We start from the raw sequence: 72,089 nt of genomic DNA on the forward strand, positions 1-72,089 counted from the left end.
TATCCCTGCCGAATGAGATGCCCGCTCCCCATTATTGGAAAATCGTATTCGATTTTTTTTTGCACAGGCCCCTACTTCTGGAGCTTTGCAGGGAAGCTTTGACAAAGCTTCTGATCGTTCTCGCCGAAGAACAAAAGTTCTTCCGGATGTGAGAGAAAACTTATAAACAATTTGCACAGAAATGTTTTCTTAAAAACTAAATGTCTTCTTTATTACAATGGAAAACAGAACATTTTATAACATTATAAAAAACATTTTAAAAATCTAAATTAAAAAAACTGCTAATAGTTATATCAATAACAGTAATTGGACAGCACTGTGATGATGCCTACGACTTCTGTTGGGTCTGCTAGAAACTCTCCTGAGGAAGCGGTGGAGCAGCTGTTCATGTTTGTTTGTTTTCAGGAGCTGTCCTTCCAACCCGTCACCACCGAGTGTTCACACAACGTCTGCAAGGTCTGACTCGACTTAAATCATCACTACAGGAGTTTGTGTGTGTGTGCGTGTGAGGGTGTCGAGTGCGTGTGTGTGTGGCGGTGTGTTGTGTGTGTGGGTGTGTGTGTGTGTGTGTGTGTGTGTGTGTGTGTGGTGTGGCTGTGTGAGAGTGTGAGAGTGTGTGTGGGTCTATGTGTCTGTGTGTATGGTCAGTAACAGTGTGGTGTGAGAGTGTGTGTGACTGTTGTGTGTGTGTGTGTGTGTGTGGTGAGAGAGGATCGTGTGTGAGTGTGTTTGTGTGTCTGTGTGTCGAGAGTGTGAGTGTGTGTGTGTGTGTGTGTGTCCTGTGAGAGAGAGAGTGCTGTGAGTGTGTGTGTGTGTCTGGTGTGAGAGTGTGTGTGTGTGTGTGTGAGAGAGATGGTGTGGTGGTGTGTGTGTGAGAGTGTTGTGTCTGTGTGGAGAGAGAGTGGTGTGTGTGTGTCTGTTGTGAGAGTGTGCGTGTGTGTCGTGTATGTGTTGTGTGTGGTGCGCTGTGTGTGTGTGTGTGTGTTGTGTGTGTGAGTAGTGTGGTGTGTACTGTGTGTCGTGACCGAGTGTGAGAGTGTGTGTGTGTAGGTGTCGGAGGTGCTGCAGTGTGTGGAGTGTGTGGTGTTTCGCCTGTGTGAGAGGTGTGTGTGTGTGTTGTGTTGTGTGTGTGTGGTGTGTGTGGAGGAGTGTGCGAGTGTGTGTGTGTTCTGTGGTGTGCTTGTGTTGTGTGTGTGTGAGAGAGAGTGAGTGCGTGTGTGTGTTGTGTGTGTCGTGAGAGTGTGTGTGTGTGTGTGCGCGGGAAGAGAGTGAGCAGAGTGTGTGTGCTGTGTGGAGAGTGTGCGTAGTGTGTTGCCGCCCTGCGAGACTTGTGTGTGTTGTGGTGCATCTGTGGAGAGTGTGGTGTGTGGTGTGTGTGAGAGAGAGAGAGTGTGTGTGTGGTCTGTGAGAGAGTGTGTGTACGTGTGTGAGAGAGAGAGGAGCGTTGTGATGTCGTGTCTGTGTGAGAAGTGTGTGTAGTGTGGAGAGAGACGAGTGTTGTGTGTGTGTCTGTCTGTGGAGAGATCGAGGTGACGTGTGTGTGTGGTGAGAGAGATGAGAGTGTGTGTGTCTGTGTGAGAGGTGTGGTGTGCTGAGTGTGAGAGAGAGTGTGTGGTGTTGGTCTGTGTGAGAGTGTGCGTGTGTGTGAGAGAGAGAGAGTGTGTGTGGTGTTGTGTCTGTGAGTGTGTCGTGCGTGTGTGTGTGTGTTATGTGTCTTACTAGTACGTCGGGTGTTTAGTGTCAGTAGGAACAGTGTGTGTGTGTGGAGTGAGAGATGTGGTAGTGTGTGTGATCTGTGTGTGTGTGTGTGTGATGTGTGTGTGAGTTGTGTGTGGAGTGTGTGTGGTTAGTGACGTGTCTCTGTGAGGGTGTGTTGGTCTGTGTGCGTGTGTTTTGTTTGTGTGTGTGTTGAGAGAGAGAGTGGTGTGTGTGTGTTGTGTGTGTCAGTAACATGTTGTGTGTGTGTGATGTGTGTGGTGTGGGTGTGTGGTGGGTGATTGTGAGAGTGTGTGTGTTAGTGTGTGGTGTGTGTGTGTGTGTGTGTGTGTGGTGTGTCTTGTGTGTGTTTTTTGCGGTGTGTGTGCTGTTGTGTGTGTTTGTGTGAGAGAGAGAGAGAGTGTGTGTGTGTGTGTGTGTCAGTAACGGGTTCACTTGTGTTGTCTGTATGTGTGTGTGTGTGTGTCTCTGTCTGTGTGTGGTTTGTGTGTGTGTGTGTGGTGTGTGTGTTGTATGTATGTGTGTGTGTGTGTGTCAGGAACAGTGTGATGTGTTTCTCATCTCCCTCCAGACATGTCTTCAGCGCTCGTTCGCGCCGAGGTCTTCTCGTGTCCCGCCTGTTCGTCATGATTGGGCAAAGACTACAACCATGAGGCATCAACAAAACCCTTCAGCTGCTCTCCTGGATCAGTTCTTCCCCGGAGTACAGAAAAGGACGATGAATCTGAATCACAAAAATATGGACAAAGATCTGCCTCTCTGCACATCGCGGTCTCACAACCACCACACACTCCACACAACACCCAGCCTGACATCTGTGTTCACAACCGCAAACCCAACAGATGCTGGGACTCGAACTCTTCAACACTCATCATGAACACCATCAGCATCTGGATCAGCAGATCAATAATGTTACGTTAGAATCAAACCCTGTCAAAAACACTTCCAACTCAAAATTCACCCAAAAATTAAATAATTTATATCAGTTTTATTCATTATATAAAACTGTTATATATAGTTCAATAATTCAAATAATTATTCTTAATAGATTAATTAAAATAACAATAATTATCTTAAGTATTTAATTGTAATTATGTACGTTAAATATTCTATTAAATTAAATATGAAATTACTATAAATATAAAATAAATTATATTTTGCACCAAAAAGAAGCCTATTTTTATGATAATTTGCCATCGTGGACACTCTTAAAACACATTTTATCCCAAATTTCTCCATGAATGTGTCCAGATATTTTAGGTTTTCCGAGTTATTTTTTATTTATCTTTAGTTTTAATGATTTCAAGTCTAATTACTGTTAAAACCGAACAAAATAGATGTTTGTTATTAAAACAAGCATAAAATTAGAGGCAGTGCAACAAATACAGTGTGTAAATGCTTTTAATCTGTATCAATTTTATATTTATTTTAATATTTAAAATATCTACAATACAATTTAAACAAAAAAGAATATATCCGTTTTGTTATATTAATGGCATAAAATGTGTTACGTTTAATAAAAAATAATGTCAATATTTAGAATAACTGAACGGTCTTTTAAAATTCTTTAAAAATAGGCTTCATTTTCTTAATGCAAAATATAATTCTTTTGTACCTTGATTCATTCGGAGGTGGAGTGAACTAGAGTCAAAGTGTTTCTTGACGGGATTCGAATGAACTGAATCTTTGGATTCGCTGCTCGAATGAAGCTCAAAGCGCGGTGAGGATGGAGAACAGTGCGAATTCTGCGGATCTGTCCTGACGTTTCTCCATCTTCAGCTGGATTGTCGTGACAGATGGAAACGAATCCGCTGCTCAATCATCGTGAACGTGATCCGAATAGCGTTCATTCTGTTCCCTGTTCGTTCCCTTCGGTTGTTTTGTTGCTCACGGCCTGTTCGTCTTTTGCGTGGTGATGACGTTTTTCTCAAAGATTCCTGCTTTTGTTCTTCAGGAACTGACAGGATGTACGATGTTTATCCGCTCGTCGTGTGACGTGTGTCATTCCCACAGCGATTATCCCGTCTTTGATTTCCAGTGGCTGGCTTTCCTCTCGTCTTGTGATCCTTGGCTGTTTCTCTCTCACGCTCTCGCTCTTCTGCTGCCGCTCTTCATGTGGTGTTTTATGTTTTAGTGCACTTACTGATGATGAGAAATGAGGATTTGGTGACGGCGAGCCCCGGGTATCGTTTATATTTTCCTACGGTTGACTTTCACCATTCGCTCTTTCAGTGTGGCATATATGACCTGCGTCCCTGCAGGAAACATCGCTTCGAATTGTGATACGGAATTGTTATACATGGTATAATACTTGTTATGTACTTATTAATCATATTTGGATTCTGGAGAAACATCATCGTGTGATTGTTCCTCAGTTGTCTGTCATCATGCTTCGGTTCAACATTTGATGGAAAGTTGTTAATGCAGAGAAGGAGATAGATCTGTGGAAGCTTTGTTCCAACACATACGTCAAAAGGTGCAAAAAAGTAATGGTGACATCTTGTTTTCTTAAGAAAGTCAGAATCGCAAGCATATAAACTCAGAATTGCAAGGTACATGTCTGAATTGTGAGATGTAATCTCGGAATTGGGAGGTAAGTAAAGAGTTAAAATGTGAGATATGAAGTAAACTCAAAGTATTGCGATGGTAAAAAGTAAAAAATTGCCGCCCCACCAGTAATAATATCAAAGTGCGAATAAAAAAGTTAAAATTGTGAGATATAAAACTCAGAGTTACGAATAAAAAGTTAAAATTTGAGATGTAAACTCAGAGTTACGAATAATAAAAAGTTTAAATTGTGAGACGTTAAACTCAGAGTTAGAAAAATAAAAAGTTTAAATTGTGAGACGTAAACTCAGAATTGCAAATAAAGTTAAAATTGCGAGACGTAACACCTCGGAATTGCAAATAAAAAAGTTTAAATTGCGAGATGTAAACTCAACGTGAGTTGCGAGGTAGATAAACTCAGAATTGCGAATTTAATGTTAAAGTTGCAAGTAGTAATTTTAAAGTTGCGAGATGTGTAAACTCAGAGTTGCGAAGTAAAAAGTTTAACTAATTGTGAGATGTAAAACTCAGAGTTACGAATAAAAAGTTCTAAATTGTGAGACGTAAACTCAGAATTGCAAATAAAGTTAAAATTGCGAGACGTAAACTCGGAATTGCAAATAAAAAGTTAAAATTGCGAGATGTAAACTCAAAGTTGCGAGTAAAAAGTTAAAATTGCCAGGACGTAATATCACAAGTTTTGCGAATAACAAGTTTAAATTGTGAGATGTAAAACTCAAGTAGTTGCGAGTAAAAAAAGTTAAATTGCCGAGACGTAAACTCAGAGTTACGAAATAAAAAGTTTAAATTGTGAGCGTGTCAACTTCAGAAGTTGCAAATATAAAAGTTTCAAATTGCGAGACGTAACTCAAAGTTGCGGAATAAAAATTTTTAAATTGCAATGATGTTAAACCCAAGAATTGTGAGTAAAAATTCGAAATTCCGAAAAGTAAACTCCGAAATTGCGAGAGCTTTAAAATCGGGAAATTGCAAGATATAAACTCAGGAATTTACAATTACAATTTAGCAGACACTTATCCAAGAGTTGGACTCCACAGTGCGTTCAGGGCTCTACATTTTTTTATCAGAGCTTGTGTTCCCTGGGAATTGACCCCACAACCTTTTGCGCTGCTAACGCAATGCCTAACCACTGATGAAAAGTCATAAATAAGTCAGAATTGTGTAGATGTCAACTCAGGAATTTTGGTAGTTTAAAAAATGTTCAAAATTGTGAGATGTAAATCGGAACTTGGCAAGGAAAAAAAAGTAAAAAATTGCTGAGTAAAAAAATAGAAAATAGTCGGGGGTTTTATTGTGATTGTCTTTTTCTTATTTTTATTATTATTTTTTTTGGTGGCCAGGTAAATATAATGGCCTTCTTAACTGTATTTCTTTGAAATATCAACTTTATCTGAGATATTTCTCCTTAAAAGACCTTAAAGAAATCAAAAGAGATTCAAGTGAGTGAAAGTTTTCCTCCATGATCAGAGGTCTAAGGTTTGTGGTGAATGCTGAGATCTGAAACTGAGGGATACACCTAGTTGACCTTTTACATCTCACTCAATTTAATCATCACACTCTACAGTAAACATTTATGATTTCATGAATCGTTTCAGCGGTAAATTCGTGGATTTAAAAACAATTTTCCTGAAAAACTGATTAGGGTTGTATTTTGCAGCATAGAGTGGATTTTTGTGAATTTTAAAGAACATGTGTGTTTTTTTGTTTTGTTTTTTTAATAATGAAACAAAATATATACTGTACATGTATGTGTGTGTGGTGTGTGGTGGTGTGTGTGTGTGTGTATATCGGTCTGTTACTATGCTGTATATTTTCCAAGCAGGCTAGCACACGAGGTTGGCCATGGTGATACCACAGTTTCCACCCTGACTACCACAGTTACTTGGCAGTCCATTAACATCTCCAGTGAATATGGGAAGTTACTGTACTATACAGTAAGTGGTTAATATGGTCAGTTGTTCACATAACCCTAACCCCTACTAGTTCCTCTGCTTTTATTTACAGTGGGATGAATCAATGAACCAGAAAAAATATATCGACCATGCTTTCATCTCTTTCTTGACATTTTTTACACAAAAGTAGATTAAAAAATTCATAAGTATATTCCTGAAATGCTAACTGGGGTCTAGTATTTGATGATCGTACTGAGCGCATAATGCCGAGTATGTAGTATGTAGTGCACTATAGTGGAACAGAGCGAGTCTTCAGTGTTTTTATGATGAACGCTGGCGGCCTCTAGTGGTCACTGAGAGCGTCCACAGTGGTGATCGATGACGTCACAGAGGTGATAAAATCCAGTGGCATTCCCCTCCGGAAGAAACTCAAGTTATCAATCTCCCTTTGCTTATCTATCTATCTATCTATCTATCTATCTATCTATCTACCTATCTATCTGTCTATCTATCTATCTATCTATCTATCTTGTCTGGTTGCAACCATATTTTCACATTGCAATTTTTTAATCGCAATAAAACAATTCTAAACACTTTGCTAAGATTTACTGTCAAATCTCTTAAACTTCTAAATAATTAGAATAACATATTTTAAAAGCAAATATACTTCTAGATCTTATATTTCTAACTCATTGGGGATTCTTTGTTTATTCTTCCTGTCCTTTTTTTATTTTATGTTCTTTGTATTTTTCTTCTTTACGTGATAAAACATAATATTTAAACATTTTCTTTATGAAGAATTTTTAAGTGCTAAAATATAACGAAAATATGAGGATTAAGCACAGAAACAGAATGTGGAGTTTGTCGGTCGAATAAAAAACGAGAATATTTCTAGGAATATTCACAGATTCGTGTTTCTGGTCTGGAGCGAATACAGAAAAGATTTCACTGCTTTACAGTTCGTGGTGTAATAAAACATGGTTTTTACCGTGCTGCTTTACAAAACATGAAGGATGTGATAAAGTTATATAGTATTTTTTCTGCCAAAACACACACCACACACACCACACACTCGCGGGGCGCGCGCACGAACACACCACACAGCGCCGTGTTTCTTTCAAGTCATTCTCTATCAAAACACGCGTTTTCTCCGTCGCTCTTGTTTAAGCAAAATCTGCCAGATTTTCCTTCGTGACGCTACACAAACAGCCGCACCTCGGGTTTCAGCTGTGTTTACTGACAAATCGCGCGCACTGTGGAACTATGAGCGTCAGCGTTACGGCGGCAGAGAGAGCATGAGGCAGTTTGCCCGGCTCAGGGCGAAGCCCTCCCCGATGTGAGAGTCCAATCGAGGCCGCGCGTTGCTGCGCGCCTAGTGGCGGGTGTGTTAATGTTTCACTCGACAAAAACACACAACAGCGCTCCGGTAAATTGTCCTCAAAACTCACAAAAATTACCACGATGACGGGAATGACAGATGGGACTGGGGATTTACGACGCAAGTCAGAGCGGGTTAATTCCACTTTTAAACGAGGTTTAAACCGGATGTTTCTAGAAGTCCTGCTATGATTAATTATTCATCAGGTGTTAATTAGCACGCTTGTACTGAATCCTAGGAAGTTCGTTCAGGAGGTGTAAGTGAAGTGTGTGTTGTGTTTGTCTCAAAACAGTGTCCATCAGGAACAGCAATGGCTTATCGTGATGACAAGACTGACGTTGATTGGACAGATGATGCTGGATGGTGACGTTACCTGTGCAGGTGAGCGAGGCCCGCAAGCATCACGGCAGGAGAATGAAGCCCTCATGGTGCGGACTCGTGCGAGAACGCCAACGCGCGTGTGACTCCGCAGCACACGGCTCCCCGGACATGAACCGGAACCTCCGTTTGACCTTGACCTCCTGCAAAAGGTCTCGACGGACCAATCAGGGCTTGACAGGGATTCCCGCGGCGACGTTCTTGAGCAGACCTCGCGCCGAGATCCAGCAGGCCCATACCGGATATTTCAAGATTCCTCTCAGAGAAGCACAAGTCCGTGTCGCGTCCGTCGTTCTGGCGTCCCATGGGCCCCGGGGACCAGGCCGAGATGTGCTTCAGAAGGATGGATGATTAAGTTCGTGAATCGCGAGTACGAGTCGATCACGGGTTGTTGGCAGATTTCAGACTTGATGCTGGAGAACTGTTACCGCTGTCACGGCGTGGATCACTGGATCTCCAGACAGGCGCAGAAGCTGGAGACCATTCTAGAGCAGAAGCTCACCTTGCTGTCCAGGTGAGGAGAAACATCAGACGAGGCATCGCATGCACAACCAGCGGTGTTCATGCAGTGGGCAATTTTGAGAGTTTAGGTTTTAGTCTCCAATTTGGCTTTTTTCATTTTGAAAACATCCAAAATGCACATTAAAGTGTTAATTTTATTGCACTTTATTCATATGCATCTGTAGATTTCAATCCCAGTTCATATCTTTACAGTCGCTTTTTCTCTCAATATATATTTGAAGGTTTATTCATATTTCAATCACATGATAAAAACATGTTACTCTGAAAAAAACATGGAAAAAAAAAAAAAAATATTATATATATATATAATATATATATATATATATTATATTATATAAAATATATTATTATATAACACACCATACACACACCACCACACACACTCTCACACACACACACACACTCTCTCACACACACACACACTCTCACACCCACCACACGCTCACACACACACACTCTCACACACACACACTCTCTCACCCACCCCCACTCTCACAACACACACACACTCTTTCACACACACACTCTCTCACACACACACACTCTCACACACACACACTCTCACACACACACACTCACACACACACACACACACACACACACTCTCACACACACACACTCTAACACACAACACACCACAACGCTCACACATCACACACATCTCTCACACACAACACTCTCAACACACACACACTCTCTCACACCACACACACTCTTTCACACACACCACTCTCTCACACACACACACTCTCACACACCACACACAATCTCACCACACACACACTCTCACACCACACACTCTCACACACACACCACACACACACACACACACACACACACACAACACTCACACACACCCACACACACACACACAAATTAAACTCACACATTCTTTCCCCAGCTGCAGTATGGGCTTAAACTCACACATTCTTACCCCACACTACACTCACACAAACACTCACCTTACACACACACAACAACTCACACTTACACACACTTACACACACACTCACACTTACACACACACACACACACACACACACATTATTATTATGTGGGTCAAAGACGTTAAGATGTCCGCATCAAAAGAAATTTACAAAAGTGATTTTACATAGAAAGCACATTAAATGTAAGTAAAATGTCTACTTTTAAGGTTTCAAATAAGTTTTTGGAGAATAAAATGTCAATTTGGTTGAAATACTGTTTAGATTGCATTCAGTTGTAACACAATATTTATGCAAAAATTCCAAAAACACGCTTTTCTGACGTGCTGTACTATATTAAATATCTAAAAGAATAATGGAGCATACAAAGTTTATTGTGTGTTAAATAGTGTAAAAATTCTTACTGACAAATGGGCAAAACCTAGAGAATAGTGGCAAATGTTTTTAAAATGTAAAAAATTACAAATCATTAGTATTGGGGTTGAAAGTAATTAGTCTTTTAATATGTCATAAACTGATTTTGTTTGTAATATATTCCTGAGAGAGATTGTTTACACTGAAGGACGTTTTACTGGGTGTCTTCTGTAAATCAGGGGAAAATGTATGATATTTATTTTTTGCTCAGAAAAAACAAAAACAAAATGTGCAATTAAATAAACAAGAAAACTTTTTGCATTTTTTGGGGGGAAAAACTACAACAGTTTAAAGCAGTAGACACTTTTTTTTTATGCTTAGAAAAACACCTTTTTCGTCTTTGACCCATATATATATTTCAGTATTTTCTGATTTATATAAAAAAAATAAGAAATCCAAAATCCTCTCTGGAAAAACCTTTAAGTCTAATATGACAACAAAATAAATCAAACAAGAGTTTTGAACCTGGATTTATCCAGTGTTCATATGTGAATGCATGCATTTAAGTGCATTTTTTTTTATTAGATAATGCCTGATTTTTGCATTTTTAACATAACTTTGTAAATCGTGTAATGCAGAAATGTTTGTAATGTTATCGGTCAATACAGAAGTGCATGGCAAGCAAAAATACAGAATAAAAAAAAAATAAAACAAAAACAACAACAACAAAAAAAAAAAAAAGCACAATATAACTCAGAATTCAGGGAAAAAAAAGTCAGAATTGGTATATAGATAGAAAAAAAAAACCAAAGAAAAAAATTCAAAATTAACCTGCTTTTTTATTTGTTGAAAAAACAGGCTTTCATAGAAGTATAGTGATATTTAATAGTTAAATTAAAGTGTTTTATTAATGTAGCTGACTGTATTAAAATCAGACGATCAGGAACAATCACGAAGTCTCGTCTGACCAAATCCCGCACCGCCTGCAAGTTTCTTCTGAGAGGATCTGGACTCTGAGTGATTGTGTTGATCTCTGCTGCTGGACGGTCAGAGGACGCGGGCGGGAGAAAACCACGCTGGCCGTGACCTCCAGGAGGACGGTTTGGGGCGGAGGATGAGAAGGCGGGCGCGTGGCGTCGTCGTTCCAGAACGGGAGGTGGGTGCCGCGGAGCATCACGGGGGGCGGCAGCGAGTCCGTCATGGTGCAGGCGCTGAGACTGGAGGAGCTGCAGCGAGCCAAAGATGAGAAGAGGTCAGAACAACTCTCTTAGCTCCTCACAGATTCTGTGACTTCCTTTATTTTCTGGGTTTAATGGTTGAAATAGGGTTACAAAAAGGTGGAAACTTTCCAGTAAATTTTGGAAACATTCCAGATGTTTTTGGGAAACTTTCCAGGACTCACAGATGCATTGGAAGGTTTCCAGACTTTTCGCCATCCCCTTTGCAACCCTAGTTTAAAAGGTGTTTCCTCAAAAGGCATTGCTTCTATCTTTTCTTTTTTCTTGAGCTTCTAGTCTTGAATGCTTTAATTCAGTTTTAAAGAATTGAAACGAATAGAACTTCAACATTTTGATTTTTTTATACAAGTTTACAATTTACACAGGTCCCTTTGAAACCATTTCATTTTTTTTCTGAATTCCATTTCAGTGATGTTAATTAATTTTTTAATAATCAAAAAAGCATGTCTTATAAACTAACTTAATAAAACTTGAACAATTAAAATTGTAAACAATAGGGGACCCTATTTTATTTCCACTCCAAAATTCCATTTAATGGTTATTCAAATACTTATTTTTGGATTCCTTTTTTTACATAGCTTATATTTTGATTAACCTGAAAAGCATGTGCTAAACAACTGAATTAATTACAAACAGAAGTGTAACAATAACAAGGATTTTTTTCCAAATCCCGCTTTTAAATTTTCCCCAACTTGTATGTTTTTCCGGTTTAATTGTTTCTGGTGGTTGTGTTTTGTCATTTAAAAATAAAAAAAAAAACGTATTTGTCTCAAAACGCAGCGTTAATGAAAACGAATTCATAAAAACTTCATCAGCCTTTTAAAATGTACTCTAAAATGGACACTTCCATCCATAACAAACTTGCATTATTGTATTTATTTGGTCACAAAAAACAAGTGCAAGTACCACTGTATAAAATATTTGATAATGAAAAACTCTTGAATATGTGATTATTCCGTAGAAAATATGTTTAAATAATGTTGTTAAATAAATGATTATTATTACGTACGATACTATATTAGTATGTTTATATATGTCCATAAAATAGACTAAATATATATATATTTCATGATACTTTTTTAGTCATAATTTCTCTCTTTATTTTGTCAGTTTGTAGTGAAGAGTGTTCTGTGTTGTGTTTGTGTTTGCGGGGGCAAAGGCAGCGAGAGCAGGACGGCGGAGAGGCCCTCGGTGAGGAGCTGGAGGAGTTGGTGAAGAAGCTGCTGTTTTTTTTTTCTCTTACTGTCTCTGGCCGAGCCTGTCCGCTCTGGAGTTCTGTGGGAATTCCGTGCCATCGGGTGCGCGCGTGTCCTGTGCCTGGCTCAGACGTGCGCTGCACCTAGCAACCTCCCCGATCGTCTTCTACGAGCTGGAGCGCTGTTCTTGCTGGATCCGCGCGCTTGCACGTGTTCCTTGGCCAAAGATCATGACGGCGCGCCTCAGCCCCCCGCAGAAGAGATCCCGCGTTGACAGCGGCGCGCAACGATGCGCTACAAGAGCGTGGGAGAGCGAGCTGCGCCGCCAGCGTCCAGGAGAGGGTACAGAGGCGGTCGTCCGCGCCGAGGACCACACAGCAGGTTCACTCACACTCAGTCACACTCAAACCTTTTTCCACTGTAAAGCTAAACTTTAATACTATATGTAGATATCAATATCAGTTGGTAGAAAACAACGTGTTTGCGCGTGTTATTGGTGCAACGAGATAACAGTTCAGAAACCAAAAGTTTGGAAACATTACTATTTTTAAAGGTTTTAAAGTTTGAAAGAAGTCTCTTCTGCCATCAAGCCTGCCGTTTATTTGGATCAAAAATACAGAAAAACAAGAGACTGTGTGAATATGGTATATGTACACAACTTAAAATAAAAAGTTTTCTATTTGACTTATAGACTTTGAAAAAATTAAATTTATTCCTGTGATGCCAAAGCTGAATTTTCAGCATCGTTACTCCAGCCCTTCAGGTCACATGTAACATCCAGTCTAGCACATGATCATTTAAGAATCATTCTAATATTCTGATTTATTATGATGTGTGGAAAACAGTTCTGTCTGTCTAATATATTTGATGAATAAAAGGTTAAAAATAACTGCATTTATTCACAAAATAAAAAAAAAATTCTAATAATATTTTTCTTTACTATCACTTTTTAATCAATTTACACACAGCCTTGCTGAATAAAAAGTAATTGTTTTAATTAAAAACAAAAGAAGAGAAAAAAAAATTTACTGACCCAAAATTACTGACCCAGTAGTGTAATTGTATAATTAAATACAAAATATTGATATTTTTAAAACATAGCTTCTTTTTTTTTTTTACTTTTTATCCATCAAAGTCTCCTAAAAAAGTATCACATGTTCTGAAAAGATATTCACCAGCAGAACTGTTTCCAACTTTGATAATGTAATCCTCATATTAGAATGATTTCTAAAGGATCATGTGATAATGATCCTAAAAAATTCAGCTTTGCATCACAGAAATAAAATGATTAATTTAAAGTATAATAAACTTGTAAAAACAATCTTTTAATTTTAATAATATATCACAATATTAACATTGTTTTATCTGTATTTTTTGATCAAAATAAAAATCCGGTTGTGGATGAGCAGAAGAAAGCTTCCTTTCAAAAAACATTAAAAATAGTAATTGTTTCCACACTTTTGACCTGTAACTTGTGCTAATTTTCTACTGCGTGTTATCACTTAATCAATCAGAAGCACCACAGATTAAACCCTCATCTGGTATTAGAGACTACTGACCAGACAATTCCGCACGTTTTATTTTAAATGCAATACAATAACACTGCTCCGCAAGCATTGCATCTTGTACAAACAACACTGTTAAGACGTTATAACCAGACAAAGGCACAGTTTAACTTAATAAGTTATAAGGTGGAGATTAACTCCTGACAGACCTGTGCTTCGCTGACGAGCTTCACGCGTGAAATATTCACGTTTGTTCTAATATCGGTGGATTTGTCTGCGAATGACGGGTCGTATTATGCTGTTTGTGTTGAGCAGGGCGGCGCGGGCGTAGCGCCTCGGGACTCTTCCCTCAGTTTCTTCTGGACGTCTGGGAGTGTTCAGGTCCTCTGGAGGGACCCCCTTCCACCATGCTGCCGCTCCCAGCCGCGCCGTCTTCTGGGCTCCTAAAGGGCCTCGGTGATTCACGTGGGTACGAGACGCAGAAAGAGGTGGCAGGACGCTGTTCTCGCGCGCAGGCCCATACACGAGTGGCCGCGAGTCCAATCCTGGGGCTACGACCACAGGACAACGGCCTACATGCCACTTCCACACACTTCTGCGGAGCTCTGACCTCCGGATCTACTGCCAGAGGTCCCTGCGGAGCCGTGGGAGCGTCTTCGCTGGCCGCCCATCCACGTTCATATATCCCTGGAGGAGCCTGAGGATGCAGAAGCTCAAGGACCAAACATTTGGGTCATTTTATTAGTCACTGTTCTCTGTTTCACTTTTCATTTTTTTTTTTTTTTTTTTGTCTAACCAATCCTTTTGTTTATTGATTATTTACTTTATTGACATTTTCATTTATCGATTCGGTTTATTTGTTATTTAACACTTCATTTATTAGAATATTATTTATACCTTATTAAATTTTTTTATACTATGTAATTGTATTTATTATCATTTTATTTACACGTTATTGATTATTGATTGAATTATGCCATTTTTATTCTTAATTTATTTTTTTAACTATTTTTATTTTCACTTAATTTTTTATATATGGTTTTTATTTATACGTTATGTTGCCATTTATTTAAGGTTTAAATTTGTATTCACACTGTGTTGGTTTTTTAATTTATGTGCTCTTTCTTCAGTTTTTTCATTGTTTTTAGCTTTTAATTTGATTTATTGCGGCACTTGTTATTTTATTTAATTTTTTTATTTTAATGTACACGAGTAGTATGGAGGATAATCAATTGTATTTTTTTTTTACATTTTATTCCTAACATTTGTATTATTTACTATTATTTAATTACTGTTATTAGTATTGTATATTGTATTATATAATTTTAATTTATTTTAATTGTTGTATGTTGTAATGTACACTATTAGTATTGAGTAATCAATTTATTTTATGTGGATTTTTTATACATTTTATTTCCTAAACAGTTATATTGTTTAGTAGTATGTATTATTTTTATTTTATTGATATTATGTAGTGTATTATATATATCTATATACTTTTATAACACTTAGTATTATTTATTAGTATTTATTAATGCATTTATAGAAATTGGTTATTGTTTTAATTTAGTACCTTTATTTACATTTCACTGATTTTTATTTTTAATTATTTCATTTAGATGTAATAAGGTGAATAGTCATGTTTTGGTTTGTTTAACACTTTATTTGTTGATTTATTCTTCATGTTTAAGTATTTATTTTTTTACACTACTTTATTTTATTATTTTTTATAACTATTTTAAACTTTATTATGTGTTTATTTATCACATTTTCTCCATGGCCATGTAAGAGTTTTATTCCTTAATGCTATGGCTACGTTCATGCCACTCATGTCCTTAAATTAATCGAGTTTTGCAGTTGAATTTGAAGAAAGGAACTGTGTGTGTCTGCAGATGAAGTGACGCCTGAGGAGGAAAACTCCAGCAGCACCGGAGCCGAACACATGGGACGTGCACAGAAGATTCACTCTCTGACGGCGACGGATCTGGATCAGAAATGCTCCTCCACGAGCGTTCCCTTCGTGGTTGCAGAGAAAATTCCTCTGGACCTCGGTAAGCGTTCCGATGAGGGAACCGTCTGATGGAGGGTACAGACGGCTCGAAGACGAGTGAGTCTGACTGCGAAAAAAAGCCGTGCTTCAGAGGTCGAGACATCTGCTATAACGCGTCTCGCCGGCTCTGAACAGTCACAGAGGTCCTAGAATCGATGCGAATCACTTGAGCGCCGAGGAACGGAGCCCCTGTCCGGATTGTTCCGGAGCGTCGCAGGGATCTCCGAGTTTTTCTGGACCGACCCCGGAACAACACCACGCCTGCGACTGGACGAAATCCAGACCGACACGAGCCCAAAGAGGAAGAAGAAGAAAGAGAGGAAGTTCGGCGTTGAAGAAGACGAGCAGACTGGAAGCTTGACACGAAGCGAACGGCCAGAAGCAGCCTGCAGAGAGCCGCCAAACCATCAAGAAGAAAGACAAGAGGAAAGACAACCGACCTGGGTGAGGATTACACACTTCCTGCAGCGTGTCTAAACCCTGATCACTCTGTCATCATTCACTCATCCTCATCTCGGTAGAAGAGATGCAAAAGAATCAGAAAATTCAGCTTATATATAAAGTAGCATAAAATTTATATCCATATTCTGATTTAATGGCACACGTTTGAAACCATATAACCAAAGTAGACATAGATTGTATAGTATTTACTTTTATTTTATTTCTTATCTGTTTATAGAGTCAATTGGAACTTGACTTTATATTTCCATATATAACAAATAAACACACTCACACTCACACACACACACACACACACACACATCACAAACACACACACACTCTCTCTCTCTCACACACACACACACACACACACTCTCAGAACACATACATTACCCACACTCACACACAGCACACATACTCTCTCTCTCTCTCACCACACACTCTCACCACATCACACACACACACTCACAAACAAACACACACACTCTTTCTCACACACACACAACACTACACACACACATACACTCTCTCTCACTCACCACACAACACCCACACACACTCTCTCTCTCTCTCTCTCACACACACACATACACTCTCTCTCACTCACACACACACACAAACACACACACTCTCTCTCTCTCTCTCTCACACACACATACACACACGGCAAACATACACTCTCCTCTCTCTCACACTCACACACCAACACACACTAACTCTCTCTCTCTCCTCACACACACCCACCAACACACACTCTCTCTCCTCTCTCACATCACTCACACTCACACGAAACACACTGCCTCTCTCTCAATCACACACACCTCTCAAACACACACATATACCACCTCTCTCTCTCACACACACACACACACACACCCACACGTCTCTCTCTCTCTCACACACACTCAATCCTCTCATACCCCCCTCCTCTCTCCCTCTCACCACACTCCTCACTCACACACACCACTCTCTCTCTCTCTCTCACACACCACACTCGACACACACACACACACACTCTCTCTCTCTCACTCACACACACACTCACACACACACACATACACTCTCTCTCTCACACACACACCTCACGACACTACACACGTTTACGGTCCGCTCTCTCTCTCTCACGACACACCTCTCTCTCTCTCTCTCACATCTTCACACACACTACACCACCTCTCTTCTCGTCTCTCGTCGCTCTCTCGCTCTCTCAACACATACACACCCATACATTACACACACAACACTCACACCCGACACTAATCTCTCTCTCTCACACACAGACACATACACTCTCTCGCCTCACTCTCTCTCTCTCTCTCTCTCTCTCTCTCACTCACAACACACACACACTACTCCTCTCTCTCTCTCTCTCACTCTCTCGGGGGTTTCACACACACACACACACACAACACTCACTCTCTCTCTCTCCTCTCTCACACACACACAAACTCACACACACACATACACTTACACACAAACACACACACACGCACATATAAACCAATATATGAAGTTTATATTTTAAACACACAAACACACACGCACACACACACACTCACAGCATACACTCTCTCGCACGTACACACTCACGCACACTCACATACACACATACACATATAAACCATATATGAAGTTTTTATATGTTTAATAACTTTATTAAAAAGACAGATGCTTACAATGCTTTTAAGCTGAATGCTGTAATATTATCAGTTGAAAATGCATTGTAAGTCTCGAGTGTTTGTTTTGTAGCATCTCAAAAATTACAGAATGTTAGACTATAATCAATAATCAAAGATGGGAAATTATCTGTAAATGCTGTTTTTAGAATACGTCTATTAGTGACCATAACCTTGAATTCATGAAAACGATATGTTTGTTTTACAGCTGTCCAGTCCGCACACATCTATTACTTGCATAGACCTGATTGTATTCTTTATCATCAGATTCATGTGCTTTTGTGTCGCTCATGCGCGGTCGTGTCCTCTCCGTCTCCAGGAAAGAGGTTTGATGGGAAGGCGATGCTGTTAGCGAGGAGACCGTCAGGATCTGCTCCGCCGCCAGCTCCAGCCCACGTTTTCAGGTCAGATGAAGCCTTCATTACCTGCTAAACAAAAAAACACTCTGTGCATCGCAAAATAATGCTGCCCTTACGATTAACAAAACGCTCACAATGTTCTTCATTCGACAGTCAGTTTGGATAAAAGCGCGGCTAAACCATTTAAAGTAAACGCAAGTCATGTGTGAAATGCAAACATTTAAAAGGAATTTTAAAAAACTTAAAAACTAGCCACTAATGCAAGCTTTTTTGTTTAATTTCGAGTTTTAATATTTAAAAAAAAATTGATTCTTGCCTTCATGGTAAATCTATTATAGGCTTTCTTCTTAAAATCAATGCTATTTATATTTCACTTATAATTATAGATTTATTTTTTACACTTTTTTTCCTTGGTATAAACTCATCAGACACTTTCTCTCACTACTTTCAATATTAGTTTGGTTAGTTTTGCTTTTTTCTTAATTCTCTCTTTTGAAAATCCTTTTTATTGATCTCAGTCTTATTTTCAACGATTAAGCATTTGTGTTTTGCATTTCACAGATGATTTGCATTTACTTTTACTCATTTAGCAGATGCTTTTATAAGTGAAAAAGTTCATTTAAATGTTCCTGAGGTCAACGGAGAGCCGAAAATCCCATAATACATCTCTGAGATTTATTCACTAGACCTTCACTAGAGGGCAGCATTTTGTAGAGTTGCAAAGTCTGAATAATAAAAAACCACACTCCTTTAAACATATAATAAACTCTTTATTTATTTTAAACACATTTAAGTTGAACCAAAGTGCTTTTACAGTATAAATTCAATTATTGCAATGCATGCAATTTAAAAACAAACATGTATAATTAAACGTTTTTAACCCTTATTTTTTTCCTCCCATCGTTCCTTCCTTTCTTTCTTGCTTTTGCAGTTGGTTTGCTCCAGTCTGGATGATCTCAGAGTCCTGATCAGTAAAATAGAAGATCAACTAGATGAACTGGACGGCGAAAAAAGAGATCTGTTAGTAAGAGAGGGAACACAAACACATGCACTTACTATTGCACAAACTAATTTAAATGACAGTATTTAACCTTTGACTTATGTTGTGCACGTGCAATTGATGCAAATAAATAAAAAAACATTTATTTGTGGTTGCATAATAATTTTAAATCCTGAACTGTGCAGATATTATCACTTTATTAAAGCAAGATTGGCATTTTTTTAATGTGAAACATGTTTGTTTGCATGCAAGCATGATATGAAATTGACGAGTGTGAGTTAGTGTGATGCATGGCAGCGTAAAACACTGATGTGTATGTGATGTGTGTCTTTGTGCCGTATTTCAGGGACGGTGGCCACACAAAAGAGCCGCCGTGAAAGAGTTGCACATCACACTTATAAGGCTGCTTAATGAGCTGTTACCATGGGAACCCAAACTCGTCAAGGCCTTCCAGAGGAACAGGTAAAGGAGTAAACATGACCCTCCTTGGAGTTTGAGTTCTTTTCTCTGCTTTAATTTCAAAAGTGAATGTTTGAAAGTGAAATAATTTTACCTTGTTGCACTGAAATCACATGCGGAATATAGATGGGGAAATCTTAGATCTGTGCAATCATATTTTTTCCCCTTTTTAGAATCATGACATTGTGGTTTTTCAGACTTCTGCATTTCAGTCTTGTTTTTTTATCAAAAAAAGGTTTTCTCAAGGGATCTGGGAGGTGAATTTGAATTATATCCAAGGGAAAGAGCTTTCCATTGTAATGCGCAGTGACTGATACACCTCACTGCATTCAACAGGCACCTAGATGTTTTTACCTTGAGGCGATGAATTTTTTTCCTGGCAACAGGGCTTTGTGAATTCATCCCTGTCATTGTCCTCAACAGAGCACGCTTGAAAAAGGAGTGTGACGAATTCAAGAAACACCCCGAATATGAGAACTTTATCAGGGAGCAGATGGATACAGAAGATACTGGGGAAGTGCGTGCAAAGATGGATTGTTGTCCGCAGAGACAACAAACAAACTGGAAGAGAGTGAAGTCAAAATGGGCAAAACTATGAAGGAGGACTCTGAGACAACAGGTGAGTCTGATTAACATTTGAAACGGCTAATTTTACCAATTGCAGGGCCTTTATGTAAGTTCTTAGCAATGCAAAAGGAAGAAATCCAATACAGGTGTTAAAGGATTGTTGAATTTCTAATGCATAGCTGACCAAACAATATGAAAGTAGTCGTGATAGAAAGTGGCCTGATGAATTCATTACAAGGAAGTGTTTCAAATATCCTTGCTTTTGTTGTTTGAGCAGCACTTTATTTTTCATTTCGTCAACTTCTGTTTTCCATTTTCAAAGACATTTATGCACTCGGTACATTCAGTGTGATTTTTATTTTGACTGATGCATGCTGCCCTCTTTTGCAGAGAATGTAAATCATGAATCAAGATGCCTATTCGACAGACCTGATGTTGTCATGCATTCGTCAGAGTCTGGACCCTTCACACGCGGTTCAAAGCGGCGCCACACTGGTGCAATCAGTGAGGAACTGAGTCCATGCAAGAGAGGCAAAATGGATCCAGAGAGCTCTTTAACATCAGATTTCAATGTGGAAGTTGCATCCAGGGAACAAGCAACAGTGAACCCACAAGCTTCAGTGTTGCCAGACACTATGAGTAGCTTTCATGGGACTTGCAAACCCATCCAGGCTTTGCTGGCTAAGAGTGTTGGAAACAAAGTGACCTTAATAAGTCATCCGAAGGCTGCAGTGATGGCTCAGGCTCTGCGGGATCATAACAAAACAGCATCTGTAACTCTGCCACCTGTCAGATTATCAACTACCTGTGCAGCTACGCAACACTCTGAACCTGTCTCTACAGAAACCATAACTACGTCATCTGCGAGCGAAAGCACTGGACAGGTGGTGTACAAGACGGCAGGAGGCGTGGGGCTTCTCAGGCAAGGAAGCACTTCTGTAAACTTTTCAGTGCAATCAATATCAGATCAAAAATCAGGGGCGAAGGCCATGCAACAAGTTGTTATCCTGCCTTCAAATCTACTGATTCAAAGCACTGAGAATAAGGCAGCCCAGGCCTCTGTATCTGTTCCTAAGACTACAACGTACATGTCCAATGTTTCAGGGTTCACTATACCGGAAAACAAGGTTCCTGTCCAGCCGGTGGCACCTTTGAAAGATACCAGCACTGTAAGAACACCGTCTGCTGTAGTTACTCCCAGTTTAAGGAACTTAATGACTGTTGGTGTGCCTAAAAAAAGACTACTGAACCAAAGGTGGCCCTGAACAAATCAGCCAGCAGTGGTCTGACCAAGTCTGATGCTAAACAGGAGCTCAGGACAGTGTGTATTAGGGACTCTCATTCCATCCTTGTCACTACGAGAGGAGGCAACACAGGAGTGGTGAAGGTTCAGACATCGGAAAGTGGAACAGGTGCTTTGCCACCCAGCCCAGTTTTTAACATCTCACCCCAACTTCATGCCTTTCTGGTGTCAAAGTCTTCCACGTCTCATACACAAGCTGTTTCGGCCACCATTGCTGCTAAATCTCGACCTGGAGTCACTCCTCAGTCTACTTTTGTGGCAGGAACTGTCAGTCCTTTAACCTTAAATCAGATTTCCAATACCGGCACTACAGGCAAAACAACAATCCCTGGTAAATCAGCACTCCTGGCTACAAGCAAAGGCAGTGATAGTTTCCTAATAAATGCGAAAAAAGATTTGCGCTCAGCAGAATACGGTCTCTAAATGCGGGAACGAAGCCCCCACAAAAAAGGGCTCCACCAGGAAGCACAACTCCAGACCAGTCGACTTTCCAAAAGGTTTTCCTGGTCACACCTTCACCAAATATCCCTTCAAAGGTCACTACTACTACAGCAACATGTACCGTTCCAGGATCTCGGGTCATGTTCATAAGCAACTCGGCACTTATCATTCCAAAAGAGACGTCAACTTCAGAGGTTAACATTACCTCTACTAGTACACCAGCGCTGAATGTAGTTCCCAACTTGGGGACCTTATCCTGCACTTCTGGTACAAGCATCCAGAGCATCGGTGTTTCAGGGTTAACATCAAGAATACTTGGCACAAACAAGAAACCTGAAGCCTCAATGAAAACTACACCTGTGATCGTCTCCAGAGTACCTGCAACATCACTCACAGGTGGACTCCAGATTGGTCCAAAAAGCTGTTTGGTTGCAAGCAGAAGTCTGTCAGGGAATACTGAAAGTGCTTTGAAAGTACCTCGGACTGTTGATGGCAAAACGCTCACATTTTCAACTCTAGGCACCGGCCACATGGCTTCCTCTGCACTTTTGTCAGTTGTGAAACCAGATGTACCTCCATCAGTTTCAGCGTTAAATGCTCTTCACTGTAAACCAGGGTTATCGGCTGGCAGTTCTACTTCAAATACATCTTCCTCTTATTCTGGAAGCCTAATTACCAAACACACTACGTTACCAATTAATGTGACTGCTAACAAGCCAGTGATCACTTCCCTTTGCAATTCACACTCGCTGATCAAAACAACAGCCAATACTTCTGCTTCTGCAGTATCCAGTACTTTTGCATTGAGTTGTAGCTCCACTTTAACTCCTCCAGTGGTCATGACCTCTGGGATCCAACCTCTGACCTCTGCCACCAAGAATGTTCAGGAGAAAATCGTCATCAACACCACTGCCCCACTTGCCCCTGGAACTCAGCTCCTGATAAATAACACCAGATTTGTTGTACCTTCTCAAGGCCTTGCACCTGGCAGCCATGTTCTGCTTATCTCCAACTCTTGTCCTGGGGGAATGCAAGAGTCAAGTGCTGTTGGTTCTCAAAGATTGCAAGTGCCAAGTCCTGCTGGTCCTCAAAGTTTTCTAGGATCAAATCCTGTTGGTTCTCAAAGATTGCAAGGTCCAAGTTCTTCTAGTCCCGGAGGATTGCAAGGGCCAAGTCCTGTTGGTCCTCAAAGATTGCAAGAGCCAAGTCCTGCTAGTCCTGGAGGATTGCAAGGGCAGAGTCCTGTTGGTCCTCAAAGATTGCAAGGACTGAGTCCTGTTGGTCCTCAAAGATTGCAAGGGCAGAGTCCTGTTGGTCCTCAAAGTTTTCTAGGATCAAATCCTGTTGGTTCTCAAAGATTGCAAGGTCCAAGTTCTTCTAGTCCTGGAGGATTGCAAGTCCCAAGTCCTGCTTCCACTGATTCTAGAGGTCCAAAAACTTCAGCTACTCACACGGTTCCTTCAGTTGTACAAGGTGTGAGATTGGTAACACCGGTCAGGCTACCCTTGGCAAGCTTGGACCTTCTGATCAACTCCGTCAGCAACTGAGCACCAGAACTCCATTGAATGTGTCTGGTCCTACTGCTCTCTCACAAGTAGCACAAGCTCTGCGTCCTGGTGTACCTTCAGACATTGTGAGACTTCCTATCTTTCAAACCTCCAACCTCTCAGTTACAGCATCACAAGGTACGACCAGGTGTCCCAAAGAAACCTCTCTTTCCCAAGGAGGTTTACTTAGCACAACTTCTCCAATGCAAGGAAGACCATCCCAAACCCAAGTGGCGCCCAGTCGTACCACCAGTGAAAGCTGTGATTCCAAGGCATTCGCCGATGGTAACCGTACCACCCATGAGCAGCACGATATCACGGATGCAGAAACTCCCGGTTGCAACGGTTCCACCAATCGGTGGTGCAAACAATGCCAGTCTAGCCACTCCAATTGCAACTGTTCCTCCATCTATGAGCACTGTCATAATGACACCTTGTCCACCTATCAGAGCCGTGCAACCTGGGACTATCGGAAAGCCTGTTATTTTACCCCAGCCATCGCTAGGTCAAAGCACGGTTCCTGTACAAGTTCCCACTTCTGCTAAACTCTTGTTGAGCCCCAGATGGTGCCGTCCTTAAATATCATTCAAGCTCAGCCTCAAGCTTGCAAGTAATTGGCAAAGCCAATGGCTGCTCAAGTGGTCAGTTCCTCCTCAAGTAGCATTACTGTACCTATTTTAAACTCAAGTGATCCACTGAGAAAACCAGATACATTGGGGAGACCCAATCACTGAAATGGTTCTGGAGGTCATCTCGTTTTTCCCATAGTGATCACAAAGGTTTATTCAATGTTTTGGGCATTGTTGAAAGCAAGTGGGCTTCCTTTGGTTCCATATCTCCCCATTTTGAGAGGCTGAATACTAAATATCTAAATAAATATTTTGGGCATTTTGCTCTTTACAAAACCAAATTAAAAGGGAAATCGGTTATCCTTAGAGTTGTAAATAAAATTGTGTTTTCGCAAAGAGAAATTTGGAGATTTAAAATGGCCAGCAATGTACAACAGACCGTAACAGTATTTGTTTGGCTGACTCTTTTCTATGTGGATTCCATTTGTATGCAATGGTTTGAATGTTTTTGTAGCAGTTTAATTTGTGTTTTGTTTTTCCATTAAAATGATTAATATTATTCTGTAGAACAGTCTTCAGTCTATTTAAGAGTATGTCTGGCTGATCTGAAGCCTGCCGTGAGTGCATTCAGGCATAGGTTGAGTATTATCAGACATCATCTGATAACAGTTTGATTTTTGTGTTAGCAAAATCTATATTCGGTGTCAAATGATGAAATGGGTGGCAATTCAAACTCTGGCATATTTATGACTCTGAAGTAAAAACATTGATTAAAAATCTGTACTGTGCTTGTCTTTTAAGTTTGTTAAACATGTTATATCACAGATTCCCAAACATTTTTGTTGGCTGAATCTGAATACATCCTGAGATTTTATGATATAATTTAACAGCACATTACATGAAAGTTGTCTTAAGTATCACTGTAGCCTGTTATAAAATGTGTAAATCATTTTAAGAAGCTCAGCATACGTAATCTCTTCATAGAAACTTAGTTTGCCTCATATAGTTGAGTCTGAGATTTCCAGCATCAGGTACCTAAAGCTCAACGAATATGTGCATAAGTTTCATTATGCTTGTTCACTTTTACAGTCATACATTTGGAAAAGAAATGCAGACATCCTTGCTGAAAAAAATTATAGAAACATCACATAATTTGTACTGGTTTTACTGGTTATAATGGGAAATGGAAATTGTAATGGTGCCTGTGGGTTTTACTGGTTCTATTGGTGGCTTGTTAAAACCAATAAATCTTAATGGAATATGTCCCAAAACACACTACAGAGAAACATTTTTTAATTAGTTTTAATGGTTAAAAGTTGATTGTTTGTAATGGTATTTGTAGTGGGAAACCAAATTTATGTGATGGTTTCTATTTGATTTTTTCATCAGGAATATGTTTCATAAAGATATATATATATTCAAACGTCTTACCAGTTTTAGGTTCAAATGACATGTTGTTTTTAAATACTTTGAAGTAAACACACTTTTTTGGATTAAATGAATATTTAACTTTATTAGCCTCAGGTCTAAAGAATGACATTGTGTTTAAAAGGCACAGTAGTGTTATGTTATAGTCCACAGGCTTTGGTAGTTGTTCCTGGAGAGTCACAGTCCTGAAGAGTTCAGCTCTAACCCTGATCAAACACACCTGAAGAAGCTCATCTATGTCCAGGGTTTAATAGAAAGCTACAGGCAGGTGAGACTTAATCAAGATTGGAGCTGAATGCTGCAGAACCGATGGACTCCTGCCGTGTATCATCACTTGTACTGTGTGATCGTTCATCACATAAACATTATAGAAATCCACAGATTTTCCTCAAGTCTGTGACTCATGGTGAGTAAGGAGGAGGTGAAGGTCCGGAGGCGATCTTCTCGTAGGATGGAGGAACGTTAGGAATCTAGAGGAGAGGAGAAATGCTGCTTTAAATGCATCTGATGTGAGTAAACAAATGTGGAATGTGAACTACATAAAACTAGATAACATTTAAATTCATTAATTTAACACGAATGGTTTTGTCCAAGGAGATGTACAAGTGTGACAGCACTTAGTTTTTAATTCTGCAGGCTGATAGTACTAATAGTTTAGCAGTATTTAAGTGAATTATCTTGAACTGAAAGATTGAGATATTTCTGATTCTTTGGTCTGTTCATGAGAACAGCAGATTAACACACACACACCAGTCGTTTGTAATCCTCACATCACGACTAATGATGCAAAATAAATCCTTTCTGCCCTGCAGCAGGTCACATGCTTGCTTTATCCCCTGTGGAATTCTGGGTAACAAGAGCTTGGTTAAACATTCTTTGAAACCAAATGTGGTAGAGCGGAAATACTTAAGTTAATTAATTGTGGATGGGATAAAGAGACTAATAAAATAAAGTTTCCAAGTGCATATATAAAATTATTACCAGAAAAAAATATTATTTTCAAATACAAATATATACATATACAGGTCCTTCTCAAAAAATTAGCATATTGTGAAAAAGTTCATTATTTTCCATAATGTAATGATAAAAATTAAACTTTCATATATTTTAGATTCATTGCACACCAACTGAAATATTTCAGGTCTTTTATTGTTTTAATACTGATGATTTTGGCATACAGCTCACGAAAAAACCCAAAAATTCCGATCTCAAAAAATTAGCATATCATGAAAAGGTTCTCTAAACGAGCTATTAACCTAAATCATCTGAATCAACTAATTAACTCTAAACACCTGCAAAAGATTCCTGAGGCTTTAAAAACTCCCAGCCTGGTTCATTACTCAAAACCGCAATCATGGGTAAGACTGCCGACCTGACTGCTGTCCAGAAGGCCATCGACACCCTCAAGCGAGAGGGTAAGACACAGAAAGAAATTTCTGAACGAATAGGCTGTTCCCAGAGTGCTGTATCAAGGCACCTCAGTGGGAAGTCTGTGGGAAGGAAAAAGTGTGGCAAAAAAACGCTGCACAATGAGATTAAAGAGGTGACCGGACCTGAGGAAGATTGTGGAGAAGGACCGATTCCAGACCTTGGGGGACCTGCGGAAGCAGTGGACTGAGTCTGGAGTAGAAAACATCCAGAGCCACCGTGCACGGGCGTGTGCTTTTGAACCAGAAACAGCGGCAGAAGCGCCTGACCTGGGCTACAGAGAAGCAGCACTGGACTGTTGCTCAGTGGTCCAAAGTACTAATTTTTTCGGATGAAAGCAAATTTTGCATGTCATTCGGAAATCAAGGTGCCAGAGTCTGGAGGAAGACTGGGGAGAAGGAAATGCCAAAATGCCTGAAGTCCAGTGTCAAGTACCCACAGTCAGTGATGGTCTGGGGTGCCATGTCAGCTGCTGGTGTTTTGTCCACTGTGTTTTATCAAGGGCAGGGTCAATGCAGCTAGCTATCAGGAGATTTTGGAGCACTTCATGCTTCCATCTGCTGAAAAGCTTTATGGAGATGAAGTTTTCGTTTTTCAGCACGACCTGGCACCTGCTCACAGTGCCAAAACCACTGGTAAATGGTTTACTGACCATGGTATTACTGTGCTCAATTGGCCTGCCAACTCTCCTGACCTGAACCCCATAGAGAATCTGTGGGATATTGTGAAGAGAGAAAGTTGAGAGACGCAAGACCCAACACTCTGGATGAGCTTAAGGCCGCTATCGAAGCATCCTGGGCCTCCATAACACCTCAGCAGTGCCACAGGCTGATTGCCTCCATGCCACGCCGCATTGAAGCAGTCATTTCTGCAAAAGGATTCCCGACCAAGTATTGAGTGCATAACTGAACATAATTATTTGAAGGTTGACTTTTTTTTGTATAAAAAACACTTTTCTTTTATTGGTCGGATGAAATATGCTAATTTTTTGAGATAGGAATTTTGGGTTTTTTCATGAGCTGTATGCCAAAATCATCAGTATTAAAACAATTAAAGGACCTGAAATATTCCAGTTGGTGGTGCAATGAATCTAAAAAATATATGAAAGTTTAATTTTTATCATTACATTATGGAAAATAATGAACTTTTTCACAATATGCTAATTTTGAGAAGGACCTGTATTCACACATATAATAGAAGTTAATCTCTCTCTCTCTCTCTCTCTCTCTCTCTCAACATTTGAAGTGGATCAAAACCTTTCATTAAAGTTGTCCTAAAACCAAAATGTGTTATTGTCTTGATACAACTTTTATTTACTTTTTTTGGATCCACTTCAAATGTTGACTAGTGTAGAAACTTTATTGTAATATACTGATGTTATTGCTGTTATTTCATTTGTATAATACTGTTTGTTTATTGCACCTTATTTTCTACAAAAATCATTTTTTAAAATGTCTTCTGTGTGTTAAATATAATGTTGTAACTGTCTAATACTGTTTGCTTTTGCACGTTCTACAAAAAGCATTTCTTTTTGTGTGTTTGTATGTTTCTTTAAGCAATCATCCAGAACACCCTAGCAACTGCATATCAATGCCCGGCAACCGTTTACAAAACCCTGACTGTGAGTTTCACTTTACCATCACTAATCATCAAACCCGTGTGTGTGTGTGTGTGCAGTTGTTTGCAGGTTGCTGAATTCGTTCAAGGCCACTTTGTTCTCCTCTCCGGATCCAGTCTCCCTGTACTGACCCGCTCTCATCATCTCTCTCCACCACTGACCGCTGTTTCTCACGCTCTGAAACACACACAAACACGGATAAGAGGTAAGAAGTCACATGAGCGAATCCCACAATCATCACAGCTGGAGCTCTGCGAACCCTGACCAAGAAGTATAGCAGATTATAAAAAACATGCAACTTTTGCGTTTATTTACATTTACATTCATGCATTTGGCAGATGCATTTATGCAAAGTGACTTGCATTGCATTTTAATTTGTGTATTATCATGCATTCACTGGGAATCAAACCCATGACCTTGGTATTGCAAAGGTCGTGATCTCCTACGGTGATGCAGTTTTTGGCACTCTGCTCTGATGCTCTTGGGCTAACACTGATCACCTGACCGTCCCGTGGGTCACATGACTCACCCGGATCATCTTGTATCCGCCCCGCCGGCGGTAATACCAGCAGCCCAGGATGAGCAGCGCTGTGAGGATCACGGCCAGTAAGGCGATTCCTGCGGCCCTGCGTATAAACACACACATGCACGGTTCAGATGAAGGGTCTGTAGTTTTCTGCAGGTGTTTGAAAGTGTTTGAGTGAATCTTCACACACTCTTCAGCTCTGATGAGTCCTGCTCCACCTCTGCTGGAGAAATGAACACTGAATTCACTTCGAGAACCTGAACCTGATCCACCGTAAGACATGACGAATAAACACCTGAAAATAACAATAACGGCTCATTAGCGAATGAGTATTACCAACTACAGTGATTTACAACCGTGTATTTCAGCTGTAGTACCAGATGGATTTATAAATACAAAGGTGAATCTCTTGTAAACATGTCCATATGTCTATTTTTCATACACAATAAAAAAAAAAAAAAGAATTTGTTTTGCACAGCAAAGTGTGCAGTAATACTAATATATGTATATTTGACACATTTTAAACTGCCATTGTTGTCATGATAATTACATTTTTATTTGCATGAATATTTAACATGCTTTCAGTACCATTGTTTTTTTTTTTTTTTTTTTTTTTTTTTTTTTTTTTTTTAATTGTCAGTTTTAATTTCACCCTGAATCCAAAGAAAAATATGAAATTATATTTTGCATGAAAATTAAGCATGCTGTTAGTGTCATTTAATTTTATAATTGTGACATGGTCATAATTTTTTTTTTTTTTTTTTTTTTTTTTTTTTTTCATTCATTTAAATTCACTTTATTTATAGAGCACTTTACAACTGCACCTGCAGACCAAAGTACTGTACAAAAAACACTTCATTAAAACACACAACTTAAAACAAGACACATCCCATAAAACAACAAAGACTAGTCCAAAAGCCCACCCTCTCAAAGGCTAAAGACAAGAAGTAGTTTTTGAGTTCAACTTTTTTAAAGATGAGACCTCTCTATGTTCCTGAGGAAGACTATTCCAGAGCCCCGTAACAGCAAGGGCCTGATCCTCTTTAAACTTTAAATGAGTACGAGGGACAGTAAGCAATGACTTATTATTGGATCTTAGAGACCTAGGTGCTTGACAAACAGCAATGAGCTCAGACACGTAAGCAGGGGCCAACCCATGTACTGCTTTAAAAACATACACAAGAGTTAAAAAGAGAAGCTAAAATAGGAGAGATGTGTTGACTTTTCTTAGCACCCCCTAGCAGACTAGCTGCTGCATTCTGAACTAATTGCAAGTGTGAAATAGTGGTCTGGCAGGACTCCACATACAACACATTGCAATAGTCCAGATGAGACAAAACAAAGGCATTAATAACCTTCTCTAAGACTTTTCTTGACGGAATAGGCTTTAGTCGAGCAATAGATCTAATCTGGAAAAAACAACTCTTTACTACAGCATTAATCTGTTTGTCAAATTTCAGCAGGGCCAAAAAACATAATCTCAGTATTATTATTATTTTTTTTTTTTAAATTTATCCCAGGAGCAACATATACTAGGAAAATATATAATGGGGCCAATAACAGAACCTTGGGGGACCCCACAAGTAACAGGCACTGCCATTGAAACAAAGTCACCATACTTGATTCTTATTATTGTAATGTACTAATGGTTTACAGTAAACAACTTTTTTAAAAATGCACCTTTTTTTAAATGATAATCTGAGTAAAGTAAATGCAGCACAACGAATACTATGATGACGTAAAAATGCAACTTTATTCTTTTTAATAAAAAATTTGAATTTGATGCATGTTAAATAATGAAAAAAAAAAGATTCTAATATAAATTTTATAATGCAAAATGTCTTTCTTAATAATTCTTTTTTTTTTATTATATGGTAAATTATAGCCTGATGTTGAGAGATTTTGTCAAATTTATTCAAAAACTAGTCACTGTTCCAGCTGCAAATTACATTTCTTGTATTTTATAACACATCTAATTAAAATTCTGCATTAATGCTAACCAGTATAATCATTCAGTACCTCTCTATGTGGAAAAATAGTATTTTTCAGGAAGCAATTGTCCTGAAGCAGCATTTAAAGCCTGTCTCTTGTAAAATGTGTTAGTTTTTAGCGTGTTAGTGGAAAGTGCATGAGCTCTTACCTGATCTGTGTGATGTGATGTGATTCTGAGAGCCGCTGGTGTGTGTGTGATTCAGAGACTCTCTCTCAAAGCTCTTGAGAAGTTCTCATGACCCTCACGGGTTCAGCTCTCACACTCACAGCCATTCACATCAGTTACCCAGCGTGAAGTCTGCTGACTGCCCTGACCGCGGTCACTGACCTCACATCAGCATCATTCACGTCAGTGAAAACTGTGTAACTAGATTACAGAGAAAACTAATGTTTGTGCTTGAGTTAACAATGTGTGAAATGAATTTCTCTGACGCATGAGTCTGTTCAGAGAGTAATACTGTAGTATTGATACTAAATACTGTATAAGCACATTAAGGATGATCAAAATATAAAGTTACTACTCCTGGAACTGGCTATATTTAAAGTTGCTGTGAGATAAAGCAGGAATCTTGTAAAGCATGACATGTCTTCTGAAGCTGTAGATGATCATGTGATCTTCATGTTGATCTGCTGTAATACTGATGTTCTCCAGTAGAGAGCGACACTGCACTGTGTCATGAACAAGCAGTTTAAGGAAAAAATATATTTTTTGTATTTATTTTTTCATGGGAAGCACTAAAACAGTTCTCTCATGCGGTAGGTTACTCTGCCTCGCAGTATTGTTCATAAATTGTTTTTGCATTACATCTGTTGTCAAAAATATAGAGATCTGAATCAAGTTTGACTGTAAATCAAGGTTGTTTAAAATGGGTTTGTTTCATTCTAGTTTTATTATCATCCAAACATCAATATTTGTATCAAACATCAATAATACAAACATGTTTAAAAAAAAATTTATTTAAAAAAAAAAAAAAAAGCCTTACAATACAACATATTACTTTTAGAGCAGAAATGCTGAACACATGAGGAAGAGCACATGGGGAGTTCCTGTGAGAAGTCAGCTGGTTTAGTCAGCAGTATGTTAGGTAGGTTTTATGTTTTCTTGGGTTTTTTCCCAATAGTTCATCTATCATTTTCACTCCCATGTGTGCATTAAGTTGAACTTATTTAATCTGTCATAGTATTTTTTACATCCTGCCTCCTGTCTGACTTCTCTTGAATCTGATTCCCTGACATTTTAAACTTTCATCAAATCTTAAAAAAAAACAAAAACGTCTTTCTCTTTCCTTAATCTGTCCCTGTCTAGTTTATACTAATCTGAACAATGCCTGGAACTTCCTGCATTTATTTGCTTCAAAGCTTATTATATTCCTCTTTTGTAATTCTCTTTTGATAAAAGCGTCTGCTAAATGAATGAATGTAAATGTAATAATCGCATATTCAACATAATTTTGTACACTTAGTGTTTGTATGCTCTTTTACTCCACCTCTACTTGTATTTTCATTAGTTTTAAGTTTTGAGTCTTTGATTTGATTAACAACAAAATTAACAATTAAAAATAACACAGATAATTTCTAATTAGAAATGTATCTATCTTTCGCGTGCGTGTGTGTGTGCACTAATATAAATAATGCATGTTTTTCTGTTCTAAAAAAGTGTATTGGATGATTTCTAATAATGTTTATGTTTATGTTTATTTTTTTTTGTTGTTAAGTTTTTAAGTCTTTTGTTAATTAGTTTAAATTGATGTTTTGGTGTATAGAATTAATTGTATTTTGATTGAGTCCACACTTCATCAGGTTCGGATGACTGATGAGATGATTATAAAAGAGACAGAGTTCATCTCTACGTTGACTAATATGAACTTTATGACTCTTTATGACATGATATCTGTTTTTATGTGCAGCAGCTATCCACCTTTGAACTGAAAACTCATTTTGACTTTAAATCATCATCTGTGTTTGAGGAAAGCACATCAACAAAAGAGACACGCCTTATCATTTCTTAATGGATTTTATCTGATTTACAAAGAGCTGGCATCTCCAGGATGCACTTTTAGCGGTGTATATAATTCAGTCCAGTGTTATTACAGTACAAATTAAAAACAAATTAACATGCAAAAGACAGATTACAGATAAAAAACAAACTCATAGATTTAACTGTGGCATGTGTTGCAAAATAATACTTTAAATAGTTTAGAATGAGAACAAAAAATATAATAAAATAATGTGCAAGCAGGAATATGAGGCTGAACACTGAAGACACGGTAAACACTGAAAGAACAGAAATACAACGACAAGTGTCTTGTTTTTTTATCATTTGACATCACAGTTAAAGATGCTGTCAGGAGCTGGAGAGAATGTGCTGTTTTCATAAAACAGAAATAAGATCAATTAATGAAGTAGTATGAAATTCCATCAAGTTCAATTCATGTTTATTTGTTTAGTGCTTTGAAAGCAGATTTACAGGAGATGCATGTTTGTATGTCACAGTTAAGAGTAATTTATGATATAATGTCCATCTAGTGCAAATCATGCAGTAAGTAAATGTCACACATACAAATGCAAAAAAAACAAACACCATTAAAGCAGTGATTACATGTGATCATAATGATTACAATGCAAGGAAAATCTGGCAGTTTTATAGGTTTATTCTCCAAATACTCAAATCATCTGAAATATAATGGGCTACAATCAAGTTGCACGCTTCCATATTATAAAAATGTTTCCCTCAGTATTTCTGTCTTGTTTTCCAGTACAAATATCTAAACCTCCTTAAGCAAAATTACATTTTATGTCTTGACTTCTTGTCTTGAAGTAAGTTTGCTTTAAACAAAAATCTGAAAATATCTGAAACAAGATAATGTTTCTGACCCCAGATATTTGATCTTGTTTAAACTCACTTAATATCAGAAAACAATTTAAAGAGCTTTTAAATGTTGTTTTGCATCTCCAGTAAATGTATCTTGTTTTAAGAAGGTTTAGATATTTGTGCTGGAAAACAAGACATTTTGTAGCGATGTAACTTTGTTTCATCTCTGTTTATGATGTATCCATATCTTACCTGACATTGGGCTCTGTTTGATGCATCAGAATCTCTCTTCTCCGGTGTGTGTGGAGCAGCAGAGACTGAGAATGAAACACACGTCTGTTATCTTCATGAATTAATGCCACAAATCAAGTGCGTGTGGAGACTTCAACGACAATTGAAGGAATCGTGATGTCCAGATGATTCACGGAAACAGTCCCTGTTTGATTGTGATTGACTGATGCTTGTTTACTCACAGTTCAGTCTTATATCATTCAAGCTCATCCGTCTCACAGTGTTTTCACTGGTTTGTGTCTTCTTCATCTCGGTCTCACACCTTTGTGTGTTAATCATTTAATCTCTTCTTTGGAGAGACACTGTGTAGTTAATACATCACATACATTAACTCTTCATTCAAGTGTTTCATTAAAACATCAAAAATGCATTTAAAAATCTTTGATTACAAAGGAAAGAACTCAAAATTAAATAATTTCTGCCCTAAAAACATGATTTAAAATCTGTTCAGATATATCACCTGTGATGAGAGGAGATGTAGTGATATCCAGTGCAGCTTTCATGATTATTAAGATCTCGCTGCATATGAGAGAGTCATGCCGAACTCATAATCAACAGTGAACATCTCAGAGAGTGTTTTCTTAAGACAGCTGCTTGACTCGTGTGTTCAGACGGTGTGTGTTTGAGAGTGTTTGCTTGGACACGTGTGTGTGTTTGGGGCAGTATATATATGAAACTGAACCGGTCAGGGTTCAACGGGGCTGTCAGGTGATGGACACACCCACAGCTGCTGTGTTAATCTGTTTGTCATCATGTGAATGTATTCAGACATGTACAGCTTTATTTGGAGTTTACACAAGGTTAGGCTTATGAACAAAACTGCAGCTGAAATGACATGAAACATAAATGACACCAACTTTGTGCCAGATTTCCACAAACATGAATTAAAAATACTAGAAAAAAAGTTTTACCAAAAATACAAATTTTGCTGTATTGAACATATTTTCAGTTCAGTATTTATTTATCCCTGAAGAGGAATTGTGTTTGCAGCATACATTCGCTCAGACAAATGACGATTCACATTATGCATGTAGATAATAAATTTAATACTAATCAATCAAATTATAATATCCAGTCTAACTGACCATCAGAAGAATTTAAAAGCTTAATTGCTTGAAGAATGTGTGATCATTTTAGCTTGTATGGTGTCTAACTGACCATGAACAGAATTCTATAAGCGATCCAACAAAGAAGCAGCTCCTCTTTCACTTCTTCTCTTCAGGTTGTGTGTGGCTAAAGAGTAAAAACACAAATAACTGTCAAATATAAACACATTTTACCTCATAGCTGAACACACCAAATCAATCCTTAAGGTAAAAAAAAATAACTTAAAGCATTTCACATTGTTTGAATCTTTAGTTGATCTTTGCCTACTTACAGTTTGAACTCCAGCTGCTCCGTTTAACAAGCTTCACAGGATTCATGTTTTCACTGATTTGCATATTCTTTCTTTCTTATAATAGAAATAAAAATGTAAGTAAACACTGATGGGTGTCCTGATGGCAAGCAGGCTCCCTCTTCTATATATAAGTACAGTAAAATGCTAGGAATGACGCTCTTAACTTGTGTATATACGTGTAGTAAAAATCCTGGGATGTCCTTATATTGGTGCAGTGTTGAGTGAACCAATCAGATGTCTGCAGAAATGGATGGGCAGTCTTTGGTTTTGGTTTGTGTGTGTGTGTGTGTCTAACCAATCAGATGTCTGCAGATGTGTGTGTGTGTGTGTGTGTGTGTGTGTGTGCTGTGTTTTTTTGTGTGTTTGTTTGGAAGTTTTTGGTTTTGGTTGTTGTTTTTGTGTGTGTGTGTGAAAAAGTATTCTTAAAATGCGTTCTAAAAATCTGAATAATAAATAATTATTAACTGTATTTTGAGTGTCCATGATAATATCATGCATGTTCATTATTGTGATATTTTGTACACAACATCAGATACCACATAAATACTTTTCAAAACTAACTTTGAGCAAGTTGCAGGCTGTTGCAGGCTGTTGTTGGTCACAGATGGTTTCTGTAAAAGCACTTACTCTTGTGCAAACGGTGAGAATGATCTGAGATATCTACCAAAGCGACTGAGAAAAACTATTAACTTGAGAGAAACTAAATGCCTTTCCTTTTTAAAATCTATTTTGCCATCTAGTGGTCAAAGATGGAAACAACTGCTAATCTTCTGTGTATTAAAATAGTAAATATAACACATCTTTAATATTTATAATGCTCTAATTACTGATATTCTGTAGCCTTGAGTAGAACTCATAGACTAAATCTACTCTAACTATACGAATACAGTATTTTATTTGTAGCACTGTTTAACACTAATATTTTTTGTGTATGTATTTGAATGGCACTGGGTTACATCAGCCACACAACTTCACCTTTAATTCAGTGTCAGAATTGTAGAAAGCTAATTAAGAGAATTATAACACATAAAATAGTCAATTCTCTTTACTGGAATGTGTCAGGATGCGAGATTATGGATTTCTCTTTGATTCTCTTGACAGTAATATAGTTGTTTTTATAAATAAAATTAAAATCACTATAGATAAAAGAGAGAGCATAATGAGCCTGCTGTGCTTGAATGAATCATCTCTTTATCATTAATCTAAGGACACGGTATAATAATGTTACATTTACTGATTTCATTTAACACTCTTCTAAACGTTGATGTGTAGATGTAAAGTCATGGATGTGTGCAGGGAAGGACTTGGAGTGAAAAACAGCCCTGGATTTTCTCCCAAAGTCGCTACTATCTCGCAATATTATAACAATTCTGTCACATTTATGGCAAATAATATCACAGAACCCATGGTGACCCCGCTGACAAAAACAATAGAAACCATCACAGAAATTCTAATGATTTCCACTACAAATACCACTACAAACATTACAAACCATCAACTTTCAACCATTAAAACCATTAAATAATGGTATCATGTAGTGTGTATTTTGGGACATATTACATTAGGATTTAATGGTTTTAGCAAAAGCCACCAACAGAAGGAGATCAATTACCAGTAGAGACCAGACACCATTACAGTTTCCAGTAAAACCAATACAATTTCATTATAACCAGTAAAACCATTACAAATTATGTGATGCTTTTTATTTATTTTTCAGTAGAAGATTGAAATAAATGTATTATCATATGAACTAAAATACTTGAATCTATAGAAAAAGAGCAGAATGCAAAATGTATATGACAATGATAAGAATAAACCTAGAATCTAGAAACATGAAAACAGAATTCTTCAATTTGAGTATTCACATCTCTCTCTCTCTCTCTGTGTGTGTGTGTGTGTGTTAATCATGTTAATCAGACTTATCACCTTATAGGTGATTTCATTTACTGGTTTTCTAACTCAATAGGCCTATCTCTCGAATGTAACCCATTGTAGAATCGCTGCTGTCTCAATTTATGAATGAATGTTTGCTGGACTAGATGGGATTTTAATAAATCAGACAATGTGAAGTAATGATAATAGGGCAGTTTCTCTTTATTGTCCTAGAACCATCTTAATCTTTAGTGCTCATGTAGGCTACATCACATCATCATATATATGCAACAGGGATGGGCAACTTTGATAGTGACAGTAACAACAGGGCCAGCATTTTTCACTCCTTTATACCAAATGGGCCATTATAACAACATTCTCAAATACAACATAAGCATTAGGGGGACAGTTTATTAAAAATAAATAAATAGTTATTCCAAATGGTTACCATAAAACTAAACCTGTAACTGCAAGATTTTTTAAAATCAAATTTAAGAGCTTTAAAGACCTTTTAACACCTGCACTTCACATTTCAGCCTTTAAACAATTTTTAAGAGAAGGGAAGAGTAAAAAATATCAATTATTATATTAATATAAACAATTAGGCTATTATTAATCAATTATTATATTAAATTACATAAAAATATTTTAGTATCTTAATTGTTTAGATTTTTTATAATGCATTAGTTTTTTGTCAATCCACTGGTTCACATTTAAAAATATGTAACTAAAATAGCAGACAGGTTTATTGAAAAAGCACATTCGTTCTCTGTCAGCAGACCCTGAAGGGTTCTTGATCAGATGACGGAAGTTGTGGTTGAAACTTGTCAGAGATTTGAACAACTTCCGGCAGTATCAGTTTCCCCTGTAACCGCAGAAACATAAGAACAAAGCAGCGCAGCACGTGCAGCGCTCAAGTTTATTCAGTGAAATCATAGCCTTTTGAAGTTTAATCTACATATTAATCTACATTGCAATTCTTGTCTTTCTGTCCCTAAATTTAAGACCTCTAATAATTAAGACTTTGTAATGTTTAAGAGGTTACATGGCCTTAAATTTAAAATGATTTAACTTAAGTGTTATTAAGGACTTGCAGAAAACCCTAAGAACATAGCTCAGTGCAAACATTTCTGTCATGCATTTGGCAAAAAGCTTTTGTTGACAACATTTTTTACCTTTGAAACCTGAGGCAAGTGCAACTCTGGGTCCCTGTTGTTTGTGAGAAGTGACGTGATGATGAATTAAATAACAGATTTCCAAACACTCCAAACATCCCGTTAAACTTGGTAAAAAGATCATCTGTTTACCATCTTGACTGGAAAATGCTGTTTTCATGGTCAGTTTTTAAGCTTTGTCTTTATTTATTTATTTTTTTTGTCGACCAACATGAATTCTCAGCATCTGTGTGTTAACACAAGAATCACCAGGAGTTTTCAAACAGTTTCAGGAAATCATACATTTCACAGAAAAGTCATGTTAAAATATAAACATAAATACATGTGTAAATAATGTTCAAATTTTACGGGATTTCCATTTCGTTCTAAATACTGGTCAGAAATCATGAAATGAATCCGTTATGATCCTGATGAACAACAGGCAGATATTATTTCAGATAGAATGCATATTATTTCAGCATTGAACATTTTTTACAGTTACACTCTCAGTAGTAGTTTAGTATCTTAAACATACATATTAGGATTTTAAAAGGACAGATTAGAATCTGAAGTGTATATATTATTACCGTTTGAAAGGGTAATGCTGCAGAGACAGCTTTTACACATTTTTTTCCTTCAGACTGTACAGTCACTTTCAAGGCACTCAATCATCTGATTTACAGTATACACTACAGTATAAATGTGACAAAAGCCAGAAAAATATTGCACAAGTATGTGAACGCACACACCAGCACTACCCAAACACTATAAAATTGAATGCCGTCTTAAAATATGAAGTGAATATCACTTGCTCGATAATCCTATCAGATTTACAAATATAAAAATATAGCACATTTTAATTATTTTTTTAAATATTTAAGTTTGGCGTAACTAAATCTGTAAACCGTCTTAAATATACAAAGCTACTTCAAATATAACAGCAGATTTCTTTTTCACAAGCTTTGTCTTTGTCTATGTACAAAATTTAGGTTTTCTGCCTGCATCTAGAACAGAGAGGAAATTGTACAGAGTTATACAAAAATATATAGAATCTATGAACTATATTAAAATATAAAAAGTGCAGCATTGAGACCAGATCTGTTTGTAGGTTTGTTAGTGTTCATATGAGTCTGTGAGAGAGTCCAAGATCTGGTGTGATGATGAAGGATAATGTTCAGGTCCTCGTGTGAAACTAGAAATCACAAACAGCAGATTATCCTCATGTTATGTTTTCGGTCTACACATAACACATCCTGTTATGTCTGATGTTTTTTTGTTATACACATAACACATCCTGTCCTTTACACACAATCACACTGATCTGTGAACATTTTTATGTGTAATTATGAATAATTATGATGTATAAAATATGAGACGAATGAGATGAAGGATAAATGTTTCATAATGAACAAATTTCTGTGCTCTTGTTTCTCTCTCTGTGCTGTTGGTTTTTGCTGGTCTGTGGTTTGTGATGCTCCATTAGTTTTTTCTGCATGTGTTTTGTTTCTATTCTACACTCCAGTTGTTTCTAATAAATCAGACAGGAACACCGTTTAAAGTCATTAAAGTCAATGTATGATAAAAATCAGATTAAGGAGAAATCAAGTCCTGAACTAGCAGCAGATCTGCAATTAAAATGTGAATAAATATTCCTAATAAAGCTGGTGAAGCATGTGAAACTGATTCACTCACTCTTATCTCATTCCAGCTCATCTGTCTCATAAGCTTCACGAGATTCATTTTTTCACTGTTCTGTCTTCATGTGTTTGGATTATAGAGACCAAACAATAAAAAACAAATAATCCAGTCATGCATATGAAAATATTTGCCTATTAAGGCTGAATTGAATGTTTAGAAACATGTTTCTTACCTGAGAGCCAGAAAGAGAGATGCTAGTTACAGTACCTGAGTGCACTATTTATAGTTAAACTCCTTAAGGGCTGATAAACACGGGAAATAACATCTCAGAGCTTGAGTGAAAAAGGTCAAGGGCACATGAGTTGGAGTAGAGTTCACAGTTTTTGTGAATTCACAGGATTAACTGTTAACAATGAATTGGAGTAGAGTTCACAGTTTTTGTGAATTCACAGGATTAACTGTTAACACGCCTGGTAAATGATGAGTGTCAGAGCAGCCTTTTAATTTATATAAAAATGATTGTTCATGAAGGACAAAATAGCACAAATCGACATGTGAGCCCTTCACAGTGCTACAAGGAAAGAGTGATGTAAAGTCATGGGATAGTGTTATTGTTTTTTTTTTGTGTGTGTGACTGGGTATGTGTAGTGTATTGTTGTTTTGTTTTATGCAAGGTGTGTGTTTCTGGCTGACCTGTGTTTTTGAATCATGGACACTTAAAACATCACCTTGTACTTAATCTTGTAGTTTTTATCATCTGTGCAGAATATTCTAATTTTGTCTCATTTAATTGTGTTTTCGGTGTTCATTTATTCATCTTTATTTTAGTTTTTTTTTCCTCTGTGTATTTTGTCAAATCACTCATGAGGTCATTACTGATTGTCAACACACTATTTCACCTAATTTTCCAAACCATTCAAAGACTTTTAACACATTTCACCTGTTTTCACACACATTCCAATTTGCTCAATATTTTCTGCAAAGCTCGTACACATAAAAGCCCTCATTTGCACAGGTTTCTCATTCAGAAAAACACAAGTACAAATTACCTCAAGCAAAATGAACTGAGATGGCACACATTTTATCTGTGTGTAATTATTAAATATTAAAACTGATGAGACAGAAGTCAGAATCTGAGGGTTATAATAATTAGTGCTAATAATGAATCTAAGGACACTGTTCACTGTAAGCTGATGTTCTGAGCTGTAATACTGCTGATCTCCAGTAGAGAGCGACACTTGACTGTCTGTCACTCAATCACGTGATTATGATCTCCTGTCAGAAAGAGAAAGTGGAAATAAAAAAAAACCACACAAACACCCCACACCCCTGGAAATATGACTCAGACACTTTGACTTGTTTGAAATTGCACAGATGATATGAAGGTTGTTCATGGAGTAATGGCTTGCAGATCTCGAGTATAACATACATGTGTATTGTGCTGTGCTGTAAAAATGTGATAGTGGGGTGAAAATGTAAAGTTTCAGAAACAAAACTGTGTGATATGTAAATATAAATAAATAAAATATTTTGTTTTTTGTTTTTACTCAAAAAATGTAATATTTATACATCTAGCATTAACTCTAATGGTCAGATTAAAAAAAAATGATAAAGATTAGCCAGATAATATTTTAGACATTTGTACGGTGTGTTGGATATAGGACAGATAATATTTTAGACACTAAGGACAGTGGAACGAGGCACATGTGAAACACTCTGGAGAGCACTCTGTGTGATGCACCACTGACAGACAGAAGAGAAACAGCAGGGTCACTGCATCCATCTGCTCCTGATCTTCAGTGTATATCAGCACAGAGACTGACTCGCAGGAGTGATTGGAAATAATATAAAACCACTTTCAAAAGAAAGAAAACATGTAATTTGCCCAATACAATAACTCTAGTTACTGACAATAAACAGGCAAATTCATAATTAAAATGTTTTAATTTTATTGAAATTGTTTGAATGTAGGTTATCAAGAATAGAAATGTGAGTATTGCCATGTGGGGATTTTTGCTGTGGTGATTATAAAACCACTGACAAGGCATGATTGATTGATTATGTCTATGCTGATGATTAACTGTATTTTTCATCTGTGCTGTGCTTCCTCAGTTTGGTCTGTTATTGTCAAAAATGAAACAAACTGAGATGTTCAGAAACTATTACACCTACCTCTCCGTTTCATGTCTGTCTCTGAATCGGATGTGTGTGAGGCTGACAGAAACTGAAATGTTACAGGATTAGTATTCAGATCTTATCATTAGAACTCAATGACCAGCAATAAGGTACAACTTTAAAGCAAAACCTTTAATGAAGAAAATGAGACCTTTTAATGAACCTTTTAATGAAGAAAATAGAATGTCTCTGTGCTGCTCATCTCTGATTACTATACAGAGGAGGCTAGAAGAAGATCTCTCTTCAGAGGGGCTTCTGTTTCCTATAGGGGTGCCTATAAAAGTGTTATAACAATCCAGTTCACATTTACATTATCTTTGCTTTATGATATTGGGGTAAAATCACCCACCGTAAGAAACTCTCTAAAAAGTCTCTAAAATAAACTACAGCTGATATACAATAATGTGAAAATAAGATTTATACATGTGCTCAAACCTCGGCTGATTTCATGCAGGCATTTCCAATCTGACAAGAGATAATCACAAATAGCCAGCACAAAAGTCTAGAGCTCTCTAATCAAAGAAAACAAATAGCATAATGTTACAAATGCAAATGTTACTACTTACATCTACCTGACCTTCAATAAGTACATTTATAGACCTATCTAGGTAAACATGTTAAAATTAATTGACATCGACTCTGCACGATTGCTGAACAAATAATAACTTTAGTGCGTTATTTAACAAACCTTTTATTGTGTCGCTTCTGTTTTGGTTCATACTGGTACATCCTAATATCGGTTTTGTGAAAGAGCTGTTGCATAAATAATTGTAATAATAGCAGCGACATGTATATATTTTTTACGATTTCTTTCTGGCATTAATTATCAGATAAAACAAATCTTTTGAAGTTTGTCATGTGTTAGGCTAGCTGTATCCTTTTACAGCCTTTTTTTTATTTAAAAAATATGTTTGATGCGAAGTCAACTGAGTAAAATAATAAAATATGTTGTGAAAATGATGATGGAACAAACTGATGTATGTGCACAATTGAGAAATGGATATTTATTAAGATCAGTCGCAGCCCATGTCTCACAAGTTAAATATTTCATATATAAAAGAATTCATGTAATACAAACATTTCGAGAAATAAGTCATTTGTACATTTACATCATTGGGAAGGGAAAAAGATATTGTGTAGGTGTGTGTTCACACCATGTTCTTGTTCAACTTTTATTTTCTGAACAGTTTTTCATTCACAGACCCAAACAGACGTAAATCTCAAATGCACTCAGTTAACATTTATAGTATAGTAATAATAGCGGTGTAGAAGTTATTTGCATTTTAAGTGATATTATTATATTTTGTAATGCAACATCAGAACATCATTAAAACTGACTTGGGGTCCTGCATAATTAATCTGAATTGAGATTAGTCTGTGGAAACAGGGAGTTCCCTTAGACCATTCAAATTCAAAGACAAAAACTTGTCATATATGAGTTTTGGAGGGCTTTTATTTTGCAATGCAACATCAGATCGTTCCTTAAACCTGCTGAGGGACAAAAAATTCTATCATTTAGTATTACTTAACATTTGAAGTCAATTTCATTTTTATCAGGACCGGTTTTTCAAATATTTATATTATTTTGAATTTATTTATGTATGTATGTATTCATTCATTCATTCATTGACAGAGAAACTGGCTCAATAAAGGAATGCCAGAGATCGCTTTTCCCTTGATCTGACTTTTACACCCCATTACCTAGTATCTGTGTGGGGAAATCTAGAATATACATTGATAGAATAGTATAATTGTTATAAGATAATTGTGAGTTAAAAGCTAGACCCCCCCCCCCTATGTAATAGTTTTTGTAATTTCAGTTATTTTATTAATAATGGTTATTTAATTATTCAGTACATGCATGTCAATTTGTAGTATACAGCTATGTGATGGGTGTCCAGTTGGTGACAGTAAGCCAGAGAGAAAACCCCCCGGAGACAAACCCTAGAAAAGAAAAGTTAGTTCCACGAGCGAGGTTGTTTGAAACGAGACTATCAGTATTGAGTCATGTTGTACTGTGTGGTACGGAGCTGTTGCGAATGACGCTGGCTGAATAAAAAGAACCCAACCAAAACACAACGCTTGTTCATTCCTTCAAGTGTGCTACAAAATACTGGCGACGAGGATTGGGGATCGGCGGTGCCGTTTTGAGGTAGTTGTCTACGAAGACGCTGAGCATGGACACTGAGTTTGATGTAGTTTTATATGAGGGTTGTGTTGATCCGGCTGCGGCTCAATCAGCTGCACCAGGTGTGTGTGTATGTGAAACTGTCAGTGGAGGAGGGACAAACCAAAAGCACTCGCTGATCAGATTAATAAATGAATCAGTAGAGAATGTTATAGAGACGGAAAGATGACGATGTAGCCCGTCAACATGTGTTAGATTTGTTAGAGTTTTCTAGCAAGATGACGCAAAGCAGCGACCGCGCGGTTACAAGATTGCAGTAGTGACGCAGACAGAAATACGGCGGAGCTCGCGCATTTAAAGAGACAGTACACAGAATTGCAGCATCAGTTTGAGTTGTCAACAAATGTGTTAAAAAACGAAATCCAACGTCTGAGTTTGAAAGTTCCTGATGTGTCAAGTCCCCCTGTGTTTTCTGATCATCATCATGCAGTTTCCTGAAGTCACTATCCGGCGTGATTTTAAGATTAATGTCCAAATTGGAGAACGTGGTCAGAAAGATAAGCTTTCATACAACAACTTGATGCACCAAATTGATGCTGGAGAGAACAAGGGACACAGAGAGTCTGAAATTATTGATGCTGTGATAAGGGCGGTGAGTCCAGGTATGAGCCTGCGTGATATGCTGGAGATCAAGACTGATTTTACCCCTTTCTCAGCTGCGCACGATTCTTAAAGGCCATTATAAGGAAGAAAGCTCCACAGACCTGTATCATCGGCTGATAAATATCACTCAAGAGAGCCGTGATTCACCACAAAACTTCCTATTCCGTGCCATTGAGTTGAAGGAAAGACACTTTTAGCTGCTGCTCGAGAACCAGATGGAGAAGAACCATACAGCCCTGATCTCATACAGAGAAGATTTCTGCGCGCACTAGGAACAGGGTTATCGAATGATCACATTAAGTATATGGTGAAGAATTGTATTGATGATCCTACATCACAGATGAGGTTCTCATCACAGCTATGAACGAAGCTGCAAGTCTTGAGTGTGAACGACAGCAAAAGTTCAAGAAAAATGCCAACATCAAAGAAACTAAAGTCAGTGAGGTTCCAGTAGAACTACGTCAAAGTCAAGAGAGAACGGGTCATGCTGTGGGAGGTAAAGAACAGTCCACATGCACACAATTAAAAGCTTTGAAAACTCCACAAGTCATGGACAAGAAAGACTCTGAGCTTTATGAGGTCGTTAAACAGCTGAAAGAGGAGAGATCGGAGAAATGAGGAAAGTGATGAGTACTTACCGTTCCACGCAGCCCAGAGAAAGGAAGCGAGGATGCCGTGGATGTCAAGATAATGGCAGAGGTGACCAGTGTGATCATTGCTTTAAATGTGGGCAAAGTGGACATCTTTCCAGAGGGTGCAGGGGACCACCTACAGGAAGAACCGAAAGAGGACACTCAGCTAGCAGTATGGCAGTAACAACTCACACCACACCCTCACTGTGGGCCAGAACATCAATATGACACCTTGTGTGATGGCATTAAGCAGCTGGGAACTCAGGAAGCAGTAAAGCGAAAGGAGTGTCCTCTGCAGCATATCAGATCCATAACTACTAATCAGCTGTCCACCAAAACATAATGCACAGTTATTGAATTTGATCGGAGAAAAATGTATGGTGAACTGTTTTCTTTGATGGGTGTAGCAACAAAAGCGCTATGGGATACTGGCTCACAAGTCTGTCTCATGAATGAAAAGTGGCGAAAAAAAGAACATCTCCCACACACAACACTGCGTGGCCTTGAAGAGATCCTAGGCCCTGGAACCCTCACCGGTCGAGCAGTGAATCAAACAGTGATCCCGTTTGAAAGCTGGGTCGAAGTGACATTCAAGCTGGGAACAGACAAAAAAACACACCGTTGGAACTGGAGGTACCGGTATTGGTATGTGGTGACGATGAAGTGGCAGAGGAGCCCATCATTTGGTTACAATTTCATTGAGTACCTGTTGAACAGTGGTGTAGAGCGACCTACCAATGTAAAGACCAAAGCAATGAGTGACTGCACTGTCCTGTGACTGCAAGAAAGCAGAGGTTTTTTGCTGGACTTAGTGAGAAGCCAAGACGAAGTGTTCAGTGATGGAGTAGTGAAGGTAGGAAAAAGTCAGTAACAAAAATCCCTGCCCAACAGGCTAGAGCTGTCAAATGTTTGCATCAAAACGGGCCCCTTTGCTATCTGATCAAGATGCTCTTTGTGTACCGGATGAGTGCGTGAAGTGGCCAGATGGATTGAGGGTGGAGGAAAACATTGTTTGCCTTAAGAGAGGGACCTGTTCCACGCATCTGTATTTCTGTGATCAATGGTACTACTCATGACATGACTTGCCTCCACGGGCAGTTCTGGGCCATATACAGCGAGTAAAAGACATCTACCCTGCCGAGGTGAGACCAGTGACCGCTCAGAAAGAGGTTGCATGTGCGACTGTTGCTCACACTAGCCAAAGCCTGTTCCAAAAAGATGGTGAACAAGTCAGACAATCTACAGAAAAACGCAAATACAACGTTAACGGTTCAAAAAAGAAAAACCTATGGGACCCTCCTGTATGCATTGATCACCTAAAACCTGAACAGCAGCAGAAGGTGAAGCAGCTTTTTAAGGGAGGAGAGTGGTGGTGCTTTTGCTCGTGATGACAGCGATGTAGGATGTATTTCCATCTCTCCAGCTAAAAATCCGCCTCCATGATACCACATTCGTGAAGCACACATACATGTCAGTCCCGAAGCCACCTTCGCAGAGAGGTGAAAGAATACCTGGAGGATCTGTTAAAATAAGGGGTGGATTACTAAATCTAAGTCACCATATTCTTCACCAGTAGTCTGTGTGCGTAAAAAAGATGGAACTCTCCGCCTCTGCTGTGACTATCGGGAGTTTAAACAAGAAATCCATTCCAGATAGACACCCTATTCCCCGCATACAGGACATGCTCGACAGCTTGGCAGACAACACCTGGTTTTCAGTCCTTGATCAAGGCAAAGCCTATCACCAGGGTTTTGTAGAAGAATCCAGCCAACCTCTCACTGCCTTCATTACACCGTGGGGACTATATGAATGGGTGAGGGTCCCTTTCGGATTGTCAAATGCACCTGCTGAATTCCAAAGGAGCATGGAGGAGTGCCTGAGAGAATTGCGTGATGAGGTATGTCAACCATATTTGGATGATAATTTAGTTCATTCTAAAACATTTGATGATCATCTTCAGGACATTAGAAAAGTGCTGCAGTGTTATCAAAATCATGGTGTCAAACTAACCCCTCGAAAATGTGAAGTGTTCCGAAATCAGGTACGATTCCTAGGGAGGCTGGTGACAAAAGATGGGTACACGATGGACCCGGCTGACGTTGCTCCTGTCCAAGCACTGAAAGAAAGGAACCCCTAAGACAGTAGGTGAGGTGAGAAAAGTTGTTAGGATTTTCTCTCCTACTACCGATCATACATTGAAAACTTTTCCCGCTAGGCCGCACCTCTCTATCTGCTGCTCGCTGAAAAAAAGACACCAATAGGGAAAAGTACAGATGAAGCGGACAAAGGAAAAGGGAAACATGGCCAAGGACAGCTTGTGTCATCACATCCAGTCCAGTCCACGTGGACAGATGAACATCAAAAGGCCCTGTGTGAGTTAATCGATTATTTATCTAACCCACCAGTGCTGGGATATCCAGATCTGGATGACCCTTTTGTACTCCATTGCGACGCTTACCACCGGAAGGCCTTGGTGCGGTGCTTTATCAAAGGCAAAGAGGCAAGTTAGTGGTAATAGCGTATGGATCAAGAACCCTAACCCCCCTGAGAAAAACTACCATCTTCACTCAGGAAAGTTGGAGTTCTTGGCCATGAAGTGGGCTATATGTGTGAGCGGTTGTCAGGGACTATGTCTATCATGCACCATCATTCATTGTGTACACGGACAATAACCCTCTCACATATGTGATGTCAACAGCCAAGTTAAATGCCACAACGTACAGATGGGTTAGCGGAACTTGCTGACTTTCGATTTACCATCAAATACCGCCCAGGAAAGTCAAATGGGGACGCGGGATGGCTTGTCGCGTATGCCGCTGGATATGGAAACAGTACATGAAAACCTGTTCAGAAAGAAGTGCACCCAGAAGTCATGGTCAGCTTATCTCAGTCGGCGGTAGTACAGAGTCAGGGAGAGAGGGCCGTGGTTGTGTCCACTTACAATTGAAACTGCGTTGTCGGGAGAACAGGAGGAGGAGCTATTCACTTCAGTTGCAGAGATCCCCAAGGAGGTTACTGAGAAAAAGCCCAAGAAGAAGACCCCTGAAATCAGAGAAGCTGTTACGTATCTAAAAATGAAACCCCGGCCTGTGAACAGAAGTCAGGGTTATAGAGCTTCGGGGACTGATGAGGGAAAGAGCAAAATTATACCTGGATGAACATGGTCTCTTGTTTCGGAAAAACAGGCAACTGCGTGATCAGTTGGTATTGCCTAGGACATACCATGAGCTCGTTATAAGGAGTTACATCAAGACATGGGCCACCTACTGGGAGCAGAAAGGGTGCTGAACTTAATTAGAGATCGGTTTTAATTGGCCCCACATGCAAAAGGAAGTGGAACATTTTTGTGTCCCACACGTGTTTGTAGTTGCTTGAGAAGCAAGCGTCCCAAACAAACTGACCCGAGCTCCTCTGGTAAACATAACCACCACTTATCCATTTGAGCCTGCTGGTCTCTATTGATTTTCTGCACCTAGAGCAGAGTAAGGGAGGTTATGAAATACATTTTAGTTGTGATGGACCACTTCACGCGATTCGCACAGGCGTATGCATGCAGAAACAAGAGCGCCAAGACAGCGCTGCTGAGAAGGTGTTCGGGGACTTTGTTTTGAAGTTTGGGTTCCCGACAAAACTGCATCACGACCAAGGTAGGGAGTTTGATAACAAGCTGGTTCTCAAAGCTGCAAAGTACAGTGGCGTGCAAGGCTCCCACACGACACCGTATCACCCGCAGGGCAACGGTCAAGTTGAGCGGTTTAATCGAACTTTGCTAGCAATGCTGAGGACCTTACCAGAAAACGCCAAAGCTGACTGGAAGACGTCACTTGCAAAAAGTTGTGAATGCATACAACTGTACGAAAAGTGAGGCTACAGGGTTTGCTCCCTATTATCTCCTGTTCGGCCCGTACTCCCCAGACTGCCCCATGATATCATGTTCGGTGTACCAGCAGAGAACTAAAGCTCCATCGTACCATGACTATGCTGAGGACTGGAGAAAGAGAATGACAGACAGCTTACAAGTTAGCTTCAAGAGTGTCACACAAAGAGAACGAAAGAGGTAAAGCTTTGTACGATAAGAAAATACATGGAGCTGAACTGATTCCCTGGGAACAGAGTACTTGTCGGAACTTCAAGGAAAAAAGGTGGACCTGGGAAGCTTCGAGAGTCATTTTGGGAGGAACAAGTTTATGTCGTCACCAAGAGGAAGTAACCAGGATAGTCCGGTATATGAAAGTTCGACCTGAACAAGGCAAAGGGGGAAAACAAGAACACTACACAGGAACCTCTTGTTACCGTGTGTGACTACTTACCTGCATAGAGAGAATGTTTACATGGGAGACCTGAAAAAGAAACTAGAAAAAAAGCCAAGACTGAAAAAACATTGACACAGAAAAATCAAACATTCTGGGATAGTTCAGATGGTGAGGATGATTGGAAATGCCTGGTAGGAGTGCCAGTCAAAAAGGAGAATCAGAGCGTCGGAGAAACCTCCAGAACCTCATTCAGAAGGCACAGTGATGCTGAACGATGCAGAATCAGAGGTTGAACATGAACAAGGAGCAGGAAGGGGAGAAGACGATGTGTCGTCATCCAGAGAGGAGGCTGGAGAAACTGATGATCCTGAAGAGAGTGACGGGGAGACTCCCTTCACAACCTGCCTGCAAAAGAGTATATCCTTTGAAACAGAAAACAAAAACAAAAAAATTGTTTACTTACCATACTCTAGGTCAGCCTAGTATTGGAGATGGGTAAACTGCGTGTAATTAAATCACAGTAATTAGTTCTAGTTAAAATGTTTAAATTAAGATCAGATTAAGATTGAGTTCATATTTTTGTTTGAGAGAGAAAATAGTTACCATCACATTCCAGAAGAAAACATTTAGTAAATTGTTTTCAATGTGTGCAAGGTTAGATTCCTTCAGTGAAAGTACAGATTCCTGTTGATAAACAGCGATGGGGGTAGAAGATCATGGTGCACAATGATGTCTGCTACAAACACACTGCATGGAAAAGGAGATACATGTTGTGTGTCTAGGTGTGACAGTATAGCACGAGTACTAAAACTGTTGTATCACTGACTCCTACCAAAGAAATGATCTACAGGTAGATAACCATTAATTTATTCTGAGAATGTCGGGGACTACATTCTGTTTTGTAGGGGGAGGTGAGAATGTGGGGAAATCTAGAATATACATTGATAGAATAGTATAATTGTTATAAGATAATTGTGAGTTAACAGCTACCCCCCCCCCCCCCCGTGTAATAGTTTTTGTAATTTTCAGTTATTTTATTAATAATGGTTATTTAATTATTCAGTACATGCATGTCAATTTGTAGTATACAGCTATGTGATGGGTGTCCAGTTGGTGACAGTAAGCCAGAGAGAAACCCCCCGGAGGAAAACCTAGAAAAGAAAAGTTAGTTCACGCGAGGTTTTGAACGAGACTATCAGTATTGAGTCATGTTGTACTGTGTGGTACGGAGCTGTTGCGAATGACGCTGGCTGAATAAAAGAACCCAACCAAAACACACGCTTGTTCATTCCTTCAAGTGTGCTACATCTGCGCGCACCACAAAACAACGTGGCGGCTAGAATGACTGTGTTTTTTAAAGTGGAGGCTGAGGCTGGCCTGACCGCAGTAACACAACAGGAAGTAGCTAACTACGCACACCACAGACTATATAAAAACAGGTGCACACACTCGCTGCACCGGAAATCCAAGAAGGCGGAGATATGCAACTACTAACAGTATTCTCAGGTCTGCAGCGCAGTCTGAAACACGCTTCTGTGGTGAGCTGAACACTAACGGTATTCGCAGCACACAGTTACTGACAAAGTAAGTTTAATTCTTGACTTTATGTTTGTATTACTGGATGGTAATGAATACTGCTGAAACTATTACCTGTAATAATGTCGATCTTTATGATTATTAGTCAGTGGTGTATAAAGTACCTGAAAGTCATACTCAAGTAAAAGTGCAGATATCTTACCATAAAATTACTTTGTAGAATCTTAGAGTCACCGTTTAGAATATTGCTTGAGTAAAAGTCTTAAAGTATGTGATATTTATTGTACTTAAGTACGAAAAGTATATATTTTTAATCTTAAACGTAGGCTACTGAAAGTGAATGCAAAATGGAAAAGAAGCAAAAAAAAGTGGATCAGAAAAGTTCATCAAAGCTGTCCTAAGACAAGAACGCTTTTTGCTTTTAGGACAACTTGTATATAATACTGTATATAAAACATGTTCATACACAGGTTGAGCAAGATTGTGTTCAGTTTTAACTCTTTCTTCCATTTTGTATTTTTGTGTAAGAATAAGCACTTCATCTGTATTTAGTGTCTTTTATTCCAACATAAGAAAACATTTCTGGAATCTGCATCTGAAATAGTATTTAGATGTATTTACACAGTTTATGTCTCTCAGAGGAGACATGCATGTATTTAAACTGCAGTTACAGATGCATAAATAGGCCTAATGTTTTGTTTTTAACATAAAACTTTGAATACTGATTTTCAAAATAATTTAAAACATGATAAAACTATTGTATTTGTAAACTATTGGCATGTATAACAAGATTACATCTTTAATATGCTAGTGTTCCATTAACTCTAAACTATAATCACTAAAACTAGAACTATATAAAAACTAAATTAAAAAATGTAAAATGCGTGTGAGAAATCATTAATGTTAATAAATGTCAAGATATCAAGATATTAAATGTATGTATGTGTGTGTATATATATATATATATATATATATATTGAAGTATATCAAACAAGTAGCCCTTGAGACCACAAAGAGCAGCCTAGGGGCCTCAGACCACCTTTATCTACCCTCCACTTGAGTTAAAAGTTAATAGTGTGTAGTTTTGAGTTGTGTTGGTTTTTGTTTGAATGGGTGTTGTTGTTGTTGTGATTGTAGTTGAAGAACAAATGATTCATCACCACTATTTTGCTTTCCTGCGTTCTGTGTTATTTATTCTGTTTTTTTTTTATTAAGTAATGTGTTTGCTTCAGGGAATTGTATCGGAGTAAATATACATTTCCCACAGTCTGTGGAAGTGTTGCTAGCATCACTGCTTATCTTGCTAATATTGCAAATATTTCACTTATATATTTATGATTCTGTATAAACTTTTCATTAATTTGTTTAAAAGGCTGAGGTTAGTTTATGGATGATTTACTGTTTTCTAAATAAAGTCACCCTTCATAATGTAAAGAACATTTTGTGAAAATATGACATTGATATCTTTATTACTGACTGAGTAAGATTATTAATTAATGGTTGAAATCAAACTTTAATATTTGTTGTGTGATGATTATATTTTTATGTTTCTGTGTTTTTGGGTTAAGTATTTTATAATTTTGTTATACTTATTGTCACAATGAGGACGTTGTATAATGTACATTAAGTTGTTTATATGTTTGACTTGTTATATGTGTGACTTGTACTGGAACAGTATGTAAACATTCAGTTTATTTCTGTTTTATTGTTTATTTCAGAAACTTCCTCCAATGCATAATTTGTATGTGAATATATAGTGACGAAAAATTACTCCTACTCCCTGACCAGACTAGTGCAACTTAGGAAGTGTATAACACATCATTATCACCACAAGGTTAACAGGAGTTTGCTCGGATATCCCCAGCAGCAAATGACTAGAAGAAAATGTTTAAAACCACAGGTAAAATGTTTAACCACAGATTTCACAAGACTTCTTCACATATAATGAATGGTTATGCTCTTGGAATTGCTCCGTTAATTATTATTCATCCGCTTCTTCTTCTTCTTCTTCTCCAAAATGAATCACATTTTTGAGGGCCTAAACATGCTCCAAAACTCACGAAACTTTGCACACGCATCAGAACTGGCGAAAATTTACATCTTATATAGGTTTCAGAAGTGGGTGTGGCAAAATGGCTCGATAGCGCCACCTGTAAAATTTCAACAGAGTGCGCCTCGAGCTAGGTTTCACGTACATGCATGAAAATCGGTACACACGTGTAACACACCCTTACCTACAAAAAAGTCTCTTGGTACAAAATCCAAAACCCAACAGGAAGTATGTTATTTTGAATTTCCTGTACGATTTTTGTGCAGTTTTTGCCATTTCCATGCCTCGTACTTTGACGAACTCCTCCTACAGTTTTAATCGGATTGTCTTCAAATTTGGTGAGGGTCATCATAAGACTTTTGTGATGTTGAATTGCGAAGGTTTTGAGTTTTCGTCAAGGGGTGTGTCCCTGGCGGCCTGACAAAATTTGATGTTTCGCCGTGAAACAGGAAGTTGCTGTAACTCAGGCAAGAAATGTCCGATCTGCCCCAAACTTCACATGTGTGATAGGTGTTCTGTCCTGAACAAACAACCAGGCCCAAATTCAGTTATAGTCATAGCGCCACCTGCTGGCAACAGGAAGTGACATGTTTAACACTGTTATGGACTCCTAGCAACATATTAAAAAGTGTCAGGAAGTGCTAAATATACTGGCAACATATTAGAAGCATAGTAAAACATGCTAGTAGCACTTAGCTAAGTGCTAAAGCATGCTATTAATACTATCAAACTGGAAGTTGTTGTAACTCATGCATACAATGCCCAATCTGCCCCAAACTTCACACATTTTATAAGAGTCCTGGCCTGAACACATCAACATGCCCATATTCGGTTATAGTCATAGCGCCACCTACTGGCAACAGGAAGTGTCATGTTTAACACTGTTATGGACTCCTAGCAACATATTAAAAAGTGTCAGGAAGTGCTAAATATACTGGCAACATGCTAGAAAACATACTAAAACATGCTAGTAGCACTTAGCTAAGTGCTAAAGCATGCTACTAATGCAGTGAAAAAGGAAGTTGCTGTAACTCAGGCCAGCAATGTCCGATCTGCCCCAAACTTCACAGATTTGACAAGAGTCCTGGCCTGAACACATCTAAAGGCCAATATTTAATTATAATTATAGCGCCACCTGGTGGCGACAGGAAATTACTTGTTTTAAACTAACTTAAACATGCAATATCCAGTCTGCCCAAAGTTCATGTGTTTGATATGGGTCCTGGCCCGAACTCATCTTTAGGCCAATATTTATTTATAGTCTTAGCGCCACCTGCTGGCAACAGGAAATTACTTCTTTTACACTAACTTAAACATGCAATGTCTGATCTGCCCGAAACTTTGCATGTTTGGTAAAAGTCCTGGCCTGAAGACATTTACGTGCTGATATTCAGTTATAAAAATAGCGCCACCTGTTGGCAGCAGGAAATGTGGCACAAATATTTACCATTTTAAAAGCATATGGTCCAACGTTCACTGATCTCCTATGGCCACCGGGTGGTGGTGAGCCCGGGTGCGAGGGCCCTTTCATCGCTGCTTGCAGCTTTAATTATTCTTGACATTTCATCTTAACATCAATTTTTTCTGAAATGTATTCTTTTAGAGCAGTTTTGAGATGATGGTGTATTTTTGTCTTTGGATAATGATCTGTTAATTGATTTAGATGATTAGTGATGATTAGATTAGTTTTATTTTGGAGTCACACATTAAAGTGAGATGAGGTAAGATGCCCTCATCAAGAGATTTATTGTACAGTGAAGAGAGCTTCATTGATTTTAATGGAAGTGTGTGAGATCACGATTAACTAAGATGAGTGACAGTACTTTAATGATTATAAGGAAGTTTGCAAATGTGATTTTGATTTTATACAATAGTTCAATAAACAAGTTAATATTAAGTGACTTTCATGTTTGGAACACTATTGTCTCATTTGAGTTAGGGTATTTTTTAGACATTTTTAAACTACAATCATCCTCTGGGTTTCGTCACCCAGTGTATGTGTGTGTTTTCAGTTTATAATGTTGTTGATGCATATTTATATTGTGAGGAACATACTGAAAAAGACACTGAATTGACAAGAAATGGCACAAAAAAAAATACAATAAGAAAATACAACTAAAATGAACTGTGCTTTAAGTTTTTCAGGGTTAACAGTAATAGTCAGGTACAGAAATACCACAGAAACAGAATAATCTATTCAACTTTAAAATAACACTGGTTGGTCTTCATTATATAAATAAACATTAATGACAGACAGCGGTCGGTTTAATTAGGTTTTTCTCTCTCATGCACGAATCGAACTGTTACACTAGTTTTGTTTTTTAACCATTTACATTCACCTAGCCTATAAACGACAATGTTTAGAAATAATTTTGTATGCATTTGGCTGTTTACCCGCAATAAGACACAACACAACCTTATTCTGTATTCCTCATCCGTTCTTTTCCTTGCTTTGCTCTCTGAACCCTGGCTAAGAGCTCATGCAGCTCTGTTTGAACGCGCAATTCATGCGTATTAGAAAACATAACATCCTGTAGACGACTTTTTTCTGAGATTTTAGCAGAGGTTTTTTTGTTGTATATCATGGAAGACAATGTTAGCATCCGATAATTTTAACTGTTGGAGAAAACTGGGTTTGTCCAACAGGACAAAAAAATTGCGCTATTTTCATCTTCTGGGTTTAAAATCTACATCGTGTTGAGTTCACAATTTGTGATGTGGCAAAGGACGACAGTACGTCGATGATGCGTCGGTGTCTATTAAATTATTCATGAGACTGTGTGTTTTTATCCTTTGAGAAGACGCTTTGCTTAATTATTCACAACAGCATGTGTTGATTTATGAGAGACATTTCAAACTGAGAGAAGACATTGTGCACATTAACATGGATTGAAGAAGAGTGTTTGTTTTTGCTTTATAGTAAGAGTTCGGCACAACATGATTCATTCCCTTAGAGAGTATAACTGTTTTTACAGCTCTGTGACACAACCTGTCAAAAAGGTTTATATAAACGCCTCAGAATAAGCCTTAAAACTTCTCATATATATATATACAGTACAGACCAAAAGTTTGGAAACATTGTGAAATATTGTGAAATATTATTACAACTTAAAATAATAGTTTTCTATTTGAATATACTTTAAAAAAATAATTTATTCCTGTGATGCAAAGCTGAATTTTCAGCAGCATTACTCCAGCCTTCAGTGTCACATGTAACATCCAGTCTATCACATGATCATTTAGAAATCATTCTAATATTCTGATTTATTATGAGTGTTGGAAACAGTTCTGCTGTCTAATATATTTGATGAATAAAAGGTTAAAAAGAACTGCTTTTATTCAAAATAAAAAAAAATTCTAATAATATATATTCTAATAATATATTTTCTTTACTATCACTTTTTATCAATTAAACACATCCTTGCTGAATAAAAGTATTGATTTTATTTTTTAAAAAAAAGAAAGAAAAAAAAATTATTGACCCCAAATTACTGACCAGTAGTTTATATTGTTATTACAAAATATTTATATTTTATATTTTAAAAACATAGCTTCTTTTTTTTATTTTAATTTTTTTTACTTTTTATTCATCAAAGTATCCTAAAAAAGTATCACATGTTCTGAAAAAATATTAAGCAGCAGAACTGTTTCCAACTTTGATAATGAATCATCATATTAGAATGATTTCTAAAGGATCATGTGATAATGATCCTAAAAATTCAGGCTTTGCATCACAGAAATAAATGATAATTTAAAGTATAATAAATTTAAAAACAATTATTTTAAATTGTAATAATATATGCAGGCTTGATGAGCAGAAGAAACTTCTTTCAAAAACATTAAAAATAGTAATGTTTCCAAACTTTTGGTCTGTACTGTATATATATATATATATATATATATATATGTATATATGTATATATATATGTATATGTGTGTGTGTGTGTGTGTGTTTACGATGCAGAGTCCAAATGGCTTCAAATATATATATATTGAAGGAAGAACAAAATTGAACAATTACACAAAGTTAACAATGCTCCTCTTGATTTTACACCCCCCCCCCCCCCCCACTCTTTTCCACATCCCACCGCACAGAAGAAAAGAACACACACACACACACACATTGATTTTACAAAAAAATTGGAACATTACAATATCAGAATTCTAATATTACTAACAGTAAGGCTATAATTCACATCATTGTTAGCCCATCGTGTATGATTACGGTATCTGCTCCAACATCCACAGGCCTTTAAGTCACTCTATTAATTTTAGTTTGGGGGAAGAGTTATGCCCTTTTCAAAGTATGAAATCACTGGAGTCCATATTAAATACATTTTTTTAGTTGATGCTCTAAGAGAATATTTAATTTTCTCCAATTTCAAAAACAGCATCACATCACTAAGACAGAGTGAAATTAAAGGTAGTTTCCTTGATTCCCAATCAAATAATATTCTTCTCCGAGCCAAAAGACATGCAAAAGCACAAGCATCTTGACAGTTTTTGGACATGGCCACACCTTGCTCTTGTACACCACAAACAGCCTTTTCAAAACTAGGCATGATATCCTTGACATTAGTATATAGTTGTACATTTTTAAAACAGTCTGGGGCAAGCCCAAACCATATGAGCCAAGTCTGCTTCAGCAGAGTGACAACGCTCACATGAGCCAACTACATTTGTGTATATCTTGGATGGCCTAACCATGCTGTGATAAAGCCCGTGGAGGAGCTTGAAATAAATTAAACCTGAGCGAGTACAGGAAGTTGTTCCATTCACTCTAAGTAATGCAGTATTTCCAGTTTCCTCTGGTTTATCTGCTTCCAAATCCTTTGCCCATTCTGCACAAATCTTGTCTAAATGAATATTTTTTATTGACATTAATGTGTTAGATACATTAGAAATGATTCCCTTCATGTGTAAAGGAATATTTAAAATTGCATCCAATCCTGTTCTGAGGAATAGAGGGATATGTGGGACAGCATACAGTCCTGTACTGTTAGACTTGAAAATATATGATGTTTTATTAACAAGGTTCGGAAGGAGCGCGTCAGATACTTAGACTAATCAACACCGGTGGAGCACAACCAAGTTAATCAACACCACAGTATAAATACAGCTGACTTACCTCTATTCATTGACGGTTTATCAGCATCCCCGCTCCACCCCATCTCGGAGCCCTTCTCCGGACAGCACACCAAATACACATTATCATACTTCAGCTAATTATATTTAAGTGTTGTGACGTGGTGAAGAATCACTCGACAAGTTTTGGCTTCGCGAACAACAAAAGGCGAGGAGGGTGGATTTTATTTACAATAATAACAGGTACAGGATGGCAAGCCGGTGCGTGGAGGCTGGTGCTCACGGTGCTCTTCAGTGCTCAATCCAAGTGAAAGTGGGTGTCCAAACGTGCTCCAAAGTCGGTGGGCTGTCAGTCACTTCGCTGCTTTCTGGAGAGAAATGAGAGAAAGGGTTAGTCCAGCGTGCGTTCGGCTCGAGACCAGTGTCTGCCTTGTCTGCTCAGCATGTGCTGCTTAAGAGCCGTGTTCTGATGAGATGCAGCTGTGACCAATCAGCCGGTGGTGAGGACATGCAGGTGTATGCCGTTGGTTGCCAGGGCGACGGTGATTCCTCCTAGGACGCTCGTCACATTCCCCCCCCCCCAAGCATCGTTCTGGTCCTGCTCCCAAATGGGGAAAGTAGGGGTGAAGTTAGGGGAGGGTGGGGAATGACCCCCGACAGACCTGCATAAGCTGTCCAGATTCGCATTCGCGTTGGCGGCCCCGGCCCGATGGCGCACCTCAAAGTGGAAGTCCTGGAGCGCTAAGAACCAGCGAGTCACCCTGGCATTGGTGTCCTTGGCGCGGGCCATCCACTGTAGGGGCGCATGGTCGGTTACCAGGGTGATCTTGCGTCCCAGGAGGTAGTACCGCAGCTCCAGGACTGCCCACTTGATGGCCAGGGCCTCCTTCTCCACGACGGCGTAGTTCCTCTCGGGGACAGCTTCCTGCTGATGTAGATGACCGGATGCTCCTCGCCTTCCTGGATTTGGGATAGGACTGCTCCCAGTCCTGTGTCGGAGGCATCCGTCTGCAACAGGAAGGGGCAGCTGAAGTCCGGAGCGCGAAGGACAGGTGCGGACGTGAGTGCTGTCTTGACCTGACCGAAGGCCTCTTCCGCCGATGGTGTCCAGCATACTTTCTCCGGCTGCCCCTTCCTGGTCAGGTCTGTCGGGGGGCGGCCAAAGAGGAGAAGTTGGGGATAAAACATCGGTAATAACCCGCCAACCCCAAGAAGGCTCGTTTCTGGGTCTTTGTCCGGGGCCTCGGGGCGGAGTGGATGGCCTCTACCTTTTTCTCCTGTGGCCAGATGAGACCTCGGCCGACTTGGAAGCCCAGGTACTTGGTCTCAGAGAGGGCTAGGTGGCATTTTCGGGGGTTGGCGGTGAGTCCAGCCCGCCGGAGCTCCGAGAGCACCCTCCGCAGACGATCCAGAGGTTCTTCCCATGCCTCGGAGTGGATCACGACTTCATCCAGGTAGGCAGCCGCGTACGCCTGGTGGGGCCGCAGGAGGATGTCCATCATTCACTGGAACGTCGCGGGGGCCCCGTGTAGGCTGAAGGGAAGGGTCCGGAACTGCCAATGGCCACTGGGGGTTGAGAAGGCAGTCTTCTGCTTGGCGGCCTCAGAGAGCGGTACCTGCCAATAGCCCTTGGTGAGGTCCAGGGTACTGATGTACCGGGCCCTTCCTAGGCGGTCCAGCAGTTCGTCGACCCGAGGCATGGGGTACCCGTCGAACTCGGAGACTTCGTTCAGGCGGCGGAAGTCGTTACAAAAGCGGAGGGTGCCATCCGGCTTTGGGACCATCACAATGGGGCTGGACCATGGACTCCGGGTTGGCTCTATTACTCCCAACTTCAGCATTTGTTGGACCTCTTCCTCAATAGCCTACCGACGAGCTTCCGGGACACGGTAGGGCCGTTGCCTGACGACGACTCTTGGGGGTGTCCTAATGTCGTGCTGTAGCACGTTGGTCTGCCCGGGCTGGGAGGAGAACACATCCTGGAACTGACTGACCAGGTGCTGCAGCTCCATCTTCTGGGTCGCCGAGAGATGGGGGTTGACATCCACAACCACGGGTTCGGTGAGGCTCAGGGCACCTACTTGGTCCCGGGTCCCCACCCACTTCTTCAGGAGGTTGATGTGATAGAGTTGCTCCGTCTGCCGCCGTCCCGGCTGTCTCAGCCAGTATGTGACTGTCCAACCCTCTCCACCACCAAGTAGGGCCCTTTCCAGGAGGCCAGGAACTTGCAGGCAGAGCTGGGGACCAGGACCATGATGTGGTCTCCGGGTTGGAACTCACGTGGTTGGGCTGCCCGGTCGTAGTGACGTTGCTGCGCTTGCTGGGCCCTGGTGAGGTGTTCCCGGACTAACGGCATCACTCGGTCGATCCGTTCACTCATTTGTCGGACGTGCTCGATGATGGTGCGATGAGGGGCAGGCTGCTGCTCCCACGCTTCCCGGGCCATGTCCAAGAGCCCCCGTGGTTGACGGCTGAACAGGAGCTCGAAGGGGGTGAAGCCAGTTGAGGCCTGAGGAACTTCGCGGATCCCAAAGAGCCCCAGAGGTCCGCCATTAGCCGGGACATGAACGGGGTCCCCTGGTCAGTCAGGATCTCCGAGGGGAGGCCGACTTGGCTGGCCAGCAGAAACAGATCCTGGGCGATGGACTTCGCGGTGGCCTTCCGCAGGGTTGTTAATTCCGCATTTTGTTAATTGTCATTCCTTTTGTCTTTAAGGAGTTGAGTCACCTGCTGCTGAATTAAAGGTGCAGTAGGTGATTGTCTTCAGAAACATTTTTTGTTATACTGTTTGAAAGTCTCTTCACATCCCGATAGCAATCATTAAGTTAAGTGGTTTAAATTTATTTATCTGTATATTCTGTGGAAGGCGTCAGACCAAGAAATGTACGTCCAATCAAAATGCTCGGTCCGAGTGTTTTAAATAGTTTTCCTACCTGCCTGTCAATGTATGTATCTGCATACCTCTGCGCAGCCTGTTCACACAGACAGAATACGTCATTAGCGCATTCACGCACACTGTGCAGACAGAGCTAGAATGGCAGACAAACATCACAACCCAGTCTTCCTTCCTGGTATTGTAGTACTTTTAAAGTTTTCTCGCTGGTTAATGACACATGATGTAGCCCAGCGATTCCCAATTCCAGTGCTCGCGCACATATTTTAGATGTCTTGCTTAGTTAACACACCTGATTCAGATGACCAACTCGAGCTACATGAATGAACTGTGTTCCAATCGATATGATCCCTACACCGTGTTCATAGCTCCCTACTCCCTTAGCAGCAGGGGTTTACTTCACTTCGGAACATGGACTGGAATTGGGAACCGCTGATGTAGCCTATTGTAGTAATGTTGACTCTGGTATTCTGGTCTGTGAGCATAAATGCGTTCAGGGGGCGTGGCTTTGGATGGCGATTGCAGGGAGGGTGGGATGTTCGCTTTCAGCGCTATCAGGCTAATGTTAGCATTTTCCAAGATCTCCTATTGCGCCTTTAATGTATAAAATAATGAGTCAATGTATAATTGGTGTTAAGTTTTGAGACCCATGCATTTTAGTCAAATGGATTTAAAAGTCTCTGGAACAATTTATTTCTGTCTATTTTTCTGAAAGCCATCTAACACAAATCTCTTTTTTCAGCTCCATGAAACAAGAAGCACAAAATGACCACCTCTCCAGATGATTTATTTCGATCCCAGATATGTTTATAAAACTGCTTCCTCTCCTCTTCGTGAGGATTGTGCTTTGTGTGGCAGCATGTAATTATGCAGAATATGAAATTAATGGAAAGTGTTGCCCAAAGTGTGATCCAGGTAAGTCCAGTATGAGATTTCTCTTCACTCAAACCCACAATAGATGCAGATGAACTCAGATACTTAAAGAGTCATATGATAGTTTATCATTATAGGCTTTAAACTCTTATCATTTATTATTACTGATGAACAACTGTAATATTCTCATAATATAATCTTCTATGTTTGGACTGATGTGGTCAGGGTCTTGTTAAAAGTAAACCTCCACCAATCGGGTATTTCTCTGTGGTACATTCCCTTCATCTGGTATAAAAATAATATATAGAATCAACTAGTGCAGGCCAGGTGTTGAGTTACAGTGTGAGATCTATTTATATACTGTAGTACACAGTTATTTCTGAATGTCATTGGATATTTGCTTTTTCATTGTAAGTCACTTATTTGACAGATATTATTATAGTTACATAACCCACAAATATATTTCAAGGTCTAGGTTAGTGGTTTCTGAGACAGAAGATGGTTTGTAATCACTGATCTATCCATCACTGCATTAAACACAACATGACTCCAGTCTATGGTTGAGTACTGATACAGATTTACTGATTTATTTCACTTTGAATCTGATTTACAAACATTCACAACTCTTGTCAAGTTGTTCAGCAGAAGCAGATGTCCCTGAAAATAGGCACGAAGTAAAAAAAGAGGTCAAAAACCAATACGGGAATATTGCAATATTGTTCATAAGATCCAATTAATTAGAAAATCCGTGTACCCAGCATTATTACAGTCTGATTATTTGTATTAATATTGTATTATTTATTCTAGACTGTGTTCTAAATCAGAAAAAGATTTATTGGTCAAGTGTGCACATGCACACAAGGGATTTGTTGTGACGTTAGAAATGTACTTTACATAAAAATAAGATACAGAACATAAGAAACATACCAAAAAAATTATTTTCATTTTTAAGTCACAGTTTATAGAAATATACAGACATAGAATAAATACAACTTATACAGTTACAAATACATGTAAAAGTCATGTACATATGGCATGTATAAATAATCAATAATAATTGTGTTGGCAATTTTCTTTGATATTGTCTAGGAAAGCGAGTTCATAAACACTGTGATGAGTTCATGACCACAACATGTGATTCATGTCCCATGAAGACTTACACTCATGTTCCTAATGGATTAACAGAATGTCTGCCCTGTTCTGTCTGTGATACGAGTGAGTAAAACTTTCTTTCTTAGTGAGTCTTCATGGGTTCAAATATATTGTAATTGTTTTCTTCAGCTGACTCGTCATTGTCAGGTTTTCTACAATGAACTCATTAGTTTTCTTTCTTGTTGAAGGTGATGGGCTGAGAGTAAAGCAGGCATGTACATTAACATCAGATACAGTGTGTGGACCTCTGCCTGGTTATTACTGTATAGACTTGCTCTGTAACTGTAAAAGGGCCATGAAACATTCATCTTGCTCACCTGGACAATACATCAACCAAACCGGTCAGTCTTTTATCAGTCGAGCAGCTTTAATATACATCTATAAAAACTGAGAGGAATAACTCTGCTTGCATTTATATTAAATAACTCAATTATGGAAATATGCATGTTGTTCTAAAGCAGCTTTATAATTTATTGCACCTGGGGAAAGTATTACGTGGTTCCTCGTGATAGACATTGCTTGCTTGAGTCTCTTATAACCACCTGAAAATATCTACTAAATTATGTTAGTTATGTGAAGATTCATTTAGTGTGTCTATACTGAATAATGATGTCATTATCTGTTAGACCTGTCACTGTCTTTATTGCTCATGTACTGATGCTGTATTTTTAATTGTATTTGTATAGGAACAAAATTCAGTGACACAGTGTGTGATGACTGTCCTGTTGGTTCATATTGAGATGTTCTGCAAATTGCATACAAACTAAGTATTAATATTTTAAAACACTGACACCTTCTTAAATTAATTTAGTTGTTTTTACATTTTTCCTCACAAGAGATATATTTGTAGTTCATCTTGAGTACTGTATCTCTCTCTAACAGCTGTTCATCTCTTGATAAAACAACAATCAAGAAAGGAACAGATACGACTGATGCTGAGTGCAGTGATAGACCACCTTCTTATTTACTGACACTGATTCTGTGTGTGTGTGGAGCGTGTTTGCTGTTATTTATCATCATAATTGTAATTATTGTAAAGAAAAAAAATAAGCAAAATAGTGGATTAAATCGACCTGTAACCCAAGATTTAACAAAGGACCCTTAACCTTTGTTTTTAATCATATAATGTTTGTAAATAGTAATTAAGTAATTGGACCCTTAACCTTTGTTTTTATATTATTATTATTATTATTATTATTATTATATTTTTTATAGCTGGTAGTCTTAATGGCCCGCTTTCAGTCTCCATTTCTCTTCCAAATAAAAAAGGCCCTCAAGACAATATCAAGGGTTTTATTCAGTGTAACTTGATGTTAAATAGGTGAGCATAGACTGATATATAGCACTGATATTCATTTCAATTTAAAACAAAAAAGTGCTGCATAGGTAAAACAAATAATAATAATAAAAGAAGTATACAAAAGGAATTTTCTTTTTTGATGTAGGCCTATGCAGTATTATAATGTATAATTGTTGAATGTTTGCTTAAAAAGTTTAGTATGTTAAGTCATTTATTTACACTGCTAAAAAAATCCATGTCCAATCCATCAGTTAACATTGTCCCTCAGCTGTGAATAACAGATAACGAGTCACTTTATGATTTGTGTGATAATCATGATGATCCTCATCCATCTTCATATCAGATTCTTACTGGACAAAACTAAAGGCCTTTGTGTTTGATAATCTAGTGTCCAAAGATGCTAGCAAACATAGTTAACCATACAATCATATTTAATCTTCTAGACTATATATTAACATATTCGTACAATACATTAATAAACTATTTATAATGCTTTAATTTGATTTAATGCAACTGATATCCTATAGTCTTGAATTAAACGAATCTTCAGAAATGGCCAGCATTCAATAATTATTCTTCCAATAACTGTTCTAATCTCGTAATTAGATCCCTATAAATTCTATAGTCTTGAATTAAACAAATCTATATATATATATATATATATATATATATAATCTTTATAATATAATTAATATCTTCCTGCCCAAGCTATTGTTTTGAACAATGACTGAAAACTTGTATAATAGGCACTTCTCCTGTTTATTGTCATCTTATGATGAATCACTTGATGTTTTCCTCAACTGTATGTCACCTTGGATAAAAGCATCTGCCAAATGAATAAATGTATATTTAATGTTTCATCTCTTTATTAGTGCTAATAATGAATCTAAGGACACTGGTCACTGTAAGCTGATGTTCTGAGCTGTAATACTGCTGATCTCCAGTAGAGTGCGACACTTGACTGTCACTCAATCACGTGATCATGAGCTCCTCTCAGAAAGAGAAAGTGGAAAGAAAAAAAAAAACACACAACCACTTTCAAAAGAAAGAATACATGTAATTTGCTGACTCCCCAATACGACAACTCTAGTTACTGACAATAAACAGGCAAATTCATAATTAAAATGTTTACATTTCATTTAAACTGTTTGGATGTAGGTTATCAAGAATAGAAATGTGAGTATTGCCATGTGGGGATTTTGCTGTGGTGATTATAAAACCACTGACAAGGCATGATTGATTGATTTTTTGTGTTTTTTTGTTTGGTTGTATTTTTCATCTGTGCTGTGCTTCCTCAGTTTGGTCTGTTATTGTCAAAAATGAAACAAACTAAGATGTTCAGAAACTATTACACCTACCTCTCCGTCTCAAAACCTCTCCGTCTCAAACTGCGAGAGTCACACTGACAGAAACTGAAATGTTACAGGATTAGTATTCAGATCTTATCATTAGGACTCTGTGCTGCTCATCTCCAAAACCAGGCTTTGATTCCTATACAGAGAGACTAGAAGAAGCATCTCTCTTCAGAGGGGCTTCTGTTCCTATAGGGATGCATATAAAAGTGTTATAACAATCCAGTTCACATTTACATTATCTTTGCTTTATGATATTGGGGTAAAATCACCCTCTCTAAAAAGTCTCTAAAATAAACTACAGCTGATATACAATAATGTGAAAAAAAGATTTATACATGTGCTCAAACCTCGACGAGTTTCATGCAGGCATTTCCAATCTGCAAGAGATAATCAAAATAGCCAGCACAAAAGTCTAAGCTCTCTAATCAAAGAAAACAAATAGCATAATGTTACATTCAAATGTTACTACTTACATCTACCTGACCGTCAATAAGTACATTTATAGACCTATTTATTAACATATTAAAATTAATTGACATCGACTCTGCACGATTGCTGAACAATAATAACTTTAGTGATTATTTAACAAACCTTTTATTCGTGTTGCTTCTGTTCTGGTTCATACTGTACATCCTAATTTTTTTTTTTTGTTAATATATGTTTTTTGAATGATTTGTTGTATTAATAGTTGTATGTTTATATTTTTTTAGGATTTTTTTTATTTTTATTATTTGTTTAGAATAAATCTTTGAATTTGTCATGTGTTAGGCTAGCTGTATCCTTTTACAGCCTTTTTTTTTTAATTAAAAAAAATATGTTTGATGCGAAGTCAACTGAGTAAAATATTAAAATATGTTGTGAAAATGATGATGGAACAAACTGATGTATGTGCACAATTGAGAAATGGATATTTATGAAGATCAGTCACAGCCCATGTCTCACAAGTTAAATATTTCATATATAAAAGAATTCATGTAATACAAACATTTTCGAGAAATAAGTCATTTGTACATTTACATCATTGGGAAGGGAAAAAGATGTTGTGTAGCTGTGTGTACACACCATGTTCTTATTCAACTAACATTTTTTTTGAACAGTATTTCATTCACAGACCCAAACAGACGTAAGTTTCAAATGCACTCAGTTAACATTTATAGTATAGTAATAATAGCGGTGTAGAAGTTATTTGCATTTTAAGTGATATTATTATATTTTGTAATGCAACATCTGAATTGAAATTAGTCTGTGGAAACAGGGAGTTCCCTTAGAGCCATTCAAATTCAAAGACAAAACTTGTCATATATGAGTTTTTGGCGGGCTTTTATTTTGCAATGCAACATCAGATCGTTCTTAAACTGGCTGAGGGACAAAAAATTCTACATTTAGTATTACTCAACATTTGAAGTCAATTTCATTTTTATCAGACCGTTTTTCAAATATTTGTATTATTTTGAATTTATGTATGTATGTATGTATGTATGTATTCATTAATTCATTGACAGAGAAACTGGCTCAATAAAGGAATGCCAGAGATCGCTTTTCCCTTGATCTGATTTTACACGCCATTATCTGCGCGCACCACAAAACAACGTGGCGGCTAGAATGACTGTGTTTTTTAAAGTGGAGGCTGGCCTGACCGCAGTATTGAAACAGGTGCCCACACTCGCTGCACCGGAAATCCAAGAAGGCGGAGATATGCAACTAGCACAGCGCAGTCAGAAACACGCTTCTGTGTTGAGCGGAACACTAACGGTACTCGAAGCACACAGTTACTGACAAAGTAAGTATAATTCATGACTTTATGTTTGTGTTACTGGATGGTAATGAATACTGCTGAAAACTATTGTCTGTAATAATGTCGATCTTTATGATTATTAGTCAGTGGTGTAGACTATATATTGTTCATCCCATTAAAAATAACATTCAAACTGGATCATATTAGAGCTTTAAAGTGCTGGAAATAGCTGTGTGAAATGCTTGAAAGTCACTGAAAAGTGCTTGCATTTCTCTCTCAAAAGGTTGTTTAAAACCCTGAAATGAATGATGTAATGCATTCGTCTATTTCTACCACAACACCAAGGTTACAGTTTAAGTGTTACGCGTCTGGTTTCCTGATGTATGTCAGCGCTGTTCATGACAGATTTCTGTGCAGAATTTGAATGATTCTCACTAGATCTCGCAGTAACCTTATCACTGTGTGGTGAATTCAGACGCTTCTCACTGGATCTCGCTGCACTGGTGCATCTGTGCAGAAAGAGTGTCATGAAATCAACTGTGGCTCCTGAATAAAACTGTTCTGAGCTCGGACAGGTTTATTTGTGTCGCGCTCCGATCTGATAAACGGTCCGAGCCGCGCAGCTGAAACGTAGCACAGTTTAGTTTCGCTTTCGTTTCGTTTGCCGTTTTAATGTTTCTCAGATGCAACAGAAACGGAAGAGATTATGAGATGGGCAACAGGGTGGTCGTGCCAGTGCAATGGCACAAAAAATGAGTCGCACCGGCAGAAAAAATGGTCACAAAATGCAACCATTTGGTCGCAGTCTGGAGCGTCACATATATCCTGCATTTGTTATACTTTAATTTCACAATGAGGAAGTTGTTTATTTTTTTTACTTGTTAAATGTATGCCCTTTATAGTAAAAGTATGTAAACATTTAGTTTATTTCTGTTTTATTGTTTATTTCAGAAACAACCTCCAATGCATGATCAGTATGTGAATATATAGTGATGAAAAATGACTCATACTCGCTGATCAGACTATTGCGGATATGGTTGACACTAAAAGGTGTTAACAGAACTGAATTTAGCGTGTACTTCCTAGCAGTAGAAGCTGAGGACAAATGTTAAACCACAGATGTTTCAGACTTCCTCACATAATAAATGGCTTTGCTCTAATTATTCTTGACATTTAATCTGATCTGAATGAGAGCTGAACGTGGAATGATTTCTGAAGGATTATGTGACACTGAAGACTGGCATAAAGGCTGATAACACACACACACACACACACACACACACACTACATACATTTTATCTATATATCTAAATAAAATAGACTATAGATATTCAGTATATGACCCAAAGTAACTATTTAACACATTTAACAAAAACCCACCAATTCACTCAACATCTCAACAAATTAGAATACTTCATAAAACCAATAATAATAAAATTTGAATTGTGAATTGTTGGTCTTCTGGAAAGTATGTTAATTTACTGTACATGTACTCAATACTTGGTAGAGGCTCCTTTTGCTTTAATTACTGCCTCAGTTCGGCGTGGCATGGAGGTTATCAGTTTGTGGCACTGCTGAGGTGGTATGGAAGCCCAGGTTTCTTTGACAGTGGCCTTCAGCTCATCTGCATTGTTTGGTCTCTTGTTTCTCATTTTCCTCTTGACAATACTCCATATGTTCTCTCTGGGGCCAGGTCTTGTGAGTTTGCTGGCCAACACCATGGTCATTTAACCAACTTTTGGTGCTTTTGGCAGTGTGGGCAGGTGCCAAATCCTGCTGGAAAATGAAATCAGCATCTTCAGAAAGCTGGTCAGCAGAAGGAAGCATGAAGTGCGCCAAAATTTATTGGTAAACAGGTTCAGTGACTTTGGTTTTCAAAAAACACAATGGACCAACACCAGCAGATGACATTGCACCACAAATCATCACAGACTGTGGAAACTTAACACTGGACTTCAAGCAACTTGGGCTATGAGCTTCTCCACCCTTCCTCCAGACTCCAGGACCTTGGTTTCCAAATTAAATACAAAACCTGCTCTCATCTGAAAAGAGGACTTTGGACCACTGGGCAACAGTCCAGTTCTTCTTCTCCTTAGCCCAGGTAAGACGCCTCTGATGTTGTCTGTGGTTCAGCAAATTCCTCGACATGTCTGTGTGTGGTGCTCTTGATGCCTTGACCCCAGCCTCAGTCCATTCCTTGTGAAGTTCACTCAAATTCTTGAATCGATTTTGCTTGACAGTCCTCATAAGGCTGCGGTTCTCTCAGTTGGTTGTGTATCTTTTTCTTCCACACTTTTTCCTTCCACTCAACTTTCTGTTAGCATGCTTGGATACAGCACTCTGTGAACAGCCAGCTTCTTTGGCAATGAATGTGTGTGTCTTACCCTCCTTGTGAAGGGTGTCAATGATTGTCTTCTGGACAACTGTCAGATCAGCAGTCTTCCCCATGATTGTGTAGCCTAGTGAACCAAACTGAGAGACCATTTTGAAGGAATCCTTTGCAGGTGTTTTGAGTTGATTAGCTGATTGGCATGTCACCATATTCTAATGTGTTGAGTGAATTGGTGGGGTTTTGTTAAATGTGAGCCAAAATCATCACAATTAAAAGAACCAAAGACTTAAACTACTTCAGTCTGTGTGCGTTTCACAATTTGAGTTGAATTACTGAAATAAATGAACTTTTTTTGACCCCTATAGTAGGGTGTTTTTATTTTTTATTTTTACTGAGATGAGGTAAGATGTCCTCATCAAGAGATTTATTGTACAGTGAAGAGAGCTTTATTGATTTTAATGGAAGTTTGTGAGATCACGATTAACTAAGATGAGTGACAGTAATTTAAATAATTATAAGGAATTTTGCAAATGTGATTTTGATTTTATACAATAGTTCAATAAAGTTATTAAGTATTAAGATATATAGATATTAAATATTAAGAACATTATTGTCTCATTTTACTCTGTTTAGTTCAACAGTTCCAATAAATTCACAGCTGAGCCGCCAGCATCTCAGAGCAAACACACCTGTTTCATTTATGAATGTTTGTGAATTTTTGAACAAACAATCCTCTACGGACACCTTGGCAATAGAATTGCCATTGGCTAGTAAATTTTTAAGTTTACTCGCCAGACTGATATACCATATGCGCGTGTGTGTGTGTGTGTGTGTGTGTGTGTGTGTGTGTGTGTGTGTATAAAGTTTGGGATGAGTAAGATTTTGAATGTTTTTAAAAAAGTCTCTTCTGCTCATCAAGGCTGTATTTATTTGATCAGAAATACAGAAAAAACAGTAATATTGTGAAATATTTTTACTATTTAAAATAATTGTTTTCTTTGTGAATATACTTTAAAATATATGTCGACTGATATTGAATTTTACCGATACCGATAGCTAGGCTGAACCATACTTGCCGATAACCAATTAATTAACCGATAGTTTTTAAAATGGATACTGGATAAAAAATGAAAAATAAAAAACAAAAACTCCATATAAAATAGAACTGAACTTTATTACAAAAAATAAAAATAAAATAAAAAACGGGCCAGGTTTTCCAATAACAATTGATCTTAGCGCTTAAGAGCGTTTTCTATGAGTAATTTTTACGATCGTTCATTATGGTTTTATGTGCGTTTCCCAAAAATGCACGTAAAGCAATCACACATATCTGTGCTTTAAGTGCTACTCAGGAGTTGCTTTCCATTTGTCAAATGGCTCGTAATTGTAGTACACGATCGGTTATTAACGTTAACCTAATGCTCCGTTCCAGACAACTTGAATATAACTGTTATATAATTCAATATTATATTATAGTGTGTATAGTATTTTGCTTTACATAATATATATAATGTACTTTATATACAGTACAGAGAGAGAGATGGAAAGAGAGAGAGAGAGAGAGACGTTATTTCCGGGTCCAATACATGGCTGGTTTTCGTGCACTACTGCAAGTCATTGACCGATTCCCCCCCCTCACCCAGTCTTTGAAGCATTTCCTACATTA

The 72,089-nt window shown here is 38.4% G+C and overlaps 2 protein-coding genes across 2 annotated transcripts; one reads left to right on the forward strand and one right to left on the reverse strand.

The window, feature by feature from the left end:
• Window positions 1-8,311: 8,311 nt before the first annotated feature.
• LOC122141210 (uncharacterized protein KIAA2026-like) lies at window positions 8,312-24,110 on the forward strand. The gene is given in 14 exon segments (XM_042747809.1): window positions 8,312-8,446; window positions 10,804-11,004; window positions 12,150-12,201; window positions 12,264-12,528; window positions 14,007-14,321; window positions 15,584-15,742; window positions 15,959-16,185; window positions 18,126-18,262; window positions 19,097-19,241; window positions 19,564-19,679; window positions 20,100-20,262; window positions 20,636-21,467; window positions 21,470-21,930; window positions 21,969-24,110. Coding segments are annotated over 14 exon segments (4,743 nt in total). The 5' UTR covers window positions 8,312-8,342; the 3' UTR covers window positions 23,535-24,110.
• Window positions 24,111-25,587: 1,477 nt separating this feature from the next.
• LOC122134127 (melanoma antigen recognized by T-cells 1-like) lies at window positions 25,588-35,312 on the reverse strand. Its single transcript, XM_042747810.1, has 6 exons — window positions 34,381-35,312; window positions 34,160-34,224; window positions 29,294-29,398; window positions 29,107-29,203; window positions 28,635-28,754; window positions 25,588-26,001 (listed from the first exon to the last, which is right to left on the reverse strand). Exons 2-6 carry the CDS (start codon window positions 34,183-34,185, stop codon window positions 25,933-25,935), a joined length of 417 nt encoding a protein of 138 aa, XP_042603744.1. The 5' UTR covers window positions 34,186-34,224; window positions 34,381-35,312; the 3' UTR covers window positions 25,588-25,932.
• Between the last annotated feature and the right edge of the window lie 36,777 nt (window positions 35,313-72,089).

Source organism: Cyprinus carpio, chromosome B21, assembly GCF_018340385.1.
Source record: "Cyprinus carpio isolate SPL01 chromosome B21, ASM1834038v1, whole genome shotgun sequence".
Lineage (NCBI taxonomy): Eukaryota > Metazoa > Chordata > Actinopteri > Cypriniformes > Cyprinidae > Cyprinus > Cyprinus carpio.

Bases quoted from the DNA above. Each gene is read 5' to 3' on its own strand.
- LOC122134127 (XM_042747810.1), bottom strand. From the start codon at position 34,185: ATGCATCAAACAGAGCCCAATGTCAG. The intron at 28,755-29,106 runs GTGAGTCATGTG...TGTGTGTTTCAG, and splicing joins GCGGATACAAGATGATCCGG to AGCGTGAGAAACAGCGGTCA. The intron at 26,002-28,634 runs GCACACACACAC...CCTCTCCTCTAG, and splicing joins TCAGCAACCTGCAAACAACT to ATTCCTAACGTTCCTCCATC.